The sequence below is a fragment of the Phyllostomus discolor genome, chromosome 6, assembly GCF_004126475.2.
Source record: "Phyllostomus discolor isolate MPI-MPIP mPhyDis1 chromosome 6, mPhyDis1.pri.v3, whole genome shotgun sequence".
Lineage (NCBI taxonomy): Eukaryota > Metazoa > Chordata > Mammalia > Chiroptera > Phyllostomidae > Phyllostomus > Phyllostomus discolor.
The window spans coordinates 163,090,318-163,143,344 of record NC_040908.2 but is presented as its reverse complement, the minus strand read 5'-3'; the positions used below and the strand labels follow the sequence as shown (position 1 = coordinate 163,143,344).

Here is a 53,027-nt window from a genome sequence, read left to right as displayed (position 1 = left end):
TTAGAACTAGACAGGAACACCAGGGGGATTTATGGTCCCATCCCAGAATGGTGCCAATGACAATGGGATATCCTAGAGGTGGTGACTGCTCAAATCACAGAGCAGCAACAGGGTTGGTCCTAGAAAACAGGTTCACCCAGCCTCAGTCAGTGGTTCTCCTGTGTAGGTACATGTACACATTTCCAAAAATCTCCTGCTTTGCCGAAACTCACTTTCCCTGGCTTTCAGAAATGAAGGTTTTGCCTGTCCTTACAGTGACATGTTCTTTGGTCCTTGACATCAGAGGAGAAAAGCTCTTAGTGACCAGTCTTTCCACTCTGGCGGGAGAGGAAGATCTCTCAGAGATTAGAGAAGAGGGACCAAGTCTGCAGAAGAGCAGGGATAATGACTGAATGTTGGAAGATGCTGTTTGTGGAGTAAATTAACAGTAGAATTATGTCATTGGGTGAAGACAGCTAAGAAACTTAGAAAGGAATCTGAGGCTTACACACCAACCAAAACTAGCTCTTCTCATCTGCACTGGATACAGAATTCCTTTGAGATGGGGGAAGATGACTACTGGAGCCTGCGTTGGGCTCCACAGGGATTGTGCTGAGAACTGAAGTCACCACTCTTCCTGGTCTGGACTCTCCATCCCCACCCCACACTCTGCTCCCATTTCTTTACAACCACCTGCACCAGGGCATGTGCCCTCTTACTCTCCCATGTCACCTGGTCACACAGCGACTATTCAGAGATGGGGAGAGGTCAGATCAGAGGAAACATGGGGAAAGAGGAGGACTTCAGAAAGTCAGCGGAAAGAGAGTCAAAGTACTTGGGTCAGAGGCAAGGGCGTGACGACATAACAAAATATTGTCAGATGAATGGCTAGAAAACACCTAGAACCGCAGTCACGATGGTCCTAACATAGGACTGGTTCTTCCCATCCTGGGCAGACTCCCAGAAAAGGAGCAGGGTGTGTGCATGTGTTGAGTGTGGCTGCTTCTGACTGATTCCTGAGAGAGCCAGACCACACTGGCACTTGTTGAACTGAGAACTCTCCTAAAACCCTCCCATCTTGAACATTCTATGAGTGTGAAAGGCAGAGTTTGAGAGCTGTGGGCTCAACTGACACCAAAGACTGTGTGAACAGGAACAGCTGGTGAGACCCAGAGCTGGCCCCTGACACCCTTTCTTTCACTTTGGGGTCAGAACTGCTCTTGCTGGTGGCAGTGGAACCAAGGATGAGAGGAAGCTTGGGAGGATGAGCATTTGTTCAAGTCACAGCTCTGCTGAGTGGCCGGTGTGATGCACAACCAAATCTTGTCTCACCCTGCTGCTTCAGAACATAGATCCTAGATGGGGAGTGAGGCTTCAAATGAGAAACTCTTCAAAGTGGCCTGAAAGGGTTTTCTGGAAAGTTCCAGGGTTCTGGGAATTGATACAGGAGCCTTGGCATTCAGGGGTCTACTCCACAAGTAGCAGGGCTGCTTTGGATTTTGGTTCGTTCACGCCTCCTCCCCAAATAAGTTACCTACTTCAGAGAAGGTTACTTACCTGGGCTGGTGGTAGTCTGATTAGGAGTGATACTCACCCTCATAGCAGCAAAGGGCCAGAGTGACCAGCAGGACACACAGATACAGTCTCATGGCCGATGTTGCTCTGAGTTCAGCTTTAGCAAACAATGAGCAGTTAGCAGCTGGACTCAGCAGCCTGGGGAGCCCAGGGCTATTTGTACCCAGTCAGCCTCACAGGTCCTGCCCACTCAGACGTGGCAGGACACAAGGCCTGGCTTCCAGCCCTCCCTTCCTCACTGAGGCCTGTTGCCAACCATCATGGACACAGCCCTCATGACTTGGTCAACCACACACATTGCTGACACCAAGCACATCTCCTTTCTGGCAAACAGCAAGAATGGAGTTTTACAAAACTATAATCAGTTGATTGGCATGTGTCCCCCAAAGTTTAGCTTCTCAACTGGAGTTTCAGAAATGTACAATCAGTGGATTGATGTGAGCCTCCTTAGAATTTAGCCCCTTAATTGTAGGCAGTGACTGGCTTTGCTCATCTGTCTCAGCCTCGCACCTGGCACAGACAAGAGGATTGGCACATACTCATGGAATGTTTACTTTGAGTGCACCTTTAGTGCAAAAGGATGCCTGCTGGGCCAGGGTCCCTTTGGGCACTTGAGGGAGTAAGCTCAGTAGCACATGGACACTTATGGAGATATCAGTGATCTGGCTCATGAGAGATCACTGTGCGAAGAGAAAGACTACCTCCCCAGCTCCGACACTCTGACTCTCATCTAAAGTTTGAAAAATGGTGTAGCAAGCATTCCATCAAATCAAGCAGGAAACTGTCCTAACTGATGGTTCCCTTGTCAGTTAGCAGGGTGGCCCCTCCTGGGTCCTCAGGGTCTCAGCAGCAGCAGTGCCCACAGGGCCCATCCCCCTTCTTTCCCCAGCCATGTGCAGGCGCTCCATGGAAGGCCAGGAGCATGGACCATTCTCCCAGGAAGAATGGGAAAGACATTAGAAAACAGTCTGGGTACAGAGGAGTATGCTTGAGGGCCTCTCAGAAGACATAGGATTGGACATGAAGTGGTGTTGGGAGGAGGTATCCAGTGGGAACTGAACAAGGTGGGACTAGACACCATGAACCAGGTAGCTGGTACAGACCACAGGAACCCATGCATGTTACCCTGAAACAGCAGTGCCCAGTGGGACAGGGACAACTTTGTGACTGGAGACAGACTGGGCCAGGTCAAGCAAAGGGCCCCTGTGCCCAAGCTGTCCTGGACACTGAAGGGGGGCTCAGTAGACACCACCCCAATTGCCCCAGTGCTTTCCTCTGTGAGGCAACAGGAACTGCTCCTTGTGGCTGCTGGGAATGCCAAATTGTGCCACCACTCTGGAGGACAGTGTGGCCATTTCTTGTAAAGTAATCCTCTGACCCCATGCCCCAGCAATTGCACTCCGTGGGTACAAAGGTGCCACCAGGTGTGTGATGGTGATGGCAGAGAAGACTGTGCCTGTCTGAAAATAAGGGTAGATGGTAGTGCTTTATACATTCTGCCCCATTTTCTGTGAACCTAAAACTGCCCTAAAACTACAGGCAGTAAGGTGTCCTGTCCAGATGGCAGTATAGGCAGACATGGCCCACCACTTCGAACAACCACATCCTAAAGACACAGATTGGTCTGGTCTCTCTCCCAGGTGGTGGATAAAATTTCAGGAGACATATCTCAGAAGAGAGCAGGCCCACCCAACACGAGAATCCCCAGCCCAGGACTACAGTGTCAGGAATATAGTTACCCAACTCTTCTGGCTGCACAAACCATTGGCGATTGAGTCAGTGGAAGAAACTGACGGATCCCCAAGCAGTTCCTCTTAAAGAACCCACACATGGACTCACCTTTGCAGACTTACTCCCTCTGAACTCCAGAGCCAGGAAGGCAGCTTGAAGGGCACCAGAGGCATGTTGAGAGAAGCTGAAGTGTCTGGCATTGGAGCAAACAGAGGCCATTGTCCCTTTTCTGAGCTCTTTCCCTGCAGAGCCATGGAGCTGGTAGGCTGGTGCCATATTTGAGACTCCATCACCCTGGCCAACACTGTTGGGCTGGCCTTGGAGATCCCCAGAGAGTCTGCCCACAAACTTATGTTCCCACCCAAGCTGCTTTTCCATATGACAGGCTGGTCTTGATTCATGCTTCATAACTCCCTAAATTCTATCAAACAAGCAACAGCTGGCTTCATTGAGCTCCAGGCCAGGCTAGCAGCAGCCACATTAGCTTCACACCTTGGTTTTGCCTGGGAATCTGCGAGCCCAGCATAAGTAGCAGCTTTCTCAGATTGCTGTATAGCTTAGGAAGGGTGGCCATTCCTAAGGACTGGGGATGACCTTGGGCTGAGCCACCTGGGGAGCTCAAGGGCCAGAGCATCCAATGAAAAGCTACACAGCACTTTACAGCACAGCTACCCTGGCCCTCACAGTTGATACTTCACTGAGGGCAGAAGTTGGTGAAGTGGTCACAGCCAATCCTTGTAGCCGACTGGCCTGGGTAAATCCCTCCCATTGATCTGCCAACAACAACCAGGGCTCAACTACAAGAGGACGGTGTGCTCAGCCCTCACAAAGGGTGCACCTCTAATACACAGCTTGGGTGATAGGGAAGGCTGTGCCACTGGGCCCTACAGGACTCCTACTACATTACGGCACACTACCAAGACACTGAGTCAAAACAATTCTACCTCATACATAGGGACAAACACAACAAGGCTGCCAAAATGAGCAGACAAAGAAACATGGCCCAAATGAAAGAACAGACCAAAACTCCAGAAAAAGTGCTAAACCAAACTAACAGAAGCAATTTCTCACATGCACAATTCAAAACACTAGTTATAAGGATGCTCAAGGAACCTAGTGAGGACCTCAGCAGCATGGAAAAGAGCCAGCCAGAAACAAAGGATTCACTCATGGAAATAAAGAACAATTTACAGGCAAACAACAGTAGAGTGCATAAAGCCAACAATCAAGTCAATGATTTGAAACACAGGGAAGCAAAAAACAACCAATCGCAATGACAAGAAGAAAAAAGAATCCAAAAAAGTGAGGGTAGTATAAGCAGCTCCTAGGACAACCTCAAGAGGTCCAACATTTGCATCACAGATATGTCTGAAGAAGAGAAAGAACAAGAAATTGAAACTCTGTTTGAAAAGGACAATGAAAGAAAACATCCCTGACCTGGTGAAAGAAATACACATGCAAGTCCAGGAAAAACACAGTCCCAATCAAGTTGGACTCAAAGAGGACCACATCAAGACACATCATAATTAAAATGCCAAGGATTAAAGACAAAGAGAGAATCTTAGAAGCAGCAAGAGTAAAGCAGAGAGTTGCCTCCAAAGGAGTTCCCATAAGACTGTCAGTGGATTTCTCAAAGGAACTTTGCAAGGAAAAAGGGATTGGCAAAAAGTATTCAAAGTCATGAGAAGCAAGGACCTACAACCAAGATTACTCTATCCAGCAAAGCTATCATTTAGAATTGAAGGGCAGATAAAGTGCTTCCCAGACAAGGTAAAGCTAAAGGAGTTCATCATCACCAAGCCATTATTACATGAAATGCCAAGGGACTTATTTGAGAAAAAGATCAAAACCACGAACATTAAGGTGACAACGAACTCACAACTATCCACATCTGAATTCAAACAATAAAAACATAAACAAAAACAAATGAAGCAAACAACCAGAGCAGGAACAGAGTCATAGGTGGGGATCATTTGGAGGGTTATCGCTGAGACATGAAAACAGGGAGAAAGGAGGAAATGCTGTAGGGATCAAGAAGCATAATTGGGAGGAACAAAATAGACAGGAGGAGGTTAAGAATAGAAAAGAGAGGAGTCAAAGAACTTATACTCACAACCTATGGACATGAACTAAGGGGCAGGTAGAGATTGCTGAAAAGAAGGAGGCAAAAGTACCAAATTGGGACAACTGTAACAGCATAATCAATAAAATGTACTTGAAAAAAACAAGGCTAGTAAAAATGAAGGCACACATCCCATCGGCATCATTTTTTTCAAACAAGGGAAAAAAGGACAAAAACAAATCAATGAATTGGTCATGGTATGTAGATATAGTTGATCGTCCCCCTGAGAAATCTATAACCTACTGAGAAAAACTATTAGAATGGATATAAGTTCCTGATCCAGCTGAAAGCAGGACAGCCTGCGAACAACCCTCTCTTCCCATAAACCTGTCTCACTATGTGACACAACAGAGATAAGGGCGCCACTGGCAACAGAAACTCCAGCAGCAAAGCAAGTACATTCAGGTTCACACAGTTCGAACAGGCACACCTTGAAAGATAAAGTCGTGAAAATTTACTAGCAGATATAACAAGAAATCTTAAAACACCAAGGCACACACCTTGTTCCTGAAGAAATATTAGAAAATATGAAGTCCACTATTCCCAAATTACTGTATGGTTTCAATCCTGCCCACTGCAGAATCCTACCTGGTCAATTTTACACATTGTTTTGAATTCAACAATGCAGTTTGGATCTTTCAAATTTAGAATGTGTTCCCTTACTGAGTTGTGAAGAAGAGCCCAATTTTAGGGACTACCTGGTTTCAAGCTCAGCTCTGGAACTTTTTTGAGGTCTTCAGCAAGATGCTAACCATCTCAGCCTCAGTTTCCTCATCTGTATAATAATGCTAAGACCAAAGAATTTGTGTGAGGATAAATTAATTAATTAAGGGACAATGCTCAGCACAGTAACTGGCAGTAAAAGTCGGCTGCTGCAATTATGCAACAAAAAGGGAAAATGTGAGCCCTAAATCAAACAGAACAAACCACCTCACCCCCAAAGGCAAACAACAGACTGAATCTAATTGACTATGCCAAGGACCAATGTTGATTTATCCTAAATGCTAATTGAGTGTGCTTCTGCATTTGGCTCCAGTTCCAGTGGAATTTCTTTTAGTGAAATAAGATTATTACTTTTCAATCACTTCATATCCTGTTTTATGATCACATCTAAGTAACTGTTTTTGTCATTTTGTAATCCTAAGTACTGTGTTTTGGAACTAAGAGTATAGGAGGGTGATGGGTGGGGTGGGTACTCTTTATCCCAAGACACACAGAATTCCTGGAACACGGTCCTCAGCAGGATGCACTGGTGACAGGTGTCCTTTGGAAGTTATTGAAATCCAGGGCTCCTTCAGCTCTCTGTGTCTGACTGGGGAACAGGAACATGGGGGATGGAAACATTGGAGACATCATCACTTTGGATCATGATGTCCACGTGTACTTTAAGATACAATTTATGTATCATCTGGTGACACTGTTCTCCTGTGCCACCTCCCCTGCATAAACATCCTTGTTCCCTTTTACCAAGACGGGTGATGTACACATCATCAGTCAGATCCCACAAGGCATTGCCTCTGCGCGTGCAGTTCCATATCCAAAGAGCTCAATGTAAGCAGTATTTTCTATGTCCTGACCCCAAAGAAGAAAGGCCACTCCTCAGAGATTGAAGGAATTGGCTTAGGCATTCTGGAGGAACTCTCTGGGAAAAGAGGGCAAAAGGCTTCAGGGTGTGTCAGATGGACCCAGAAACTGTTGAGCTAACACTCACGAGAGGATAATCAAGACCATTGACTTTGCTTAATTTTCTCCCCTGCTTGCCAGAAAGACCTATTTTCTTCAACAGGCTTTTTTAGTGAAGGGAACAATAGAAGTCTTCTGTTCCTTGTGGCCATTGGTCCTCATTAATCCCTAAGCATCTGACATTCATGTGCACGTAGCCTCGACACCTTCTCTAAATCTCTCTCATTGTAGATCTGCTGCTCTTTGGTGTGAGATGCAAGACATGAGACTGTACAGGAATATTTCTCTTTTGATAAATATATTTTATAGATTACGTATTTTAATATATATATTATATATATTATATATATAAAATATATATTTTATAGATTACAACTGTATATAAAGTTGTATATATACAACTATATATTATAGTTGTCCCATTTTTTCCACCTTTATTCCCCTCTGCCCTGTACCTCCCCTCCCACCCACATCCCTCACCCCTTAGTTCATGTCCATGTGTCGTATGCAGAAGTTCTTTGGCTTCTGCATTTCTTATACTATACTTAACTTCCACCCTGACTATTTTGTACCTACCTTTTATGCTTCTTATTCCCTGTACCTTTTCCCCCACTCCCTTCCTTCCCCTCCCTGCTGATAACCCTCCATGTGATCTCCATTTCTTTTATTCTATTCCTGTTCTAGTTGCTTAGTTTATTCTTGTTTTTGTTTTATTAGGTTCACTTGTTGATAGTTGTGAGTTTGCTGTCATTTTACTGTTCATATTTTTGATCTTCTTCTTTTCCCTACATAATTCCCTATAACATTTCATACAATAAGGGCTTGCTGATGATAAACTCCTTTAACTTGACTTTATCTGGGAAGTGCTTTATCAGCCCTTCCATTCTAAATGATAGCTTTGCTGGATAGAGTTTCTTGGATTCAGGTCCTTGCCTTTCATGACTTTGAATGCTCTTTTCCAGCCCCTTCTTGCCTGTAAGGTTTCTTTTGAGATATCAGCTGATAGTTTTATGGGAACTCCTTCATAGGTAACAGTCTCCTTTTCTCTTGCTGCTTTGAACACTCTCTCCTTGCCTTTCATCTTGGGTTATGTAATTATTATGAGCCTTGGTGTGTGCATTCTTGACACCAACTTCTTTGAGACCCTCTGAGCTTCCTGGACTTCCTGAAAGTCCATTTCCTTTGCCTGATTGGGGAAGTTCTTCTCGATTATTTTTTCACATACCTTCCATTTCTTGGTCTTCCTCTTCTCCTTCTGGCACCCCTCTGATTCTGATGTTGGAATGGGGAACGTTGTCCTGGAGGTTCCTAAGCTTTTCTTCATCTTTTTTTACTCTTCTTTCTTCATTCCGTTCTGGTTGGATGCCTATTTCTCCCTTCTGCTCCAAAGCATTGATTTGAGTCCCAGTTTCCTTCCCTTCACTGTTAGTTCCTTCTATGTATTTTTTTATTTCACTTTTCATAGCCTTCACTTTTTCCTCTATTTTGTGACTATACTCATCCGTTTCTGTGAGCATCCTGATTACCAGTATTTTGAACTCTGCATCTGACAAGTTGGCTATTTCTTCATTGCTTAGTTGAGTTTTACCTGGAGCTTCAGTCATTTCTTTCATTTGGACCATATTATTTTGTCTCAGCACCCCTGTTCTGTAGCAAGGGGCAGAGCCTTAGGTATTCAGCGGGGTGGGGCAACCCAGGTTGCTGCATTGTGCCATTGGATGCTGGGGAGGGGTCCAAGAGGGAAAAATGCCACTTACTCAGCTCTCAGCCCACTTTCAGTCCCTTCCTCCCCTACTGGCAAGCAAATTAGGTCCTTCTGGTACTGATTCCCAGGTGGGTGGTATTGTGTAGTTCTAGGTTCCTGTGGGTCTCCCCAACAAACTCTCCTGAGAGACTGGGAGTCTCCCACCACCACAACCCCCACCGGTTTTTCTAGTCAGAGGTTTTGAGGCTTTATTTCCCAGTGCTGGAACCCTGGGTTCCATGGTCTGTCTTGCTCCCTAGTTTCTCCTCCAGTGTAGCCACACACAAATGTGGGACCACCAGGTCTGCCACCCACACCTCGCTGGATCCTCCAGCTGCCACATTGCCAAGTGTCATCTCTGCCCCAGCTGCCCTTCTTCACCCCTCCTACCTATCTGAATGAATGTTTCTTTAACTCCTGGGTTGTCAGACTTCCATACAATGCAATTTTCTAACAGTTATAGTTGTTTCTTGTTTTCAAATCTGTTGTTGTCCTTCTTTTGGTAATGTAAGGAGGCACAGTGTGCCTACCTACACCTCCATCTTGACTGGAAGGCTTGCACGGGAATATTTCTTACCCAACATTGCCCAGTACACAGGTATTGATCAATAAAGCTCATGTGTTCATTAGTTCATGTATTTCTTATGCTAATTAAGTCCATTGGTATCTTGTTGGAGGCTATTATCTTCACCTGTTTTGAACTTTTCTACAGGTCAGACAAATGACTTCCATCAGGCTGAAAAGTAAAACCAGTGACTCATCCCACTGCTCACCTCCAGTCCCCCTCCCGACCCCATGCAGTCTGGCTCCTGTCACAACCATTTCATTCAAATTCCTCACCTCTTCCATGTCAATCTTGAAGTCAGTTCCAATTTTCTTTATTGTAAGAGGTAGAAGTCTTCTTTTCTTTTTTGTCAATGGTTAGTAGCCATGTCCGACCAAAAAAATAAGTCTCTTAACTACTAAGTTTTACCGTTGTTTACGCCATATAATATGTTCTCTAAGTGTGTGCATCCATTTTTGAGTTACATGTTCCACAGTACAGTTCTCTATTTCTAAGGCTACACTAATTAAGAAGAGTTGCATTTTTAATTAACTTTCAATATCTGCTAGGGCAAGTAACTGCTCTGTGTTCTTCCTAATCATCATAGCCATTTTCAAACATAAATTGTACCACGTGCATTTTTAAATGGTTGTCTCCACTTCCTCATTAATCTCCAGTGACATTCAGGTTAAAAGCACATTGAATTTATATATCAATTTTGGAGAGATTGACAATTTTATAATTAGCCTTCCAAATGCACAGTTTATACTACCTTACTCATTAGATTTGTTCATTGATATTTTACAGTTTTGTCCCTTTTGCCAATGAGACATCTTCTTCCATTTCTAATTCTCACTCTGTTCTGCAGCACACACAAGCTGCTCTATTTTTATATATTGAGCATGTATTCAGCTACTTACAGTGTATCTCTTCATATTATTACAATGCTCTTAGCAGTTTTCTGTGAGACTGTCTCATGTCTCCTAGTGAAAGTATCATGTTGTTGGCAAGTGGAAGAATTTAATCACATCTTTGGAAATATTTGCAATTACTTTATGTTCTTATTTTAGTGTGACACTTAGAATTTGCAGACCCATGTTGACTAATACTGGGTTCATCAGATATTGGCCACCTCTTATAATGGAAGCACCTTTAGCATTCAGTGTTTTACAGTGATGTTGGCTGTTGACTTTGAAAATTGATTTCATCTGTTGTAAAGGTTTTTCTTCTATACCCACTTTCTTTAGATTTTTTACTAAGAAAGTTCACCAGGATTTCCTCCTTGGAAATGGATGGGAGGAATCCCAAGTGGTGTCTCTTGGCTCTGGGTCTTTGGAAAATTCCTGTGCTTGCTCCCTTCCCAACAGAAATGTCTGCTGTCCACACACACAACACAGACTTCAGATGGGAGCCCTCTGAAGTCTAGAGATCAGAGCTCTGGCAGTGGAGAGACTATTGCAGACTCTTGTTGCACAGGTTACAACTGGTGAACACCAAGAGGAAGGGGCCCTCTATGAGAAGAGAGGCCATTCCAACAAGGTCCAGGTTTTGGTTGCATCTGGCAAACAAGCATGTGAGAATTCTTGGGGACTGGGATAAAATTGCAAAGGAGAGTCAGTTTCTCAAGGAGAAGCTTGTGGCTGCTGCAGATTATTGGAAAACAAGGTGATTTAATGCAGAGGGTTGTTTGGGAATTTGCAGATGACTCCTATTCTTCTGTGACTCACAACAATGTGGTTTAGGCAGCTTGAGCTTTGCTCTCTGCTTTGACCTGGCTGCTTGTTGTGGCTGACATGGCAGGTGTCTACAAATTACTTATTCAGCTGAAATTTGTGGAAGATGGTACCTTGAAACCAAGGAATGATGGTGGTGGACAAGACTTGGAAATACAGTATGAAGCCCAGGAACCTCATGTGGATGAACTTAATTTAACATCACGGCGCTAAAAGGCAACAGGAAGGGAAAGATGTGGACCATCATGAGCATGTGGGGGTGCATAGGGATCAATGTTTGTCTTTCAAATCGATATTTCTCCCCCTCTTTTCTCTCTCCATTGCCCTCTCCTTAATAAGGCAGTAAATAAAAAGGGAATAAATAAATCTTTTTAAAAAGGAACTATGCACTCAATTCTGCAATAGGTAAAATGATGAAGAAGAACACCAACCTGTGTAGACAGCTTCACAAGCTGTCACAGACTGGTCAGATTCATGCCTGGAAATCAATGTTCCTCTGTTAGTGCTGATAGAAGCTGCAAAGAATGGAAATAAGAATGAAGTTAGATGGTGCACAAGTTTTCCAGAAACCTGTGAACAAGTTGTCTGAGGTCACCAACTTGGCCTTTTGCATTTCAAACAATGAAGAAGATATCAAACTTTTTCAGATGTCTGCAAGCCTGCTAGAAGCACTCTGTCCTCAGGTTATCAATGTTGCATTGGCTGGAGCAGTAAAACCACAGAGTAAACACTCCCAGGAGTATGTGGATCTTTAGAAAGAACAGTGGGAAAAACCAGCCCACGTTCTCACAGATGTTGTTGATGATGTTATCTCCATTGATGACTTCCTGGTTGCCTCACAGTGTTACACTGGAAAATGAGAACAAATGTGTCATTGTTCCCCAAGAGAAAGATGTGGATGGGCTGGACCACTTAGCTGGCACCACCTGAGGTCCAGCAAACCAGGTCATTCCTGCCGTCACCTCAGCCATGGATACCTACAAGCCAGGGAACAACAGCCTGTAGCTGGCCCAAGTGCCCAGGCCATCATGGCTCAGCCTCCCCAAGGGCAAAAAGCAAACACTGTGGAATGGGTGGCCGCTTCCACAATGAAAAAAAAAAACCACCTGGATGCTGAGTGTTCAAAAAGACAACAAGGGTAATGACACAATTGTGGGGCCCAGGCAGAAGAGCATGATGGTGATAGAGGTGAGGGACTTCACATGGAGGTCTGGGACACTCAAAAAATACATTGGCTGTGCAGCACTGCCAAGAAAATTGCCAAGGCAATTTTCAGGATGGACAAGGTTGGACACATCACCCCAGACCATTGTCCAGACACGACCTGCAAGCAGGACCAGCTGGCCTCCCCTGCAGCACATTGCCCTCCACTCTTACCACCTCAACATCTACAGCAAGGTAATAAGTGACTCGGAGAACCATGGTGGGGAGCTCATCATCTCTGGGGTAGACAGCGCCATGTCCCTCATCTAGACCGCCAAGAACTTCATGAACATGGAGGCAGACGGTGAAGGCATCCTATGTGGGCTCCACCAAATACCAGGTCTCACAGTATGGCTTTGTCCAACCTGCAGGCTGTGTCATGGAAGATGAAGGCTCCTGAGAAAACGCCTTGGTGAAGACAGAGAAACAGGACAAGTCACTGGCCAAGAACCCCAGAGAATTCAGAACCATGGACAGCATCCAGGGCTGCACTAGCCAGCTGTCCCCACCCTTCCAGGCACTTTGGATTATTCACAGCTCTTCACTTGAATGTTTTTGCTGCATAGAACACTGAAGTCGGACTGCACAGATTTTTAGCCTGGTCCGGTGGGGAATTTTGCAAGGGCACACTTGTGTTTAAGTCCATCAAAAATACTCTCAGAATTCAGGAGCATATTTCTAGCTATGTTTTTAATAAGCTTATATAAAAATTAAAATGTCATAACCAAACAGAATCCCACATTAACTTGTAAATAATTCTCTTGGCAAAGTGTGATGCCCATTGAATTAGTGTGGCATTGGGGTCTGAACGCTGAGGAGAGCTGACTCACCTAAGGTTCACGGAGGGGCCTTTCACCAGCCCTGTGTCCTGACAGTTTGCTTACTATTCAATGACCAAACTGAGTCAGGCAAAGCAAAGTGGGTATCTCAGGAAGCTGTCTCTAGGGGAGGAATGTCACTAGAAGTAGTTCTGAGAGGGAAAAACCACGCAAAACTCAGTAAAACACAATGTATCATGAAGAAAACTGATTACTCCCCTAATGACAGAAATGAGAATTTTAATGCATGGGTACAATGACTAACGTACACTCCACTGCAGGACATTTCAGCCAAGTCACCTTTCTTCAGGCTACAGTGTTGTGATGCCATAGTCAGAACATGCCGTTTTCCCTTTCTGCCACCTCACACACAGATACAACATTGGGCTCCCTTCCAATACCTGCAGTGTTTCCTGCCTGGGCATGCAATAGAGCCTGACAGAAGAGTGTTTGCTTAGGCAGTAATTGAGACTTTACCTTATTTGTGATTAAAAAGTGATTACTGTAGCTACAAAGTATGCTTTCACTGTCTTCTCTAAATTTTATTAATTTGAATGTGTTTTACACTAACTTTTCCTGATACAGTTCACCTTGAAGCAAAAAAAAAAAAAAGCTTCACAAGATTTTACTGTGTACATTTCTTGAGGCAAGAATGTCAATTAAAGCCTTAGAAGTGGAAGTGGACACTTGCTTCTGGAAACCACTCCATATGTTTAACTTGTTAAGGCCAGTCTGCTCTCTGGCCTTTGCCTAATTACCACACAGAACAAATTTCACCACACACACACACACACTTCCATGACACTGCTGTTGAGACCCTCTGACCAGGGAGTTTGGGACAAAACTACTTTAATAAGAACATGAAGGTTTACATTGCCAGGTCACTGCCCTTTTCTCACAAGAGTGTTTGGTGGAATGTTCTAGAAACTACCTGACATGTGATATTGCAACAGAGTGAAGAGTGAAGCAAGTATGTGAATGTACCTCTCTTCCACTGAGCCAGGCATTAAGAGACTTGGGCCGATCTGAACAGTGTTACACTCCCCACTGAGAACAGACATTTGAGTAAAGACCAAAGAACTAAGGGAATTTGAGGACAGAGTAGAACAGCATTGAGGCACTGCTGCACACTGCATATGCAACAAAAAGTAACTACTTCAAGTATGTCATTTGGTGTAATTTGGAAACCACACTGCTCAGAGACAGGACCAAGGTGGCAATCCATTTGATTTGTTGTGTGTGTTCTTCTGAGTCTTCAGTCTTCCTTTCCCTCCACAACACACGTCTGACATCATCTCGCTACCTTTTTCCTTGCAGTGGATCAGAAAACAGTGGCTTGTCATTGTGAAATGTCAGTGCAGTGCAGAGGCCATCAGAGAGGACACGCAGCAGTTTGTGCTGAGGTCAGAGGAAGGGCAATGGTAGAGCCCCCAGGGGTGTGGGTGATGAAGGGTGCACTGTCTGTGAAGAACTAAGAAATGATAATAAAATGGAAATAACTCCACTGCTTTTGATTACCACCATGGTCCAGTGTTCTCAACAGTGTCACCAATGACACAGTCCTCTGGAATGGACACTCTGAACAACTGTTGCCTTGACCTGAAGTCCACTGCTCCCAGATATCTGTCCAGGAAACATCCTGACCTCAAGGGTTCATTGGGACCCAGGCTTCTCCCACTGAGTGGCTCCAGCATCTCACAGGCCCTTAGGGCTTATAGGATCCCTGATGCAGAGGCAGATGTTGGGAAAGTTCAAAACCATGGAGACATTCAAAGATCAGTCAGTGGTCTCCAGTGGTTGGGGACAGGGAGGGAAAGTAGGCGGAGCACAGGGACTGGAGGGCAGGAAAGCTCTCCGCACTGTAAGGTGGGTCCCCATTGCTGTACATTTCACCAAACACATGGAATGTACAACACAGGTGCGAACCGTAATGGAAAGTATGGGCCGTACTTGATACTGATGTGTCAATAGAGGTTTGTCAATTGTGACACATGTCCCTGTCTGGTGGGGCTGTAGATTAGGGGGCAGGGAAGTTGTGCATGTTCACGAGTTGCATGCATGTGGGCAGTCTGCACTCGCTGTTCAATTTCTCTCTGAACATAAACAGCTCTAAAAAAATTAAAGAAAGGAGGAAAGTATAAAAAAGTTATCTTCAGACAAGGAAAAATATCTATCTAAAAACAATTTGAGCCCTAGTCAGTGTGACTTAGAGGGTTGGAACAACATCCCATAAACCCAAAGTTCACAGGTTCACTTCCTGGTCAGGACACATGCCTAAGTTAAGGGTCCAATACTTGGTTGGGGTGCATATGGGAGGCAAACAATGGATTTTTTTTCACATTGATGTTTTTCTCTCATTCTCATTCTCTTTCCCTTCCACCCCCTCTCTCTAAAATCAATAAGCATGTCCTTGAGGGAGGATTTTTCAATAATGATTTGTTGAGGACTCATGGACATGGGCTACACTGTGGTATTGCGGGGGAGAGACATGTATAAGGGGACTAAATGGTAATGGGAAAAATACAATAAAGATTACATTAAAAATGAATTGAGAAATTAAACATTGAAGAGAATCTACTAAAAACAACTATTGGAACTGATAAAAATTCCTGACATTACCTAAACCCATGCTCAGCACAGAACAAGTGACTGTTCTCCTGTAGCTCAGTCATTCCCATCAAATGACACCAAGTGAAAAGAGGGACTGTGGCAACAGGAACAGAACCAGCAGCATAATACTGAAATGGACCTGCAGAAAAGTGCAGTTTGTTCAGGAAAAATCATGAAGCTTTACTCACAGAGCCACACACCATGTTCTTTAAGGAAACATTTAAAAGTTTACAGGTATCCACTATTGTCAAACAATTCTACAGATTCAATGCTGCCCCACCACAGCCCTAGCAGGACAGGTGTGCTCTGTTTTGAATTCTAAAGTGTCCTCTGCATGACTCGAAATGAGAACATTTGCATTTCTTGGTTAGCAGAGAGAATTCTGACTTTGGGCCCAGACTAGTGGATCCAAGGTCAGCTCTGGGTCCTTCTACCTGTAGATCTTCAGCTGGTACAGACCCTCCTAGACGCACTTTCCTCATCTGTAAAGTAAGGGTGATATCTTAGTGCTGACGTCAGAGGACTTGTGTTGGGATGAATGGATCCACAGAGGAAACGTGCTGCACACATTGTCTGGGGGTCAATGTCACCTCTTACACTTACATCAGGAAAGAACAAGTGTAAACACTAAGTCACACAGAATGAACCACCTCATTCCCAAGTCAAACAGCAGACTGAGTCTAACTGACTCTGCCAACAAGAGTGTTTGTTTCCCCCAAGTGCTGAGAGAGTGTGCTTCTGAACTTGGCTCAGAGTCCACTTTGATTTCTACCAGTTAGGATAAGATCATTACTTTTCATTCACTTCATTTACTGTTTCATGATCACCTCTGAGTCACTGTTACTGTGATGTTAAAACCCTATTAGGGGATATTGGAACTAAGGGTAGAGGAGGGTGGGGGGTGGGGATGAGTGTTACTTACCCAAGGCAGGCAGAGTCTTCAGACTCTGTCCTCAGCAGGATGCCCAGGCACACATGTCCCTGAGGTCTCAGGATGACATCCCAGGAATAGCCTCGGGTTTTGGTCTTCAAACTGGTAGACATGCACCAGGGTAATGAAAACTGAGGGACAGGAACCTTGCTAAGCTAATAATATCGCATCTCATCTTCAAGACTATTTATTTTTAAGTTAGTTAAACTTGTTTATCATGTTCTGGGCAAAAATACTAGCTATAACACTTGTAACAATCAGATAAATGGTCTCCAACTGGCTGAAAATAATAATTGTCTATAGAGAAAGCTGTTGCAACATTGTCTGCCAGCATACATCATAAGTTAGACTCAATGAAACTCATAAAGAAAACTGGGAAAAAAGAAGAAGGAAGAAGAGGAATTAGAAGAGTAAGAAGAAAAAGAATAAGAATAAGAAGGAAAAGAAAGAGGAAGAAGGAGGAGGAGAAGAAGGAGAAAAAGAAGGAGAAGGAGAAGAAAGAAGGAGGAGAAAGAGAACAAGGGTACTCTGTAGGTCACCATCACTGGGCCAGACAGGATCTCTCCTGCCTCCATCCCAGAGTTGTCTGTCCTACTCACCTCTGTTACTGGAGCTGAAGTCCTTCGAGTTTCACATCCCAGGCCCCCCTCCAGCTGCCTTCTTGTTAGCATCTGCATGGAAGGCTCTGGTGGGAGACTGAAGCTGGAAAGAGGGCAGGCACATGCGATAGTTCTCACCTTTGACATCGCCCACTTCAGGGGTGGCAGGAGTGGTGCGTGTGGTACCCACAGCAGCCCAGGGAGGCTGAGCCACACCCGTGGCTTCGTGGGCAGGCTCCTGGGTTCTTGCTCAGTCAGCTCAGTCCCAAGAGCAGCAGCCTCAGCTTCTCCTGCAGCCATGGGGTCTAGGAAATACCACTTGTCTTTCTCTCTTGCACTTCCAGAAACTGTCTTCCTGCCTTCTGCAGTCAACGGGCAGCCTGTGTAGTCTCTTTTTCACTTCTCCAGTCCTGCAAACACCTTTACTACCAACTCCTTGTTGAGTTTCTCCCGGTTCAATAGACCTTCAGTGTTTTTCCTTTTCCTTATCGGACACAAGCTGATAAACACCAGGGAAGGCTGCTTATGGCTAACAGGACTGTATGCACAGAAATGCGTAAGTTGTAGAGTCACAAAGGGAAGAGAGGAGCCCCATCCCGGACAGGACTGTGGGTCGCACTGACTGCCAGCTGGAGGGAAAAATTAAAGTACCCACATACAGTAAAACCCCAATGCTTTACATTCTCTGAACCAATACTCCTGACATCTTCTAAAGCATGAGATCAGCACCATTGCCAGTACTTCAGAAACTGTGCTAATCTGTGGCTCTTTTGATAATTAACGCTATATAACATTTTGTGATGCAGTGTTGTTTTGACACTTTGGTGTCGTCAGCTGACCTGTAACTTATTGCTCCTACAGGAAGTCAGTTGTACCACCTTTGACTTGTCTTCTGTGGTGAAACGCCACGTCCTGAGCAAACCCAGGGAATGGGAGAGAGGCAGCTGCCCGGCACTGGTCACCTGCTCCTCCTCTCATCCTTCCCTCCTCTCCACGTTAACAATTATTCACGTCCCACCCTGACCCTCCATTCCTCCTTTGCACAGAAATCTGCTCACTCTGAAGGAGTTTTCTCCAGCACATGCTTGGGCTTCTCTTCCTCCAGATTTATTTCTCAGTGGACTTCATCCTACCTGCTCTCTATCTGCGTGAACACTTCTAACAGAATGCTGTCAGTTTCTTTTCCCACCACACTGTTGGGTTTACTGTTTTATTCTTTCCCTGTGTTAATCTCATCCTGTGGCTTTTGGTGGGAGGGGGAATTCACAGGAGGATGGCAGAGAGCAAACCCATGGTGGGTCAGTGTTGGCTGTTGCATCCAGAAATGCAGCTGAAAGCCTCCTCCTGGTGACTGATGGAGGACTGCCAACGCCCAGGGAGAACCCAGACTCTACAGGAAATGGTTCCCCCTGCAGGTTCAGGCCTCACAGTTGTGCTCAGCCTAAGAACATCTCACTGGACATTTCCTTCTGTGTGCCAGTCCTGCGGGTGACCAGCCTGTGCCACTCCTCATTCCACCATCAAGTTAAAAGGTCCAATGCAGGAAAAATGAGAACCCACAAAGGAAATCAGTAAAACTACTGGAATAATAAATATTTGAAGTGATAACCCATGAGAAAATTCCAAAATTACGAAAGACATGCAGCACCAGGTGAAGACGCCCTACAAACCTCCACTTCTGCCTGTGATCGCATAGCTTGTGTGAGAGCAACACCTCCTCCAAGGACAGGGGGGAAATCTAGATGAAATACAAAAGCCAGAGGTCTGAAAGTGTTGGTGAGCAACCAGGAAGCACGGACTCGAGGGGTCGAGATTTGGGAAAAGAGGGCAGCCACAGAGAAGTGGGTGGACCACTCTGCACCACGTCTCCCCCTTGAGCACCTGCCAGAGCCCAGGAAGACATGGTGCAGGAGGTTGAGAAGCCAAGCCCACCAGGTGAGGAAAGCCACTGTGAAGGCACAGGTGACGCTGGTGACTTCCACTGAATGGATTTACAGAATCAAATGTGTGCGATGAGTTTAAACGTGTAGGGAGACCTGCCCCGGCACCTTATGAGTAAAATCGTGTGGGCTTCTGCTTGAAGAGTTGTTGATTCTCTGTGTGCCTTTTTGCATGAGCTCTTGACCATGCATGTGTTGGAAGACAACTGCTTCCTCTGCAGCAAGGTGTAACCAAATTTTCTCAATCCCATGTCCGATTAGTCACCAACCCGCATTAAAAAGTAAGTTTGGGCCCTGGCTGGGTAGCTGGGTTGGTTAGAACATTGTCTCTGTATGCCAAGGTTATATGGGTTCAATCCCCAGTCAGGACACATACAAGAATCAACCAATGAATTTATAGGTAAGTAGAACACCAAATTGATGTGTGTGTGTGTGTCTCTCTCTCTTTCTCTCTGTCTCTCAAGAATCAATCAATCAATAAAAGTTGGATTGGTCTTTTGGGGGGAATGATTTATCAATGTGCTACTCCTCCATTTTTCTTATTTCTCAAGGTGAGTAGCCACCTACTCAGTGAGAGGTCACATGACCAAGAGGTTAGCATAGGGAAGTGTGCGTGGTAGTTAGAAAGAGAAAAAAATGTTGGCTGTAACTAATATTAGAAATAATGAGTATCTCCAGAGACTTTATGGACACCATGAATGCCTGTCCACATGGTAAATGTAATTTTAAGAAACTTTAATGGTTGGATTCCAATAGAAGACTCTGTACCACCCACAGGTAAAGATGTCCCAGTGACAGGTCAACTGTTTAGTGCATTCAAGTGTCCACATTTTTATCAGGTTATGGCAGTCCTGCTCTTAAACATGCACTGGTTTTGTATGTAACCCCTACGCCATGTTCCTTTCATCAAGGTTCATTCTGAAGCACACTGAAAACTCATTCGCTACTCCACATAAAAACTGACATGATTTGAAAGAAACAAATAAGGAAGGAAAATCAGCAACTAAAGAGCTGAAAACCTAAGGCATCCCTTGGCCTCTCATGTGTTGGTGGACAGATGTTTGACTTCAGTTACCTTAAAGGAGGAGAGCTTTTGATACCCCCAGCTCTCCACTGAGACCCATAGGTGGCCATGGCTTTAGGGTAAGGAGAGGGACCAGCAATAACAAAACCCAAAGCCTGGGTATAACTTTGTGAAAGCTCAAGTGAAGCTCCACCCTTGTGACAATGAAGACAGGTGCTTTCCTAAAGGGCAAGACGGCTTTAATTGTCTCATTGTTAGTGATCATGCACCATCTGAGCATCAGGTCTCGGGTTGAAGCCTCACCTCCCTCGTAGGTGATATCATAAAGTCACTGCAAAGAAGTTTTTGGTGAATCTACTTGTGTCTGAAAGTGGGCTTGCCTTGGAAATCTGGAGATATTCGCTAGGTCAGAGGTGGGCCAGTCAAGGGTTGCTGTTACATAAGAAAAACCACTATCTAATATGTTCTTCATTCTGTGCTGTCTAGTTGGGAATCAATAGCATGGAGAGGAAAAGCCAAGAAACCAACAAGTCTCCTGGACATGAACTGTGTTGTGAATTTTCTGATCTACCTTTTCCATTGACCCTCCCAACAAAGAAGGGTCAGCGTGTGTCAAGGTGGTCATATGACCTGTCCAGCATCATAGAGCAAGGCAGGGGCACAATCAGGATTCTGACCCAGGCATGTCTCACTTCAATTCTAGAGTCAATTCCCTCCCACCAGCTGGACCCATTCTTGGAAGGTTCTTGGCCCCTGAGAACAGTGTCAAGCTTCTGGCCATGAAGCAGAGGAGGAGGGCCATAATTCTCACTGTCTATCATGGGCTTGAGCATTAGGAGCAGGAGGAGTATGTCCTGAGGCCCTGGCATCCTCAAGACCAGACCCTGATGGTGCTTTAATAGTGTTGTCTGGCGTTTTGCTAGAACACACCTAAAGAAAACAACGCAGGAAAGAGGCTCACATGGTGGTCACTCCTGCAGCAGGAGGACTAAGGACATGGGGACATTCATGCAAGTTCGTCTACTTCAAGATGACACCCCTGTTTGTAGAGCACGCCAGGGGCATTGAAAGTGATTGCTGCTTCAGAGAAGGCAGATGTCACATTGACTGACGCTATTTGTAGGGGCTCAGGACCAGCTCCTTCCAGCCCAAGGCCTGGGCTCCTTGAAGCCACCTGTGGGAATCCTCTCCATAAGTGTCTTCACACTGTCTTTAGGGATACCTTATTCCACTCCCTTATTTGTCCCTTCCCTGGAAAACAGCATCAGGGATCAGAGCCCCACTTTTTGTTGACCATCTGGGAAAAAAAGAGTAGTTAGTGAGGGAGAGAGGTGAACCATTCCAGGCAGAAAGTGCTACCTCTCCATCTCTCCCAGCAGAGCCAACAAGCCCACACTCCGATTCTGTTCACTCACCCTGTGTGAGCATGTGCACTGTGTTGGCACAGGGCAATGGGGAAAGGGGCAAACATATGGAGCATGCTATTCTCACAATGCAGATGGAGAAGAGTTAGAGCAAATGAAAAGAGGTCAGCTTGTGCAAATCAGATACATTTTAGTAAAATCAATGTGGTTTGAATGAACAGGAAGCCGTTTGTTTGGAAGGGAAGGATGGCAGGTCTTTCACAAAACGGTCTCTCTCTCAGCCAGGCAAACACACTGGGAAGGGAGGAGAATGTGCATCAGAGCTCTGCTGAGCTTCAAATCCACTGATAAAGGAGAAGCGGTTTCTTTAGTCCATCCACATCCCCAAGTCTCAGCCTAAGTCCCAGCCTAAATCCCAGCCTCAGGCACGGGGCTGAACCCTGGGCCTCCCAGGGCACATCTTAGGGAAATCTGAAGGTTGCCCTGGGCAACCTTCTCAAAGTAGGTCCCCCCACACCAGCCACCCTAGCACTGCCTGCGAACTAGTCTGAAAGGCAACTTCTTAGACCTCTACTCAGATCTACAGATGAGGAAGTCCAGGGGCAGGCCCAACAAGCTGTCCTATCAGACCTGCAGGTGATGTGGAGAACCACAGCCTTTTAGCATCTCACCTACGTTAGCTGTTGGTCTCTGGAATAATTTTACGACAATACATATTCATGGAAAAGCTAAAGAGAATTGTATGACTAGATCCTGGAAGGTCCCTTGACCTGAAATTCTGCTCTTCCTTCCTAAACCTTCTGTAGGAACGTTTGCATTATGGAAGCCCAGAAGGAACAGAGGCTACCATGGCTCTTGCCAAAGCAGAATTTACCCAGCATTCACTGTTGCTCAGCCAACTAAGCTGCTCACAACCCAGGTGGAGCTAGAAAGAAGCTGTACTGATGCGGACACCAGCCTGCAGTGTCCGCAGTGTTATGGATGAGACGAGACAAATTCACACGGACTACAGAAATCCCGTGGAAACAAAGGGACGTCATGGCCACTCTCTGAGTGAGAGAGGGCCCTGACCCCTGCCTGGACAGGCTTTTATTTCTTCTCTGAGCACATTACATCGAGGATGGTCCTCATTTACTATGCACAGGTTTGCTTTAGGTGGTTACCTCTTACAGAAAGCAAAGGAGAAGAGGACGTTGCTAATTTACATCAAAAAAGAAGGGTTTTTGCAAATGTAAAGGGAAAAGTGATTGAGGTGGTTACACTCATCCTTGGGAGGTTTAGCACAGATTTTAGGAAGTTACTTTAAAGATATACAGTAAACATTTGCTGCCTCAATTCAGGGTGAGGGAGTTGTAGCAAAAAGCAAGTCTCAAAGTAGCCTAGGTACAATGCAGGCCTAATTCCCCACGGGAGAACCTATCCATGGGCATGGGTCCTGTGTGCTGGACCTTGCTTTCCACTGGCCTTTCCATGTGGAAGCTGAGCTACATTTCCCACACCACGCAGAACAGTCTCCTATACTGTACTTCAGTCTACCTGAGGGAGACAGGAAAAGCCTTGTGGGGCAGGTCACTAGCTGGGGCCTAATAAGAAGAATGTCAGGTAGGCAAGGGGGTGGGCTGCAGCTAGGGGTGGGGCTGGCACATGTGGATGGGTCCTACAGAAGCAAGAGAGCCTAGACGAACTCTTTCATGCAGCTTCGCGCTGACCAGGAGGTGACCATTACCAGTTCTATTCCTGGAATACGGTAGGATAGTTACCTGCACCATCCCGCTAATGGGGTGGGGAGGGGGGCAGGCATGGAGATTCTGACCAGCAGTGACTTTTAAAGAGAAAAATAGTTTTTCATTTTGATTTTTTTTTTTACTTTTATCCTCACCCAAGGACATGCTTATTGATTTTAGAGAGAGGGGAGAGGAGGGGAGGGAGACAGAAACATCGATGTGAGAAGCATCAATTGGTTGACTCTTGTATGCACCAACTGGGGATTGAATCCAAAACCTAGGTATGCGTTCTGACCAGGAATCAAACCCATGACCTTTCTGTGTACAGAATGACACTCCAACCAACCGAGCCACCCAACCAGGGAGAGTTCATATTTTTGGAGATGTTTAAGAAATCTAGGGGGGAAGGGGGGAGGGTTGGGTGGGGGGCTGGAATGGGAGTAGGGGGAGAAAACTGTACTTGAACAATGATTAAAATAAAAAAAATTAAAAAAAAATCTGTGCCAAACATAAAAACACTAAGGTTTTGTCTGTTTTCTTCTAGGAGTTCTCTGTTTTTAGCTTTTACATTTAGTCCTATGATCCATCATGAATTAAATCTAATACAGGGTCTGGCAGAAGTAACGCCTGCTTGAGTGTGGTTGGTAGGGTGCATGAAAGTCTCACATGAGACAGACAGCAATTTGAACATTCCACCTAAAATGTTATATGGTGTGCCTGAGTATGTTATGTTAGAGAATTGTATGCTTACAATTCTGTAATAAAAAGGGGAGTTATTTGTGCCAGATCCTTTATATGGTAGAGTTGGAGACTTTTTTATATCCAGTTGTTTGAAGACAATTTGTTGAAAACTTACCCTTCCCATACTAGATTGCCCTTCCACCTTTGTGAGAAGCCAAGTGACCATATGTACACAGTTCTATTTCTGGACTATAGTTCCTTGGACCTATTTGTCCATCTTTATATTGATACTCTACTATCCTGACTGCTGTAGCTTTGTAGTAAGTTTTGAAGTTATGCCGTGTTGCCCCTCCAAATTTGCTCTTGTTTTTACAAAAATTGTTTTGGTTATTGTAGGTCCTTTGCAGTTAAATATAAATTTTGAAACCAGATTTTTCATAAACTTACCCCCCAAAAAAGCCTGTTTGGACTTTGACTGACATTGCATTGTATTAATTATAAATCAATTTGAAGGAAACCGACATCTTAAGAATACTGTTTCCAACCCATGTGTTACAGGGTGCAGCCAAGAGGAGGGCCCCAAATAGGGATTTGGGATGGTGCCCAGAACTCAGAGTGTCCAGGAAATATTAGGATGTCCTCACCCCTCCCCCGCACAGGTGTGGATTGGAGGGACAAATGGAGCAGGGCCATTGAGAGCTGTTTTGCATAGCAACAGCTTTGCAGCTAACCCCTGCCATGGACATTTAACATACCTATAACCTTTAACTGGTTGCATAGATAATGTTAAATAGCTGTGGCCATGCTCTGAGCCAGGGGAATGGAAGCAACTTCCCCCCAAGATGTAACTAGGAGGTAACTCCCCCGAGTTACAGCGCCTGTGTGGGAACTTGGAGATGGTTGGCTCCATGACATGGGGCCACACCTGCTCAGATTCAATATGGCAGCCCAGTAAAGCTGGAAGGATACGAGAGTGCTGACAAGTGTAGCCAATTGTGGGAGGAGTCGGAAATGGGGCTGCCAATTGTGGGAGGAGTCGGAAATGGGGCTGAGGAAGATTGGCTCGGGGATTTAAACCGAGACACGGCAGCCATTGAAGAGGAGAGACTCAGCAGCCATTGGAGGGAGGACCAGAGCCAGTGCAGACAGAACCACCCGGTTTTGGCAGAGTGGAGAGTCCTGCAGCCGTTGTGCAGAGAGGACTACAAGGCTGGGGCAGTGGAGAGAACCACATGGCTTTGCCAGAATGGGGATCCCCGCAACTTTAGTAGGGGGAACCGGCTTTAGCAGAGATCCTGGCAACACAGCTGATGGTGCCAGGAACCGAGGGAGGCCTACCAGCTAAGACGGATTACTGGGAAGAACCAGGAGCTGTCTGAGCCATGGACTTCTATTTCTTTTCCTGAGATACAGTACCCCAGACTGGGCAAAGGGAGGAAGGAAGGACTGTGTGTGTTTGTGGGTGTTTTAAGGGGCTTTGGGATTTTGATGAAGACATTAGTTAAATACTTTAAGTCTGTACAGCATTAAATGAACATTTCCTTTCCTTTTCATGAATCTCTGGCATTGAGAGATGTCTTTCCTATAAGGTGGCAGACATAACAAACCTGGGGGGTTCCTTTCGGTAATAGTATATTACCTCCCCCACCCCACCCCCACCCCCGGTGTTCTGTAACACATAAACAGTATGTGTGCCCGTTTAGGTCTTCATCCATTTTTCTCAGCTGTTTTATAGCTTCCTCTCCACAGGTCTTTCACATCTTTTATCAAGTTTATCCCTAAGAGTTGGATAATTTTGGACATTAATGTAACTTGCATTGTATCTTAACTTCTGACTGTGCCAGGTGAGTATATAGAAACACAATTAATTTTTGTATATTGATCTTATACCCTGCGGCCATGCTGAACGCACTTCTTAAGCCTTTGGTAGACACTATCAGATTTTCTACAGGTCATCTCTGAACATAGTTTGACTTCCTCTATTCTGGTGCCTTTTCCTTTACGCCCCACTGCACCAGCTAGAACCCCCTGTAAACTGTTCGGAAGCAATGACAGTGGACATCCTTGCGTGGGACCTGTTAGGACAAGCACATTCACTCACTGTGATGTTTGCTGGAGATCTCCTTTTCGTAACTGTGCTTTATCAAACCAAGGAAATTCCCTTTAAACTCTAACTTGCTTAGAGCCCTTATCACAAACAGTGATGAATTGTCAAATGCAACCTTCAGCATCCATTAACCACATGGTTTTCCTCCTGTATCAATATGGTGAGTTGTCTTCATACACTTTCAAGCACTAAACTGACATTTTTTTGATAAACCCTACTTGGTTAGGGTGCATTATCCCTTTTCATATGGGACCATATGTTGGATTTGATTTGTTAATAATTTATTTAGAAATTGTATGCCTCTGTTCACGAGGAATAGTCGTCTAGCTTTCCTTTCTTACAATACCTTTGTCTGGCCCGGAGATCACAATGTCAGCCTCACACACAGATGGAGTGGGAAAATACTCGTTCCTCTTCAATCTCCTGGGAGAGGTAGTGGAGGACTGGCATTATTTCTTCCTTGGACAGATGGTAACATTTACCACTAAAGTGATGTAGGCCCAGAGTATTCTTTGTGCAATTTTAAACTACTAATTCAATTTCTTTCATGAATAGGGCTATTTAGGTTGTCTGTTTCTTCTTGAGTGAACTAAGAGATTTTGTATCTCCCCAAAAATCTGTGCTCATTTTATCCAAATTTCCAAATTTATTGCCATAAGTTGTTCATATTTATAGAACCTGTAGTGGTATTACTTCTGTCGTTCTTGGCACTGGTCATTTCCTTCTCTTTTTCTCCTGATCAGTCTAGATAGAGGTGTACGAATTGTTTTTGAGCTTCTCGAAGAACCAACTTTTGGCTTAATTTTTTCTGTTGCTTTTTCCTTTCCAATGTCATTGATTTCTGTCTACTTTTGTTATTTCCCTTCTTCTGCTGATACTTTTATTTGCTCTTTTTAAGTGAAAATTGGGACACTGATTTGAAACTGCTTTTCTTAACGTATCACCCGGTGCTGTAACTTTCCCTCTAAGTACGGCTTTCATTGCATCACAAGACGCAAGGCTAGCACACAAAAACCAACTGTATGTCCATTTGTGCAACAGCACCCAGAAAACACTTAGCTCTAAACCCAACTGGTACAGGGTCTGTGTACTGACACTATGCAATGCTGAGGAAAGAAACCAAACACTGAAATAAATGGAGTCACACCATGTTCATGGTTTAGAAGATTCACCATTGCAATTACATGAATTTTCCCCAAAATTATCTATAGATTTAATGCAATTCCAGTGAAAGTCCCAGCAGGGCTTTTGTATAGATAAGCTCATTCTAAAATTTACATAGGAAGACAAAATTGATAGAAAAGCCAAAATAATCTGAAAGAATAAAATGGTAGGAATCACACTACCAGATTTTTAAGACTCACACAAAATACTTTGACCATGTGGTATTGGTAAAAGGACTCACAGATCAATGGAAAAGAATTCGAAGACCGGAAATAAATCCATACTAAAATGGCTAATTGATTCTTGACAAAGATACAAGAAAAATTCAGTGGAAAAAGAATAATCTTTTCAACAAATGATCCTGGAACAACCAGACATCCATCCACATGCCTCAAACACCAAACAAAAAATGTAAGCCCCACACTTAAAAAAATGAACTCAAAATAGATTATAAATCCAAATTTAATGTTGAACTATAAAACATTTAGAAGAAAATCTTCAAGAATTGAGGCTAGACACATTTCTTAGACATGACACCAAAAGGCACAATTCATACCAAAAAAATTGATAAACTGGACTGCAAAGAAAAATTGTCACTCTACGAAAACCAGCTGAGTGAAGAGACACACACAGACTAGGAGAAAACATTGCAACGCACATCACTGTCAACAGACTTATATCCATAATACACAGACTCTAAGCTCAACAGTAAGAAAACTACCCATTTTAAACTACCCATTTAAAAATGAACCAAAAAAAATTAAAAAATAAAAATAATAAAAAAGAAAAAAGGCAAAAAAAAGAAAGAAAAAATTACAATGGACAGATTTGAACAGACACTGCATCAAAGAGGATATACACAGATGGCAAATAAGCACATGAAAAGATATTCACCATCATTCCATTAGGGAAATATAAATTACAACCAGGGTGAGATTTCGCTACACATCTATCAATATAGCTAAAATATAAAATACTGACAATTCCAAGTGTTGGTGAAGATGCAGAACAACTGAACTCTTTGCCAAGTAATGACTTTTTCTCAGGCACACTATATAAATGTGCTTACAAGAAATACTATTTTGACATTGTGACTTTAGGCAAAGATGCTCAACAATTGAGTCAACACAGGTTTCCAGGAAGAGGACATATGGGACAAATTTGAATTGTGCACCATTTTTGAGTGACGTGTAAGATGTTTTTGTTGGCATGGGTGGAATCTCAAGTTCAGCCTACATGTTCACCACATCCTCATTTCTTTAAAGCACTCTTGAATTTAGCCTGTATTTTGTTCTAAAGCAGAAGTCAGCAAAACTTTCCCGTCAAGGGTCATAGTAAATACTTTCAGCTCTGCAGGCCTTATGGCCTCTGTTGCAACTACTTAACTCTGCCCTCAGCAGAGCATCCAGTGGGTATTTGATCCTGTTGGATGGGTTTTAATAAAGCTATGCAGAAACTGGCTGTAGCTTGACTGGGCCCACTGACGCCATCCAGGGGCTGGAGCAGCAGAGACCAAGGGGCTGGCAGCTCACCGGCAGGACCAGGGCCAGCTTCCATTAGCACTGAGCATTTAGTTAGCAGCGGCCTGGTTTTATTGGAGAAACATCTCAACTGCTTGCAAGCATTTGCCCCACGGTAATTTGGAGAGACATCTTTCTAATCCTCCCTTTCTAATCCTGCTTAAGCAGGTCAACCCCTGTCACCATCTGCAGCAAGGGGCTGAGGGCCTGCCCTAATGGCAGAGCTGTGTCAAGAGCCCGGTTCTCCTGACCACTGAAGCCCCAGCCCCTTTATAAGCAGGAAGCTTCCCAGAAGAACAGGAAGTATCTTCATCACCTGCCCCATCACGAGAGTAGCAGAAATGTTTCTCGGGGTCACCCAGGGATGGCACCATCATCTCTGTGGGTGGGGCCCAGGTGGCCTTGAAGCACACCCCAGGACAAGCAATAGTGCCTTGCTCCTCCAGCCCGTCCGGTGGCCCGAGAGACGCAGCCACAGGGCCAGGGTCCAGGACCTGCCAAGGCCCTTGGTCTTCACAAAACCCACAGCAGGCTTCAAGGAATAGACTTTATTAACCTAGCTCTCAAACACTAGAAGCTAAAATTACAACAACCCATCAGTATTTACAGAGTGCCGCCCGCAGGCCAGGTGGGGCCGGGCCCGGCACTTCCCCAGACACCCACCGAGAGAGCGGCCTCTGAGCAGGCGGGGGCCACTTCCCACCCGCAGCACACAGAGAACGTGTATGTTTATATACATGTGACCAAAGCCACGGCGACGGACTAGCATGCAGGAGGACACCAGACCAACAGAGAGATGGATAGACAGACACAGACAGGAGGCTGTGACTGCCGAGAGGGCTGGCGGGCCTGCCTCAGTACTTCTTCAGGCTGTAGGTCAGGCTGCCGGGGACCCTGGTGCTCTGCAGGGGCGGCGAGTGCCAGACGGCAGAGCTGGTGCGCTTGTGGTAGCGAGGCTTGCTCTTCTTGAAGATGTCCTCCAGGTCCAGCTGGAGGATGGTTCCAAAGAGCTCGAGCACATTCGGGGGGTGATAGTACTGGTGGATGATGGCCTGGCTGAGCTGGGTGCCTGCGGGGGAACAGAGGTCACGGTTTTAGGGCTCCCCATGGGCCCCACCCAGAGCCCTCATCACCCTCCACGCCAGCATGCCCCCACCTCCTGCCATATCGGCTCCTCTGAGCCCCACTCCTCCCGCCCCACCACCGAACACCGTAATGCTCTCACTCCGCATTCCTACTGCCCCCGTCTGGCAGCCGGGTCTGCACCCAGGTCCTCAGTTTAGAAGGCCGGGCACTCGGCTGAGCCCGCACAGCCTGGTCTCCTTATCCCCGCACCCACCTGGGAGCCACGTCCTCTATTCTCCCCGTTTTATACTGGTGAGACTTGCGCAAAGGCGCACAGCTAGGAACTGGCAGGGCCGGGGTTTTAAGCCAAGTCTGGCTCCAGAACTTAGGCCCATGATGCCAGCCTCGACTGCAGTGGTCGGCTCTTTATCTCATCAGCCAGCCACAGCCACCCCCGAGGCAAGGAGGGCGCCGGACAGAGAGGGCCTCTGGGCTGAGGCTGTGGGTGGCACACCCCCGCCAACAGGGAGAATCAGGTGGAACATGCAGCCAGCTTGCTCCGCACCGGGCCTTCCGTGTACTCACTTCATCCTCAGTGACCCTTCTCAGCTGGGTCCTATTATCATGCCCATTTCACAGATGAGAAAACTGAGCTGGCAAAGGTCAACTACAGCTAGGTGGCTTTGCCAGTCCCTTGGCTTCCTGGCCACGCTGACACCTCCCAGTGACTTGATGCTGGTAGTTAAGGAGACTCATCTGGTTCCTGCGGGCCTCAAACGAGGTGACACTCACAAGAGCAAGTTGTCTTCGGCAGAGCACTGGCCCCTGGGGAGCGAGACTACAGCCCGCCATGACCCCCAGACCTTCGAACTCTGTGAAGCACTGCCCACTGTATGCACAGCCCCACTCCTGACGCCAGCAGGCGCCACACCCAGCTGTAGGGCCGTGGGCATGCTCGTTTCCGCTCCTGGCTAAACGCTGGGGGCCTGTAAACTTCAGGGTCAAATCTCGCTCAAGTGCCCTGCCTCCACCGTAGGGCTTTCCTGCCTCCCCCAGCTGGCTGGAGCTCCCAGCCCGAGCTCTTAGTGCACTGCTAAACCCCAGTATCCCTCTTGGCTCTATTCCCACCCTAGGCTCCTTGTTTGGATCCAAGTCTCATCTGGCCTTCTGGGCAGGACTCTGAGAAGGGGCCTAAAGAGCCGGAGCCGGAACCGGAACCGGAACCGGAACACCCAGCACCGGGGTGCCCCCAGTCAACCGCAATTTAATACATTTTTTTTTAACAAAGGCGTCCAACATCTGTTCCAAAGATGAGCCCACTGGCCACAGAGTGGCCACCCTTCCCTGAGCACGTCCCAAGGCCCAGAGCAGGCTTGTCAGGCCAACACATCAAGTGTCTAGCCCATGAGTACAACAGCCTCCTGACACCTGTGTCTGCCAAGCCACTCCCTCCAGGGACCCCTAAGGTCACAAGTGAGAACCCAGGTGTCCAGGGAGCCCTGGACCCTGCTTACCTCTGGCCCAGGCGGGGATGGGCTTCCGGGGATGGGCCTCGTCGTCAGTGGAGTCATCACTATTCAGATCCATCCCGTAGTTATCCGGGTTGATCTTGGGGGGACCCCTGTGCCCTTGTGGAGTCATCTGATACGAGGTGCAAGCTGGAGACTGGAAAGGGTGAGGCCGTCAGCTTTCCCGCCCCAAATTCCTGCATCTGCCACCACTGAGGAGCTCGGGGGCTCAGGCCACCTCCCCTCACCTCACAGGAAAAATCAAAAGGCTCGGGTCCCTTAAAAAAGTCACACCACACACAGAACTCGGTAGCTCCCTTTCTCATGCTGAAGTCGGCTGCAAATACATGCCCAGGTCAGCAGCCTGCCGTGAATGGCGACCCGGGACGCCACCACAAACCCCATCCTTCTCCACGTAAACATCACAGAGATGACCGTCCAGCTAACCCCCAACTCTCCCACGTCTCCACCCACGCTGCACTGCACACCCTTCCTCACAGCACGTTCTCTTTGCAGAGCAGTAAACTGCAAGTCACCTAAATACGCGTCCACGGGCGCTGGCTAAAGAAATGCTGGAACTAAGCTGGTTCACAACTGCCAAAATTAAGAGGTTCACAAGTGCTGAAATAGATAACTGTCTGCGATATACTAAAAGAAAGGAGGAGGACAAAATCAAGCTGCCAAGGGGTATGTATGTATACTACGGAGTAAAGGTGCGTCCCCACAAGTTCCTGTGTTGTACCCCACCCCTCAGCACGAGGGTGTTAGGAGGCGGGCCTTTGGGAGGTGCCCAGGTCAGAGGGCAGAGCCCTCTTGAATGGGATTAGGGTGCTCAAAGAGGAGACCCCAGAGAGCTCCATCTCCCCTTCCACTGGGTGAGGACACGGAGAGAAGACAGCTGTCTGTGAACCAGGGAGGGGGCTCCCAAAAGACATCAAATCTGCCGGCACCTTGACCTTGGAGTTCCCATTCTCGGACAGCTTGTTTAAGCCACCTAGTCGATGGCACTTTGTTAAAGCAGCCTGAGCAGACTAGGGCAGTACGTGCAGGCCGCGTCCGCCTACGCTCTCTGTGTGCGAAAGGTTTACATGTGTATCTATATAAAAATATACATACACCATAACTTTCATCTGAGGTGCCTTTTACTTTGTACTCCTTTATAAAGCTTAGTTTCTTTTTTTGTTGTGGTTATTTACAACAAATTCTATTTTGAGAATAAGAAAGAATATACCTATGAAAATCAGTAAAAACTGTTGGTGTACCCTTCCTCTTTCTTATGGTCCCCAGATGCAAGGTGTGCCTCCAGTTATGGGAAGAGAATAAGCAGAGCTGGACCCTCTCTGCTCTAGTGCCCAAGCCTCACCTGCACGTCCACGGTTGTGTTCAGGCCTCTGTTGGACGCTGCAGCCTCCTTGGCTTTCTTCTCCTGCTCTTCCTGGAGGCGCTGCTGCTGTTCCTGGGACCAGCAGCCAACCGGGTGTTAGAGACCACGGGAACACGCTCTCCCCGACCCCAGGCCAACCCTGCACGGCCAGGCAAGCAAGGCGGCCCCTGCCCCAGGAGCCACTAGGTCAGGGCCCTCCAGGCCCAAAGTCCTGCACACCAACTCCCCCATACCTTTTTCTTCTTCTCCTCCAGTTCCCTCTGCAGCTTCTCCTTCTGGAGCCGCAGGGCCTTCTCCCTCTCCTGCAGCTCCCTGGAAACCGAGCAAGAGCCTATCAGGGCAGGAAGCTGAGCCCCGGCTCTGTTTCCAGCCCTGCCAGGCCCATCCGCACTGGCCATAGAAGACGGAATGGCAGAATGAGCACAGCAGCCAAGAGCCCACAGCGGCTCCTATGCCGAAAGGGCTGGAAAATTCTCTCCAGGGTGCAGGAGAGCACCAAATTTGGCCCCCACACTTCCACGCAACTTAGGTCTCAGCTTCAGTCTTGCCTGTTGTACAGTGGGGACCGTGACCCCTCTCCTCCAGAGTTACCAGGACAGTTAGATAGGATAGGCTGAGTTATCTCCGATCGTCCTGGCCCACCGGGTGGACACTGGGCTCTGAGCCTGGCGTGGGCTCTGAGGCCACCTCCACTAACCAGCTCATGACTTGAGCAAGTCATGTAACCTCTCGGCCCGTTTCCCCTCTGGGAAGCAGGGCTGCCGGTTCCTATGCCGCAGGGGCCTTCCGTGAGGATTGACCGAGGTGTGTGAAGCATGTAGCCCCGGACCCACCAAAGCTGCCGACCACTAGGCCCACCACGCCGTCACCCCCTCCAAGCCCCTGGCATCGCCTGGCACACATGCAATTCTAAAACCACATCTGTCACCCACCCACCCTCTGTCCCCTGCCCAGACCCCTGTCTCCGACTGTGCCACAAACCCAGGACAGCTTGTGCCCATCAAGAAGCACAGGGAGATGGCCCTGATGCAGTCAGCCCTCTGGCTTCCACTCCTCCCTTTCCACTGGGCCGGCAGCCACCCAAAGATGGACACAGGAAGTGTTGCCCTCTGTTCCCCAGGAGGTGGAGTCGGCAGAGAGGCAGTCACTAGGCTTGTGCTTGGGTGTTCCCACCTGTCCTTACACACACCTGGGCCCAGTTCGCGTCTGCACGCAAGTGCGTTCATATAGGCACGGATCCCGCCTACCCTGGCCAACAGTGACTGGGGCTTGTCCTCCTTGGCATGCCCGGGACCCCACCCAACCGAGCACGAGGTGAGCCCCAGATAAGGCTCGCAGAACTCAACGTGGGGATCCTGCCTACGGCACAGAGACCCCTGACTCTGAGAACTGCAAGACCAGAAATGCTGGGATGTGGGGCGGGGGTGAGGATCTGCATCCTCATCACCACGGAGGAGGCACGTTTAGTGGGCAGGGGCCAAGGATGCCGAAGGTCCTGCGATGCACCAAATGCCCATGGGGGCCTGGTGAGAAATGCTGGCTAACCCTATAGCAGCACTCCCCACCCCTGCCGTGTCAGCAGAGGACACAAAGAACCAAAGGGGCACCACACCGGATGGAGGAAGAACTAACAGAGTCCCAAGTGACCCTGCCCATGATATCTTCAGCCTCCCCAGGGCCAGCACGCCCCATTCGGGTGGTCTGCCTGCCGTGGGCCTCTGGGTTTGGAGCCGAGGAGGTGTGTCCCTCCTTTGCAAATGCCAAGCGAAGGTGGGAGCTGCTTCTAGAGCACAGCTCCATCTCTCCAGCCCTCAGGACTCCCTCACCTCTCGGCCTGGAGCCGCTCCTGCTCCCTCCGCCGCTCCTGCTCCCGCTGCTCTGCCAGCTGCCGCTCCTGCTCCCGCTGCTCCGCCAGCCTCTTGGCCTCTGCCGCCTTTCGCAGCCGCTCCTGCTCCTCCTCCTCCTTTTTCTTCTGCAGCAGCTCCTGATGTCTCCGCTCTTCCTCCTCCTGTGAGCACAGAACAAGGTCAGAGCCTCAGACCCGGCCCGAGCTGGGGGGACGGCGGGAGGCAGCTCCCTCCCTGCAGCCCAGGCCCCCTGCGGCATCAGAGACCGTCCGGGGCTGAGCCGGGGTCACCCTACACCAGGTGCCACAGAATCACCACCACCTGCCTGGAAAGGCATCTTGTGACAACTTCTTAGGGTACAGACTGGAGCCAAATGCACTTGCAGCGTGACACTGTGCTATCACTCAGCCCTCCGGCCTTGGTTCCTCATGTGGCAAATGGGAACAACAGGAATACCTAACGTACTCGGAACTGTGCCTGGCACACAGTAAACACTACGCAAAGTTTAGCCATTAACATTACAACCCCCCCGAGACAGACTTGAGCTCCCTGAGTGGGAAGATCCACGACTCCAAGGGAGAGGCAGGCCCTCCCTCGAAGAGACAGAACTGCTCACCCTATGACGGCCCTGTCAGGTAGACTCTGCTGCTACCTGGAGGACCCAAAGCCCCGAGAGGCCCAGTAACCTGTCCAAGGTCACACAGCTAATAAGGAGCAGAGCTGAGAGTGGAAGTCAGAGCTGAGAGAGAGTCCGTGTGCTTAAGCCTCCAGCAAAATGGAAATAGGTCACTATCACCATCCCCACCTCCAAGGCACTCGTTGAAGCTCCTCAGGGCTTGAAGCCACAAGGTCCCCCCCGGACGAACCCAACGAAGTGGTGTGCCCAGCAGTGGCTGAGGCTGCCTGTCCTGTGCCCCCCTCCCCAGGTGCCCAAGCCCCTGTCCACCTGCGCCCACACCTGTTGCAGCCACTTCAGCCTCCGTGCCTCCTCCTCCTGCTTCCTGCGCACCTCCATCTCCTCCATCTTCTTGGCTGCTGCCTTTTTCTTGGCCTTCTCTTCTGCTAGTCGCTCCTCCTTGGCCTGCAGAGCCCACCCACACGTGCCCATGAGAGCCGCCCTGCTCCCTCAGCACTACCGGGTGGGTCCCAGAGCCTGGACAGGTACCCCACGTCCCCACAAACCCAGCCCTGCCCAGGAGCATCGGCCCACCCACTCGCAGAGGGCTGCTGTTTGGTCCACAGCAGAGACCGTCCACCCTCAGCTGGGCTCAGAACCAGCTGCTGGACCCCTGCACGGACGGGAGAGGGGCCCAGGGTGTCAAATCCATAACTTCCTGAGGGATACAGTCCTAACCCTCGGGTCACCAAGTGCCAGCGGCTTGGGCCCCAGTAAGGAAGGGCCCCCGAGACCTGGCTGCCCCCCAACCCTCGGCTCGCACCTTCTCATTCTTCTCATCCAGCTGGGCGAACTTCTGCTCGATCTGCTTCTTCTTCTCCTCCTTCATCTGTTCCACCCGCTCCCGGGCCTGCATCACCTTGCGGAGGCGCTCCTCGCGCTTCCTGTGAGCACGGGGCAATCAGGGGGAGCCCGCAGCAGCCTGGGCTGGCCGGGGGCCGGGGGCCGGGGGCCGGGAGCTGGGAGTCGGGCCACTTACAGCTTCGCCTCCTCCAGCCGCCGCCGCTTGTCCTCCTCGACCTTCTGCCTGCGCAGCTGCTCTGCCTCCTCCTTCCGCCGCAGGTTCTCCAGGCGCTGCCGCTCCTTCTCCTGGGTGGGAGCGGGCAGTGAGCTGGCACAGCCCAGTGCTGGCCCGGGGACCTGGCTGGCCCGGGACGGTCCAGCAGGCCCACAGCCTCCGGCCAGATGGACAGCAACATCAGACTGCTCCTGGGGGCAGAGTCGCCCCCAGAGACCCTCCATTCCCACCCTGATTGAGGATTGGGCCTTCCATCTTTCTTCTCTGGGCACCCGAAGGCCTCCCAAGAGCCTGGGTCACAAATGTCCTCAACTCAGCCCTGCCCAGCGTGGGCAGGACAAACATGAGGTTCCCACCTGGACGTACGCTCTGATGATGACTACGTACAGGTGCGTCTGAGAGGAGACTGAAGAACAAGACTGGGAGTTTACTGTTCCGCTTTAGGACTTCCTTACTGTGTGCGTGCGCTTTACCAAGCAGTCACAAACATTCTTAAGACAACTGGAAAAATGGAAAACCTCACGAAGTAAAGGATCTGAAGAATGAAATGGAAACTTTCGGATGAACAATACGATAACTGAAATAAACTCAGGGGATGGGTCCAAGAGATGATGGAGCAGACAGACGCTGGCAACACATGAAGACAAACCAGTAACGTGTATCCAGTCCAAACACAGAGAAGAGACACTGAAGGAAAACTGACAGCGCCCGAGGCAACTGTGAGACGACACCAAGGCCCGTCATTTGTGCCATCGCCACCCCCTAGTGGGAAGGGTGTGATGCAGGGCAAAAAATGTGGAAAACTAATGGCTTGGAAACACTCCAAATTTGGTAAAAGTTATAAATCTACAGATTCAAGGTCATCAGAACCCAAGCAGTATAAACCTAAGGAAACCCATGCCTAGCCACGTCATAATCACACTGTTGAAAACTTAATACAAAGGGGAAAAGTCTCAAAAGCAGCCATGAAAAGAGACAAAGAGACACATTACCTGGAGCGGCGGGGGAGGAGGGGCACAACAATGACTCGAAGGATCGAAGGCCTCTCACTAGAAACTACGGAGCCAGAAGGAAGCAGCACAACATTTGCAAAGCGCTGAAAGGAAACAGCTGTTAACCCAGAACTCCATCTGCGCTCAGCGAAAAACGCCCCTCGGAAGGGAAGCACAGAGGTTTTCTCCAACAAAGAGAAACCAGGGCATGTGCTGCCGGCAGACTCCTTCTCACAGAGTTGCTGCAGCGAGTTCTCCAGACAAAAAGAAACGATACCCGGACAAGCAAAACATGAAACACGAAAGAAAAACGACAAATATCTGGGTGAACATCAATAGACCATTCTTCCCCTCCTGAGGCCTTCACCGTGTTTGACAGCTGAGAGCAAAAATTACGACGCTGTCTGACGAGGCAGCCGAAGCACAAGGACGCCGCGTGTGAGACGGGATCAGCGCACACGGGGCGGGGGGCGTGCAGTGAGGTCCCTACGTCACAGCTGAACCGGCGCCCATTCTACGGTGGGTGTGAAAGTGAAGTGTGTAATGCCTAGAGGGACCAGGAGAAGGACTGCGAGGTGCAAGAATCACAATGACAATGAAAAAATTAAAATGGAATACTAAAATGTTCAAGGGAGCATTTACCAAGTATAGATTTTACTGTATAATTCTCAACACAAACTTTACTGTATAATCTTTTAACATAAAAGCGATTTTTTTTTTAAAGACAAAGAAGAGAAGGAAAGAGAGATGGCTGGGAGCCAGAGCGGCAGAGCTGAGCGCAGGAAGGACCTGGGGGATGCTGGCCTCTGGGAGGCTCCCATGGGGGGAGTAGGTGGTCTTTGGCTGGCTCCCGCTCCCCAACGGCCCAGACCCAGAGGAGACCAGCAGGAGGCCGGGCCTCCATCCACTATACCCTCCTGCTCTTCTGTGAGGAAAGCACCGTGGGAGCGAAAGCCAGGTGGCCCAGAGGGCGCCCACCACCATGTCTTCCTGCCCCGAGGACCCAACAGAGTCCTGCTTTCAACAGGGCCCGGCAAAACAGGTTTTCGCCCCCAAACCCGAGTGCTGGATTTCCCCAGCGCAGGTCCGAGAACCGACCCCGCTGCGCTGCGAGTTTCATAGCACACAAGAGCTGTTTGTGTCACAGGACGTGCCTCCTCTTTGCCCTAACCCGTAAAGGCGGGCTGGCTTGTCCCTGGGCCCCAGAGGCCACCGTCAAGGCCAAAGCAGAAGGTGGGAGGAACCCAAAGCTGGTGCAGCCCTTTCTGCCTCCAGGGGCTTCACCCGAGCAGTCTCCCTGCACGCCTAGCCCCGTGCTGGATGCCTGACACCCTTACTCTCTGGTTCACCCCACCTCTATGAGGGGCCTAACGGGAAACGTACGCCCAAGGGTTGGGAAACTAGTCCAAGGCCCCAAGGCCCATGCGACCTACCGAGGCTCCCTGAGGACTATCTAACCCACCCCCCGCACATGCCCTGCGCAGGGACCTGGGCTCCCTGAAGCAGGAAAAGGATGGACCTCTCGGTCGTCCCCATGAGCCCTGCCAGGCTCCGACCCGTCTCGGTGGGGCACAGGAGTGCCCTGTAGGGTGAACAATTCCGAGTCTGGTCCACTGCCGTGGGCCCAGATGCCTAGCAGGCGCCTGGCAGAAAAACAGGCACATGAGGCTTCCCAGCCTACTGACTGGCATATTGGAAGGTAAGCCATTGCCACGGCCACCCAGAAGGGACCAGCCTCCATGCAGAGAGGCAAGTTCAGGTCCCACCTGTCTGCTGCTGGGAAGCCCTTGCTCTGCCAGGGTCCAGGGCAGTGCTGCCGAGGCCTTCTGGCTCCCGGTGGAGGCAGAAGCCCTCCTACAGGCCCTTCAGCGCACCAGGGGGAGCTTGAGGAGTGAAGCAGCTGCAGCCTTGCAACTCAGGAGCCTCCAGAGAGCCACGACTGCAGGCCCGGCCAGTCCCGGCTCTCTGTGGCTCCTTGCTCACGGCTGGCGGTACAGCTTAGCTCTGAGGTGTCTGAGAAGAGGACAGCTCTGTGGCCTCCTTTCCAGAGGCCACTGCTGACAGTCCACCCTCAGTCACCTGCCTGGCCTTCAACCACCCATTGCTCTGCCCTCCCCTTAAGGCAGGAGCTCAGGTGTGTGACCCAATAAATCTCAGCTTCAGAGCCTGGGCAAAAAGCTACAGGTCACACACCCTTTGCTTCCTTACAGCTCAGGGAGGCTCCGAGACTCCTCCTGCTGGTCGCAGAATCAAAGGCAGAGGGGCAGGGAGGGGGCCTGGCCCAGCACGGCCAACGCCCCCAGCTGCCGCCCAGCACCTCTGGTCCACCTCCCACCTCCCTCACCGCTCCCGCTCAGCATGTTAGTGCCACTACAGGTGCGGTCAGTTCTGCAAGGACGGCTACAGCAGCTCGGTGCCAGGTGGAGCGAGGTTACAAGGACAGGAAAAGGTTTTACTTACAACGAAGCTGCACTGTGGAGGAGAGGAGACAAGGAAGAAGCCGAGAGTTAATGCGGGGCCAGGGGGTGTCCTGGAAAGCTGGCCAGGCTCCCACTACGCCAGCGAGTCCGCTCCCTCATCTCACCCAGCCCTCGCCCCCAATGCGGGAAAGCGTCACAGGCATGCCCCTCGCCTTAACCCTCCAGGCGCTGGGGGTGTGGGACAGGTGGACAGGGTCAGGGCCTGCTAGGCCACTTCTGCAACTGCACAGACCCGGGGCCAAGACGCAAAGGTCACGCTGAGGTGGCCAAGCCTCTAGGCCACAGTACGGAGCCCAAGAGGTCAGGACGGATCGCAGATGCTGGAGAGGCCTGAGCCGGCCTTCGACCAGTGCCAGGTCACACCTGCCTGGGCCCAGACGCACGGTGCTCTCAGCAGCCTCGGGGACCTCCGGGAGCCTCCAGCCATGCCCCCCAACCCTAGCCAAGTTCAGTGTGGGGCACGGGCTCCCTCACCTTGGGGTCCACGCGCAGGGGAGTGTTGCGCTTAATGAAGGACTTCATGACACTGCTGCGGGAGGCCGAGGTCGGGGTCATGAGCATCTGGTTCCTCTGCACGGTGTGCAGGAAGGTCCGCAGAGGCCGCACCACCTGCAGGCGGGGACCAGGGTCAGGGCCACAGGCAGGGTGGAGGCACCGAGGGAGGGCAGACCTCTGCTGTGTGCCCCTGCTCACCTTGCTGGCTGGACAGGGCGGGGAAGGGGTCTTGCTCCGGGGGGGCTGCAGCTCCTCGTCCTCCAGGGGCTGCTCTTCGTCTTCCAGCTCACTCACAGCCTGCTTGTAGCTGCGCTTCCTCCTGCGGGAACGCGGGGGGCACTAGCATCGTGGGGCTGTCCCAGGGAGCCCCCTCCAGAGCCCGAGCCACACCCCATGAAAGGGCACCCCCATGAAGAAAACTGGGACCAGTCCACGGGCCTCACTGCTAGAGAGGCAGGGTCTCCCTAACTGAGAAAGGGAAGGGACCAGCCCGGGGTCCTGTGACCAGGAGGACACAGAAGGACGGGGTCCGGGATCGGGTCACTCGCTCCCAGGCCAGGCTCGGCTCATCCTGCGGCACCAAGCTGCCTCCTTCATTAAGCCAGAGCACCAGGCCCCACTTCTGCTGGGGGGAAACGGGGCCCCTGACCACACGTCCCCCGACCCGAGAGAGGGCTCGAGCTTCATGCCCCCCTGGGCCCTTTGGCATAGTGGCCTGCACAACCCCTTCCCAAACACAAACCTGACACTCTGGGGTGGCTCCTTGGGGCCATCTGCTGGACCAGTCCTGGCCTCTGTGAAGAGAGCCATTTCAGTGAGGGCACGGGGCAGCAGGGAGGGGTCAGGGAAAGGTGTCCCCTGGTGGCAGCTGTGGCAGGGGCAAGTGCAGCGGGGCAAGGCTCTCTTCCGGGCAGACCCTCGAGTGGCCAGTGGCAGAAACATCAGCCTCAGCACCGACTGGCCTTGACGCACCTGTGGCCATGCCGAGTCCAGCATGCACCCCCAGCACACAGACCCCTCACCCCCGCCCCTCTGTGACAAGAACTGCAGGACAGTCCCAGGGGGGGCCCCAACCATGACCTAGCCACCTCTAAGAGAAAGGCAGGGGAGTGTGGGGGCAGGAAATCTTTCAGGAATGGAAGCCTATGGAACAGACCCCTTGACCAGCTTTGAAATCCCACCCCTCTTGGCCCTGTCAGCTGGAGCCAACGGGACAGGAGGTGGTAGGGTGGGGAGGGGGGAGGGGGGACCCCATTGGGGGCGCTCCTCGGCAGGGTCCACATGGGGGTGCAGGGTCAGTACGTTTTGTTTCACTGCCAGGAGAAAGCACTAATCTCCCCGCTGCCCTCTGACACTCTTTATTCCAATGGGTCCTTATTCCAAGGGGCTACGGGGCTGGCAGGGCCACTGTCCCTGACCCAGGTTCAGGGAGGAAGCTGTGTCCCAGACCTCACAACTACAGTGCCCTTCCCACCAGGGGTACGTGAGCCGGACCCCAGAGCACCTCTGGCAGACTGGGGGTGCCGGAGCCCAGAACCTGCAGCTCTCCCACTCTCTACAGACGGGAGACTCACAAGGGTAAGAAACAGCCAGTGACCAAGGACAAAGACCCCAACACACAGTTCCTCCTGCTGCCCCCTTGAGTGGAGCTCAAGGCCATGCACCAGTTCAAGCCCTTCCCCATCTCTCCTTGTTCCCTGCGCCAGCAGCCATGGCCACTCACACAGGCACTTGGCAGCAGCTCCAGCCAAAGGCAGGTGATGAAACCTGCAGATCCCAAGGAGGCCTACATACCCTGGGTCTCATTATTACCTTCAGCCTGTCAGCCCAGGAAATGCGATTCCCTCTCCCCAGAGAGAGTCAGGTCGGAGCCACCAAGGCCCGGGTGGCCCTGGGTATCCACATACGGCAGGTCAGGAAGACTCACTCACCTTGCTGCCCTGCAGAGGGCGTTTCCTGGCCACCAGCCACAGGCTGTGAGTGGGGTGTGCTAACAGCAATCTTGTTGGCACTGCGGGGTGACGATGTACTTCCTTCATTCTTGGGGACCTGGGCAAAGAACCAAGACTTCAGGGCTCCGGACCTGGGACTCAGCACAGAGCACAAGCCCCAAGGCCCTCCAGCCCGGCCCTCCCTGGCCGGCCCGCCTTACCTCCGGTTCGGCCTCCTCCACAGGCTCAGCCTCCTCGCTGGGGTCCTCCTCGGGGCTGAAAGCAGAGCAGAAGATGCCATGGAACCCACCCAGCCTAAATTATCCCCACAGGAGCTCCGCTCCCAACCCTGGCCTGGGTCACGAACCCACAGCCCCAGGCGGGACAACAGCCAGAGCCAGCGGCTCCCTGGAGTGTCCGCTCCCTGGGTCGATGAGGGATGCCCTCTTCTGAATCTGGGCTTCGATTCAGGATGTGAGCCCTTTCCCAGCTGCACCTCCACCCCTTGGGCCCGGACGAGCCACGGATGTTTTGAGGCCCGCTCCCCATTCACCACGGGGCCAGCAAAGCCAGCAGCTCTGCCCAGTCACCCCGCCTCGCCATCCCAAGCACAGACTCTCTTCCAAAGCAAGGGTCTGGCCTGTAGGCCAGGGGGCGCTGGCCCAGAGCAGTGCTGGGGTGTGGTCCCGGAGCAGGGAGCAGCCGAAGCCCCACGCCGCCCCCGTTCTACCCACCCAGATTTGACTGTGGCTCCTCGTGGCTGCCCTGGCTCGTCCCCAGGCCTTCGATCTGACAGCCTATGGGCCCCATGTCCCAGGACAGGCCGGGGCGAACAAGCGACACTGACAAGCGATGTAGGGAGACTTGACACTGTGCCACTTGCTGCCTGGTTAGACTGGGGCGGGGCCAGGGCTGCCGCAGTGGGTGGTCCCAGCAGGAAGGAAGGGTCCGACCTAGGAATGTTTCCATTCCTGGGGTGTGCACCTGGACCACTTGGCCCCAGTGTATCCTGCCCAGCCCTGGGAAGGTCCCCAAGCCCTGGAACTGAACTCACCTGACTTTCTGGGGCACCTCAACATTCAGGAGCCTCTCCAGGTAACTGTGACCTGGTGGGGGGGCGGGGGGGACAAAGGAACAAAAGATAAGCTCGAAAACTGGCCAGGTGCCACTCTACGGGGCCCAGGGAACCAGGCTGGTGGGGGGGGAGGGGCTTGGCCACCCCTGGTCTGAAGGCAGACCCTCTCAGAGACCCCTCCCTCCACGGGACAGACCCTCTCCACACAGGACAGACACGTCCAGTGCCACTTAAGAATGTCCTGGATGCAAGTAGAGACTAGTCACTTTACTAAGTATGAGCTGAAGGGTGTGTCCTTCTAAGGCTGCCTGATGAGACAGGAAGCAGGCGGGGTGCCCAGGTCTCTGCGAAAAGCACTCCCGTGGGGCTCCCAGCTAAACCAGCCGCTCTGCTCACGGAACCCCCTCGCCTGAGGGGACGACTGACAAGCTGCGGTTATGCAAGCGTGGGTATCTGGCAGACCTCTTCTTAAGGATGAACAAGGCGACACAGTACTTGAAAAAAGCAGCAGTATTTGCGGCCAACAACAAAAAACTGAGCCCTGGCCAGCGTGGCTCAGTTGGCTGGGCGTCGTCCCGCAAACTGAAAGGTCACCAGTTCGATTCCCAGCTGGGGCATGAGCCTGGGTCTCGGGCTCCATGCTCCACCCCCGACTCAGGGTGCTTGCCAAGGCAGCCAATCGATGCTTCTCACATGGATGTGTCTCTCCCTCTCTTTCCCCCTCCCTTCCCCCCTCTCTAAAGTAAAGTGAAAACATTAAAAATAAATATTTGGGGGGGGGTGCCAAAAATAGAATTTTGGAACACGGGTACCCACCACCATGAACTCCATAGCTTCCTAATCCCTGAAGATTTTTCCGATGAGACCAGAACTGCCTGCCTCCCCCCTCGAGGTGGAGAGAAGTCAGACAGGCCTGGGTCAAGGGCAAGTCGAACGAGAGGGCCAACGGGGAGAAGCCACTGGAGTGGCTTCATGCCAGGAATCCGGCTTCAGATCCCAAAGCGAGAGCGGGCTCTGGAGTCTCTCCTGCCCTCTCCCTGGAGCTCCGGGCTCGCCTGCCCCTGGGGCCTCTTCCCAGGGCCGGAGCCAGGCCTGAGGAAACCTCCAAGGCAGGTCAGAACCACCCGGGTCCTTCTGAACACCCAAAAACAGACAGTGGGTCGGACCACACACACGTGCACCTGCCCTAGAGTTAGTGTCCTGAGCACCCCCTCACAGCCCAGAGCAAGCCCCTCCCCACGTGGGGAAGGGAAGAAACCCCCGCAAGGTGAGGTGCCCTCACCTGCCTGCCTGAGCCCCACCCCGGGGCTCGCCACCAGGTGTCCTCAGCGAGTGGCTGCAGGACTGGAAGAGACAGAACACGTGGGCTCAGTCTGCAGCCTCTCAGTTCATAGACTCGGTGACCGCATTGCACCTCAGTCTCCCCTGCTGCGCAGTGGGGAGACCCCAACGGGCTAACAGGAGCTGCAGGGACCAAATGCGATGACCTCGAATTTTATAAGCCTTCAAGAGCGGGGCAGATATCGGCCACAGTTTTAATGTGCATTAATGTGAAAGCTGGCCGTCTTCTCCATCTCCCCCTCTGTCCTCTGCCTGGATCCTTGGAGCGGCCTCCTGCCTGGCCTCCCTGCCTCCTTCTCTCCCTCCCTCTTTGTCATCGTTTGTACAGTGCCAGGAAGCTTCCAACAGCCATCAAGGGCCACATCCCCACAGGAAAGGGATCGGGCCCAAGCCCCTGTGTGGCCCGTGAGCCCCAGACACCCCAGCACTTGCCATTCCATGCCCCAGGGTCTTCGCAGCAGCTGTTCCCTCTGCCAGGGATACCTTTCCCCACATTTCCTCCAGGTAGTCAGCCCTGACTCTCGCAGCTGCCTGTCCTCCTCTGTGGCTCCCACTGGGACAGCCTTCTTCTGAACTGGGGTTCGATGGTGACGGAAACGGCTAACGTTACAGAGCCCTTTGTACGTGGCAAACACCATTCTTAAACGCCCCGTGTGGGTTCACTCGAGAGACAACGGCCCTTTAAGATGATGCTATCGTCACTCCAGGTGACAGATGAGGAACCCAGGCCCATGAAGAAGTTCCTGTACCCTGCCCAAGGTCGCAGGGGAGGTAACTGGCCGAGCCGGCACTCAAACCCAGTGACCTGCCCCTCCCAGGAGGAGTCTCCAGACGAAGCAGCTCCACCGACTGGACTGGCCCGAGAAGGTGGTGACCCCAGGGGCGCCGCGACAGCGGGGAAGGAGGGCACACTGGCCCCGGGAAAAAGGCCCAGGTTCAAACCTCAGAGAGACATTTCCCATGGGGACCTCGGTTCTCTCCCCTGAGAAACAAGAGGGCTGGCCGAGATCTGCGCTGTGCACTACCGTAAACGTTTGCTAAGTGTGGCTACTTAAATCTAAATTAAGCACAATGTAATCGAAGAAAAAATGCAGTTCCTCAATCACACCAGCTACGTTTTGTGACTGGCAGATGAGGAATGTGGACATCGTCACAGAAAGCCCAACGCACAGCTGCTGCTAGAGTATGAGATGGTGACCCAGAGCCCCCCACCCCCCCACCCAGCTGGCCCCCCCACAGCATCCACCCGCCACTGCTGAGCCCCAGACTCACAGATGATGCGGGCAGAGGCGGCCGGCTCTTTGGTGGCCTTCTTGGCGATTCTTCTGCTTGGCCTGCGGACGGTGCTCTCCGGTTTTGCAACCAGGGAGTATTTTTGGGCCAGAGTGTCCTGGTTCTCCGAGAAGGATGAGGTGAGCAGGCTGCGCAGCACTGACTGCCGGTCCACACGGGAGCCCGCGGATGTGGAGGAGTTATCCGGCAGGATGGGAGCCAGCACCCGCTGCTGCCACGGGGAGGCTGGAGAGCCAGGTGAGTCCGGGGGGCCTGGGGAGGTCCGTGCAATCCTAAGCTTGGAGGCAGACCGGCCTGTATTGACCCCTTGGCCCCTGGGGTCCTGCGGCGTAGTCATCAGCGAGCTCACAGCGACAGACTCCAGTCTCCCAGCCTCTGACTTCTTGGGTGTTGATTCCCCGTCTGGCATCGTGGTGAGCTGAGAGGCCGGAGCAGCGGCTGCAGCCAGGGTGGGGGACGCAGCCCGGGAAGAACTGAGCTGGTTGAGGCGCTCCTCAGCAGTGCAGCGCTCGCTGGCACCTATCTCCACCACGGGCACCAGCTGGTCCTGGGTGACACTGTCCGTGGCCTTCCTGGTCAGCACTGTGGGAGACTCCGGGGTGGGCGAAGCAGCAGCCATGGTGGCTGCCGCAGCTGCAGCCGCAGCCGCAGCCGCAGCACGGGTCATCCGCTGCGGGATGGAGCCATTCTCCCCTGCCATGAGGGCCAGCTGCTCCACCTTGTCCTTGCTGCGCAGGCGCCGGGAGCTCAGCTGGCTGCTCCGCGTCTTTCTGCGGGACAACCTGCCAAGGACAGCAGAGCAGAAGCTGAGAGGACTCAGCAGGGCAGGGAGGCACCCCAAAATTTGAGCACGAGTCTCCCCAAGGAGCCACCAACTCTGGTATAATATAAAGTGCAGGTGCCCTGGCTGGCATAGCTCAGTGGATTGAGCACGGGCTGCGAACCAAAGTGTCGCAGGTTCGATTCCCAGTCAGGGAACATGCCTGGGTTGCAGGCCACGGCCCCCAGCAACCGCACATCGATCTCTCTCTCTCTCTCTCTCTCTCTCCCTCCCTCCCTTCCCTCTCTAAAAATAAATAAAGTCTTTAAAAAATATTAAAAAATTAAGTGGAGGGCTTGGAGGCAGAAGACCATGGCTCTAGTTCAGGTTCTGCCACCCCCTGCCCTGAGACCCTGGCCGCTCCTCTCTGAGCCTTACTCTTCCCACCTGTACCCTGGGGATAATGCCGGTCCTCACCACACTGCCGGGAAGAATAAATTCACAGAAACCTGGCGCTGGCTACCCTGGACAGGCTTTGCTCACGTTATCCCTCAACCCACGAGGTGGCCCTGAGAGGCAGGGACCGTCCTCACTTTATTCACTGACTTTTTTTAAGATTTTGTTTACATTTAGAGAGAGGGGAAGGTGGGGAGAAAAGAGAGGGACAGAAATATCAATCTGTTGTCTTCCACCCAGGCCCTGACCAGGGACCTGGCCTACAACGCCAGCTCGTGCCCCAACCGGGAATCAAACCAGTGACCCTTCAGTTTGTGGGACAACGCTCAAGCCACTGAGCCACACGGGTCAGGGTCAGGACCATTCTCACTTTAGATTTGAGGAAACTGAGGCTCAAAGAGGTAGAAAATTAACAAAAAGACATAGAGCTACTAAGGGGCAGCGGTGGGGTCTGAGCCGAGGACCTCCCGACCCCAAGACCCAGCCTCCTCTGCTCGTGGTCTGCAGCCCACAGCCATTTCCATGAGCATCTTAACGAGCCGAGCACAGGGGCTGAGCAACAGACCCCCAGCCCACAGCTCCGGCGGCTCTCACCCAAGCACAGGGTTGGATTCTCTCTTTTCCCACCTCCGGAAACCCTTCCCACCCTCAAGGCCCAGATCAAACACCCGTGTCCACACACACACATACATGTTCGCTCGCTCTGGACTCCATCCACGGTCTTGGGTCACACTTTGTTTCCCTCGATATTTCGCCCCTCAGCACAGCCCCCAGGGCGCCATCACCACGGCTACAGGCCTCGGCTCCCAGTCCACTCTGGGTCACACTCCCCAGTGGGCGCCAAGCCCCCAGACCCTGCCTGCCGAGCCCCGCGCTCCCACCTTTTCCGGATGGGGTCTCTGTTTTCATCCTGAACGTAAGAAATCCGCTTCTTCTTCCGTCGGTTCTTCTGAGAGGGCGTTTTGGGCATCAGTTCAGGCTCTTTGCTGAATTCTCTGTTCGGTACAAGAAGGGTGATATTTGTGGCTTCCTGGGAACCACTGGCCCCCTCCTCCACCCGGCCTAGCCCCTGCCCATTTCCTGGCCGTCAAAGGTCAAGCTGGGGTGAGCAGCATCAAGGGAGCTCTCCAAGGCCATGTGCAAGTCCCCTGTGAGGCATTCAGGGCTTCCTCCCAGGGTCGGAGCAGGGAGCAAGGCTGCCAGGCAAGCGTGGGCGGCCCCCTCCTCTGAGTCCCAGCCCAACACCTCTCCTTCCTCTTCCCGTCATTCTGTGCTGGGCCCCCAGCAAGCTGGTCACTCAGGAGAGACCCCAGCAGCCTGTCTGTCCTGCCGGTCCAGTGAGGAAGTGGCCGCTATGTCCCCAAGGCAGCAGGAGCCAGGCAGCCCCTGGCGCCTCCTGCCACATGCCGCTGCCCTCACCTGGTGAACATGCGCATGGCCTCCTCCTTGATCTCCTCCAGCCACACCATGTCCTTATTGTCCACATTGCAGACGAACTCCAAGAGCTTCTGATCACAAAGCTCCAGCAGGTGGATGTGCCCTGGGGCTGTCGTCCCCATGGTGGCTCTCTCTGATGAAACACAAAGGCAAGAGGCACTGGGGCTCAGCGCTGGGGACGGGACCCTCCTCAGGAGGAAGAGCCTGCCAGGCCACAGCCCCCACCCCCCCAGTCACCACAAGACACCAAGGGCCTGGATCAGGGCCCCTCCCTGCTCACAACCATTCCCCAGAGACAGAGGATTCCACATGCCAATCCACTAATCTCATTTTTGCAAAAAGAAGGGCCGTCCCACTCACATTCTTCAAAGGCCTTGCCTCTACCCCACCCAGAGCACTGTGTCCCCCCACACTTCCAAGGCGATCCTGCGGTCAACAGTCCTCCTTACCAAGGTCCTTGCGGGGGGAGGGTTTAAAATGACAGGGCATGGCAACTGCCTTCCTGGGTCAGGGAGAGACCGGGACCACCACAGGGCCCCTGTCTACCTGCCCAGACGCAGCCCTGCTCTTCCTCCCTGTGGGTGAGCAAGGGTTCAGACACAGGCAGCCCGAGCTGCACGGGAGCTGACCCCAGGCCTCAGGCCAAAGAACATCGAACCCAACTGCCTCTTCAAGGAGCCAGTGAACGGAAGAGGTTCTGCGTTCCAAAGGAGTCGGTAAGAAAGCAGGGGGCAGAGACTGCTCCTCTCCAAAAGGCCCACGACCCTCTCTCTCCCTGGAGCTGAAATCGTCTTAGAAATGGATGAGGAAACATCAAGGGAGCGGATAAGCCATGTCTTATTTTTAAGAAAATTTGTGTAGAAATATCAGACAGGGGGAAATACAAAACCAGTTTTCTATTAATTTCTCGAAAACCAGCAGCACAGGTATCCTCCTTAAGACTCGATTATATTGCCACCACCAACGTCCCAGGCAAGGAAGAAGTGTTCCGTGCAGTCATCCGGGGCAGGGGCTCAGTAAATATTCCCGCTGCGTGAGTGGCAGAAAGAACAAGTGAAGGGGTGAAGGTCATAGGTAACAGACTGCATGTCTCACGCCATGGCAGGGAGCCAGCACCCTAACCTGTACCTTCAAAACCAAGAACCATGCAAAGCTCAGCCTCCCACCTAGAAGGAAGGGCTAGGCTAGGTCACCCCTTAACACCCAACAGAGCGTAACACCAAGTTAGGCTGCAGCCTCATGGGATCTGATTTCCAGGGCACACAGCCTTTGTTCCTCAGACAAGCTCTGCCCTCTGTCTGGAACCTTCTGTCTCCTACTTTGTACAGCTCTCTCCTTGTTACTTGGATCTCAGCACCTCAGGGAGGACCTGACCACCAGCCACAGTCCCATCCATCAACTTCAGTTCTCTGCATGGCACTTGGGTGACTTTGTATCTGTTTGCTTACTGCCTGTCTCTGCCCACTAAACATAAGTAGGCAAGCCCTTGTCTGTCTTGCTTATTGCCGAAAGCCCAGAGCCAAGCACAGTGTCTGGCATGAAAGAAACACTTATTGAATGAATTAATCCACCTATCAACTCCACACCTTAAAATAAACATCCCACAGGCTTCCTTCCCACCCACCCCACCCTGCACAGGGACACCAAATAAGTTCATTCTACACAGGTTAGGACACGCCATACTCAACTGGAGCTTCTGCTCCTGAATGCTGACAGCAGCACTCATCAGGGTAGGGCCAAATGGGCAGGACTGCAGAAGCTCTGCGAGACAGCTCTGCAGCCAGCCAGTCACGGGCATGGCCTCTCCGCCGCCATCCCTCTGGCTCTCCCCAGCCCCTCGGCTCCAGAGCTCAGCCCCAGCAAAGTGCAAAATCTCAGTTCCAGGCCAGGGAAGAGAAAAATCGCTTAAGGAAGCCAAAACCAAAACAAAGGTTTGCAGGAGAGCAACAAGTCCCTTTTCTTTTTTCTAAATATCTGTTCAAAGTGGCAAAGTAGGTGACAGCTCTTTTCACGAAGCACGAATGGGGTTCTTCCACAGGGAAGTTTGTTTTTAGCGGACCTGAGCTTTAAAAAGGGTCATCATGAGTTAGAACCAAGGCGACCCCAAGAAAGGAGGAATCGGTGCGCCAAGAATGAGGCTCCTGGGAAGAGCAGCAGGAACATCTTCAGCCCGTGTCAGAAGCTGTGCACGAATCCAGAGCACCCGACCTCCCACCGGGAGAGAACAGAGGTCATCTTTCCCTCCCAATACTCCGTATACCAGACTAGATGCCCCACTGCCCTCTTTTGCAATGCCTGTTCTTTTGAGGGTGCGGGAAGTTGGGGACCTCACCTTTACCGCACTTCAGTGAAGAATGGTCATAATAGCGGCTCCATTTATGGGAGTCCTACTCCAGGCCCAGATCAGGCACCATGTCATTGAATTCTCTCCTCAACCTCAAGGATACCCATGTGTGGACGAGGAAACTGAGGCTAAGAGAAGTTAACACAGCCACCCCGGGGCCTGGATTTAAAGTGTGCTCTTAAACGAGCTGTGCCGCCCACACGATTTCAGCCTCTGAAAGGCAGGCGTCAGGTTTGGGCTCTGGGCACCCCCAGAGAAGGCCACGGTGGCTGAACAGGACTGAACCGCTGACAGCGAACGTGCCTGGGGTGTGACATGGGACGGCATTGGCATCCGGAAATGGTTCGTTTAAAATGTTGCTCAGCTGGAGGGGGAGGGGTTGAGCGAAGGTTATCTATACAAAAAGTCATCTGGCAGGACTCCATCACACAACCCGGTCGGTGCGCCCTTGCTCTACGTCCAAGTCAACAAATTGCCCCGCAGGCACACAACAGGGATGCTAGGCACCGGGAGGGCACGAGGTTATTTTCTCGAAACCTGGTGACCTAGGTGGAAGGTGGGGGGTTATCTCAGGCCCCAGGACCAAGGAAGGTCACCTCGCCATGTTAAAGAGGTGACCCATCCATTCCCAGGCCGAAAGGGGACAGAGGGTCACGCCCCCGGCCCGAAGTTGGCAGAAGGGGTTACAAATCGCTAACCACCCTACACCCCCGCCGGCCGCCCACGTGCACTCACCCGGTTGCACCGCGTCTACTAAACGCTGCTCCGATCCCAGTCCGGCCGCCTCCCTAGAAGAGCCCCCCCGCCCGCCCAGACCCTCAGCTCCCGAACTCAGATGCTCACCGCAACTGGGAAGCAATGGGGCCAGGTAGCGCGGGCCAAACCTACGATTTTCAAAACTGAAGGCTCGACCAATCCCCGGCAACTTTGTCTGGGCGGCTGCAAAAGTCTAAGCCAATCAGATAAAAGAAAGTGCCAGCCAGGCTACTTATTGGCTACATGGATTAGCAGTCAGCAGGACTAATAGGCGGGGAAAGGAAGCGTTGAAACTTTAACTTGCTCAAGCTTCCGGGACCCGCGATAAGCGGCCTAAAGAGGAAGTCGCCCCTGGGCGGGGCATGCGCGCGCAGGACCTCGCACGCCGGAACTACACGCCCCAGGATGCATTGCAAAGGCCCCTCGGGGGCGTGGGAGGTCTAACCGGTCCGGGGAGTCTTCTGCTTTGCCGTTTCATCCTCTACTGTTGTCTTCCTTGCAGGATGACAGGCTTCCGACCTCTGTCACTTTGGAGAAATGCAAAAAAAAGGCTTTCTGAGTCGCGCCAGAGTTTGTGTAAAGTCCTCCGTCACCTCTTGGGCAGCAGCAGCTTGAATTCCACCTATAATGGCCCCGAGTGTTTCTTTGAAGCAGTGGTTCTCGGTCGTGGCGATTTTGTGCCCTCGCCACGCCCACCCCGTATTTGGCAACGCACGAATACGTCCCTGTTGAGGGGAGGGAGTTGCTACTGGCATTCAGTGGGTGAGGCCAGCCACGCTTCTGAACACCCTCCAGCACGGCTACGGATTACGGGGCTCAAAATGCCAGTGTCGCTGCTGTTGAGAAACTGCTTCAGACAGTAACTTGATGAGTCGAGATTGCTGTAACGTGTCAAAGCAGTTAAATCTGGAAAAGTCACTATTTGCATACCCATGCTCATTGCAGCAGCATTTGTGATAGCCAAGAGATGGAAGCAAATGTCCATCAATAGATGAATGGAGAAAGAAAAGGTCATTTTTAAATCAAACTATTTGGGTTTCGTTGTCATCACTGAGGTGTAGGATTTCTTTATGCAAGGCTCCTATGAAAATAATACAATAATAACTAATAATACGAGAATAAACTCTGTTTTGAATACTCACAACTGTAAACCTACTTTTGGCCCACCCTGTATATATTTTGGATATTAACCCCTTATCAAACAGGTTTGCAACTATTTTCTCCCACTCTGTGTTGCCTTTTTCACTCTGTTGATTCTTTCCTGTGCAGAATTTTTAAAGTTGGTTGTGTAATCCTATTTGTTTATTTTATTTTGTTATCTGCACTTCTAGTGCCATAGTCAAGAAATCATTACCATGGCCTACATCAAAGAG

General features: G+C 50.7%; 1 protein-coding gene and 1 pseudogene across 5 annotated transcripts; one reads left to right on the top strand and one right to left on the bottom strand.

Moving 5' to 3' along the window:
- Positions 1-2,651: 2,651 nt before the first annotated feature.
- On the top strand, positions 2,652-12,888 carry LOC114499127 (annotated as a pseudogene).
- A 13,125-nt stretch (positions 12,889-26,013) lies between these two features.
- Positions 26,014-51,795, bottom strand: LOC114500097 (inner centromere protein). Of its 5 annotated transcripts, none has more exons than XM_036029565.1 (20): positions 51,634-51,795; positions 48,537-48,687; positions 47,999-48,112; positions 45,881-46,683; positions 43,247-43,298; positions 42,414-42,468; positions 42,193-42,310; positions 41,004-41,055; positions 40,460-40,580; positions 40,241-40,375; positions 39,747-39,758; positions 36,256-36,365; positions 36,040-36,160; positions 35,559-35,681; positions 34,580-34,761; positions 32,987-33,065; positions 32,733-32,825; positions 31,376-31,526; positions 29,625-29,865; positions 29,333-29,589 (listed from the first exon to the last, which is right to left on the bottom strand). In XM_036029565.1, exons 2-19 carry the CDS (start codon positions 48,674-48,676, stop codon positions 29,651-29,653), a joined length of 2,676 nt encoding a protein of 891 aa, XP_035885458.1. In that variant the 5' UTR covers positions 48,677-48,687; positions 51,634-51,795; the 3' UTR covers positions 29,333-29,589; positions 29,625-29,650. The 5 variants fall into 5 exon arrangements, with proteins under 5 accessions (XP_028372488.1, XP_035885458.1, XP_035885460.1 ...); XM_036029567.1 differs by having other exon boundaries at positions 29,333-29,865; positions 34,580-34,599; positions 34,648-34,761; XM_036029564.1 differs by having other exon boundaries at positions 29,333-29,865.
- Between the last annotated feature and the right edge of the window lie 1,232 nt (positions 51,796-53,027).

Coding starts and splice junctions, on each gene's coding strand:
- LOC114500097 (XM_036029564.1), bottom strand. CDS start 48,676: ATGGGGACGACAGCCCCAGGGCACATCCACCTGCTGGAGCTTTGTGAT. Junction 40,376..40,459: donor CGCCCTGTCCAGCCAGCAAG/GTGAGCAGGGGC, acceptor CCCCGCCTGCAG/GTGGTGCGGCCTCTGCGGAC. Junction 29,866..31,375: donor CATCCCCGCCTGGGCCAGAG/GTAAGCAGGGTC, acceptor GTTCCCCCGCAG/GCACCCAGCTCAGCCAGGCC.